A 72,089-nucleotide genomic window follows, 5' to 3' on the forward strand; every position below is an offset into this window, starting at 1 on the left:
AATTAAAAGCATTTGGTTAACAAACCTCAGGGCAGATTTCAATCTCACGTCAATATGACATCTGGAAAGATGGAAAGAAGGGAGAGAAAACCCTGTAAGAACAACACAGAGCTCTTCCTTTGCTCATCATTGTTTTTATTCTCATTTTTTTCCTTGTTTTCTCCTTCTCTCCATCCCCTACATTTCTTCTACTTAACTGGACAGCTAGGGCAAGTCACATGGCTGAATTTAATTTTTGTCATTTCAGTTTGTCTAAACAACTTATTCATTTAACATGAAGCTCATTGGTTTATCAGACTACACATTTGGAGGAATTTTTTACAGAAAGATTTGTCCTCAATTGAATTAAGAAATTCTCTTCACTCAAATTCTTTTCACTCTTTCTCTGCAGGGATTGTTTAACAATTTGTTCTTTTCCTCTCTTTGGAGCAGCTCAGGTATTTTTCATATTATATAAATATGTGCAATATATACTAAGATTTTTTTTATTTTTTTTTTTACTAACTGTTTATAGCAAGGAAATGGAGAACAAAATGAGATACCTGACATCTTGTTTGGTAACATGATAGCTTCTCCTCTAACTAGCTTCTCCACTCTGTGGCAGAAATTGCAAGGCCACCTGAGTATCCATCCCAGTTATCTGTAATTTAGACTATTAGCCCTAACACTACATGACATAATTCTCTGCTTACAACATATGTTGGCAGTTTCACTCTGTGAGGTCCATTTACTGAATCTGAAGTGCCAGCACACAGCAAAACCAGGCACTGTACACACAGAAATCCCCAGGGTAACCTGATATTTGTAACCCATAATGCTGCTTGATTTGTTTTCAATTGGATATATTTAAATCCATGATTCTGAGATTCTATGTAACCTTTTTAATAACTACCATGCTCACTGTGCTCGTTCTGCAATACAAGGTAATGTACAACAGAAATCAGGAACTGAAACTTGCTGTGTCACAGGTTAGAAAATGGCACAAAGGTAAACCCCAAATAAACAAAACACCCAGTGGAAGTAGGAAGAGGAAACTCAGTATTTCTGGAACTCAACAGGAATTATATCCAAAGTACTTAACAGACCAATGAAACAATTTAGTTTGCATCTACCAGGAGATGTCTGAGCTTTATTTTGTGACTAACTCAAACTCATCTTATTGGTTTTTAAAAGTTAATCTCAAAGATAGTTTGGAGAAAAAAATGGGTTTTGAAATCTGATTTAAAAACATTTTTATGTTTTTTTAATTTAGACTGTAGATGTCACTGTATCAACTGTTGCTAAAGCCAGTACTAATGATCATAAATGGCACCAATACAGCCAGAATAATTTTAAACAACAGAATTTTAACCAGAAGAAATAACAAATTTCATTTGCATTGGCTTTAAATAATTAAGCAAATCTAGGAATATTTGGGTCCAAAGTATGCATCTAATTTAAATGAAGGCTATGACAGGTGGCTGTAGACATTTTGAAGATTGTTACTTACATTTTTCAGACTATAATACAGAAATGTTAAAGGCTTTGGACATACTTTCTAAGTCTTTTGCTATCAAATACTGACTTGGCTCTGGTACTTCAAATTCCAAAGGTAAGAATTCAGCAGACCTATAAATACCCCTTTGGTATTTATAGAACACAGAATTGATTGATTAGTACTTGCAGAAGTATTAAGGCCTCTGGATAAAATTTGTTCTAGGATAGAAGCTTATGCTTTTGAACTTGAACCACCCTATATGGATGAATTTGATATTTGGCCTAGTATTAACTTGTGAAGTTCTGCAGCAGCATTTTACAATTGTAGCACATTTTTCATTTTCATTGGCAAACCACAACTCATTACAAGTCTAATTTATACATTGCCAAGTGGTATGTCTTGTCAAACATGAACACATGAACTTGAAAATAGACAATATTTTCCAGTAATTTCAGAATTTTTCAGCCTTCTTGAAAGGGAGAGTTAGTGGCATTAAGATAGTCTAGAGTTCATCTGAATAGTTTCAGGAGCCAAATCTTTTATTCTGTGTTTCAGTGCCAGCACAACGTTCCTTCAAAACCATCCTCCCAGTTTATATTCTTAAAATACCACTGCTTGCAAAAGTTCTGGTTCTGGCAGCAGAGCATCTTTATTTCTTTTATTCTACGAATCTTAAGAATTTCTCCAACTCCTCATAAAAAAAGATCACGAGAACATGCTATTCTCTCAAGCACACAGACAAGAACTGTCGACAGGAAAACCATAGGGCAGAATTTGAAAATAAAAGGGTAACAAGGATTAATGAACAATGAAGAGAGTTGTGATGCTCTAAATCAAAATGAAAATCAAAAAGAAAAAAATCAGCAGTAAAAGAAGAATAATTTTTGGTCAGACTTTGGTCAGGAACTTTTCTCAAGCAGTGAAGCTGATAAACTACACCAAATGGTCTTCGACAAAACAAATAAACAAACAAAACACACCACAAAAGCAAACGAACAAACACTCATAAAACCAAACCAACCAACCAACCAAAAAAAAAAAAAAAACCCAAAACAAAAAAAACCCCAAAAACACCAAAACCAAACAAACAAAACCAAAACAAAACATAAACAAACAAACAAACAAAACCCCGTGAGGTTTGAGACTAAAGAAACCTAAAATATAGTGATTAGTTACAGTGTGCTCACCACTCCTGCCTGAACAACCATTTTCAATCTACAGAAGTTGAAAACATTAAAGCAACAATATTCTTTTCTCTTTACAATTGAAATACCTGAATTATCTGCTCAAAACCTTCTTATTTTAGTGCCCTTAGTTTGCCTGAAATCCACAGCAAAAATTTAGTATTTAGTACTCTTTTTACAGGAATTCTTTAAAATAAAATTCTTCTAGACATTATATAACAAAATTTATTTCTGAAACAGTTTGCATGGCTATAACAATATATAATTGAACTAAAAATAAAATTGAAATAATTTGCAAGAACCTATGTATTGATTGTAGCTTTTTTTTACTAAGATGTCTTTATAAGCAATATTATTCACTCAAACCATATCTTAACTGCTTTATCACGGATGTTGGCAGATAAAGCAGAATGTACAGGTATGTGTACTCACTTGACAGGAGCAAGACTACATTTAATTTGTTACAGCCTTCAAAATATCTCTGCTGTGTGTTGCACAAAATGTCAGTCCAAAAGTTTCAGTGGAAGTCTAATAAAGTTTTTCATCACTCAGACTGGGACCTCAGTGTACATTTTGCTCTGAGGAATGTTCACATAATTTGCTTGTTCGTTTGATTTTTTTAAAAGTGAATCCAATACATTGAACTGATTTTTATTCTTGATTTTCCAATGTTAACTTTACTATGGAATAGAATAATTACCAGTTAGGAGAGATAAAACTGCAAAGCTTGCTTATCATTATTCTCATCAGAATTATGTTCTAATTCTCAGGATGTATTGAGCACAGTATGCTGGTGCAGCTAGCAGTAATTAATAGTAGTTTAGGCTCAGTTTTAATATTATTAGAATGCCACATATGCTGAATAATGTCACATTGGACTGCTCCTTTTTGCTCCAGCCACAGAGTGCAGTTTGTGCCATGCCCCTCCTGGAGAACAGGATTACTGCACCCAGCCTCCCATTAGCTGTGGGGTCTGCTTCCAGCTCAGTAAACACAAAACCAAAACCAGATGTCAGAGATCTACAGCTCGATTTGAAGATATATTGTGGTTCTCAGGCACAAAATAAATCTCTAATGAATTTTTTTTTTTAATGAGGCAGGAAATAAATATCGCAAAATGCTCACACAGAAAATTCTAAGTTGTTTCTATCTCATGCAGTGCCAAAACAAATCAAAGCATCTTAAAAATGGATACTGTACCAATTTTTTTTGTCACTCTCCCTCATTATCTCTAAATACATGAAAATTGAAAGTTCTACAGTACTAAAATTTGACTTCCAAGATAATTATCCAAAACAAGGTACTTCAAGCTTATATATGGAACGAGGTTCAAGATATTTTTCTGTCAAATGAAATTCTCTTTGGCTTCAACTAAACTTGTCTTGCTTAAAAAGTGTTACACAAACATTTTGAAAGAAGAGGCTCTACCACAAAGATGGTGCTAAGCTGAGAAGCTCCACACATGTGAACTAATTATGTAGCTGACAGTCTCAAAAATATCCTTAAGGAATACTTTACCCTTAAAGATAATTTAGCCTTATGGACATCAATGGAAGTTTTCCATTGTCTCATACAGAATTTAGTCAAAATGTTTGACAAAAAAAGTGTCAGTGTCTCAAAAAAACCTTTAAATACGATGACTGGGGAAGTGCTGCTTTGCTCAGAAATGATAAAGTCTAGAAAATATATAAGCAATTAAAATCCCAACTCATGCTGAAGCATTAATAAAAAATCCTAAAATATAGTTTGCCTTTCCTCAAGGAAAACAACCATAAATCTGCTTTGGCATCTTTAGTTATGTACAAAAATGGAAATTTTTTTTAAGTTTTAGATTGTTTCAGCTTTCTTTTAGTTTAGACTAGGAGTGGTTAATATCATTTCTACCCATTTTAGAAAGATTGAAAAAAAGTGTCCCAAGCAGTTAAAGCTTGTGTGATGGAATTTATAACTTAATGTTTCATAATAAAATACTTGCTAGAGTTAATTCACTTTCTGTATTCTATAAGAATCCTAGACAGCTGCAAAATTCTAAAAAGGATTATTGAAAGTGCTGAAGTAGTTTTCTCTTACTTTAAGTCAGACAGTCCTATAATGCTTTTTTCTCATATGTGTGCATGCTAAGGAAAGAAGGTGCAGTCTTCAGAATATAATTTTAAGGCATATTTCACTGGCTCATCCTTCTGAAACCTTCTAAATTGTTCCACCTACAATTACAGACAATTTGAACTGAATCAACAATATTGAAGTAATTTAGAATAATGCATCTGATGTCTTTGCTTACCAAGAAAATTTTCAAAGCAATATTATTTACTTAAATTTCAATCTGATTTGCTATTGTTTTCTAAATTAATTTTTTTCAACAGAAACCTCACCCACGGTTCTTGTTACTATGTCTTCCTCCTTCAACTAATTTAATACAGGAAAATGTGCTACAGTCTTCCTTGTTCTTAAAGCAAATCCTAATTCTTATTTAGTGAGGTTTGAAATGAACAATATACTAACAAAACACATTCTTATTTTAATTATATTAAATAGGAATGTATTTTGTTAGTATGTTGTTCATTTCAAACCTCACTAAATTTTAATTATATTAAATAGTGACTTTGATGTTTATGTTCTTTTTCATGAAGAATCTTACAATTTAATCCTTATCCATGAAGGTATTTAGATTCAAGACTTAAGTGGACTAATTCTTACAGCAAAACTTGTAGATACACAAATAGAAAGGTCTTTTAACAATTTTTTAATGTATGTTCTGTAGTTAATAATTGAAAATATCTCTCCAGAAGCAAGATGAAGGACAAATCACATACATATGCCACAGAGAGTCCTCAGTGGATTAAAAGTGGAAACTTCAGGTGAATTGATGCTGTCAGTCCTGAAAAAAAAATATCCCAGAACTCAAAAAATGCCCTCTGTACAACAATTTAACATCGAGAAAATGAAATAAAAGTCTTGAAAATAACCTGTAGATATAATTATCCTACAGTAGAAGATTTCTTTTTCAACATAACTTACAGAATACAGAAGATAAATGGGTAAAGATAACATTAAACTGATAAAAGCACAATTGATAAAAGAAAGATGGTCTCTCTTAAATTACAACTTACAATAAATTCAGGCAAGACAAATGAGGTTTTGAATTGATCCATCACAGAAGTCAGGGATGTCAAAACTGTATTTTCTAAGAGTTCATTATGAAGTGTAATGAGCACTGAACTTAATCTTTGTGGTCTTCAGAAATTACATTACAACACATAGCTCAGGGATGTTGTGAACTGGTTTGTATCTGTCCACAGGAAGCAGAAGTGACTTTTTGGAGTCATTATTCAGCCTTAGACAAAAAAGGGCCCAAGAACTGTATTTATGAGTGAAGATATGTTACCACAGGGAAGCTTATCTGTTTATTTCCCATCAGCTTCATCCATCTCTTCTGGCTGATGCCTAGACTAAAAATGCATCAGCTCACAGATGTCCCAGCCTAGAGTCAGAGTTTCAGTGTGACAGGGTCCTGCACTCAGGTCACAATAGCAGCTTGACATGCAGCTTCATGAGGACAGTAAGGTGAGAATAGCAACTGCTTTGCCATGTGATTGTCATGTCTTTGGTTTCTAAGCCAACACAGGGGAAACTCCATAGCTCACTTCTGCCCCTCAGCTTCAGTCAGGCCCTTCCATCAGCCAAGTTCTGAGCTCTGCTCATCCTACCACCCCTGTGATCACACACACACTGGAGGATCAGGAATGACACTCCCTTAACACCTTTGAAGGTGTTCTCCTTCCCCCAGGTACATCGAGCCTGGCAGGAGATCAGCACCACGTACCCCACGCTTAAACATACTTAAGCCACTTGCACAGGCTCTTGGCTGCCAGAGCAAACGAGTACAGACCGAAAGTTTATGAACCAAAATCTTCTGAGCCTCTGCACTTAGCCATGCTGCACAAAAAAAGTCTTTGAGCTTGCAAATATTTGAGGGACACCTTCCCTCTCACTGGAGAATCCCAATGATTAAGATCCCAAGATCTTACCAGAGTTACTGTCACAGGTGCGTGCCACACCAGACAAATTCTGAAAGGTCTTGATGTGATAAATAGGAATAAACTGAAAATGGTTCTAATGAGCATGTCCACATGTTTTTAGAGCTGTGAATATATAATGCCACAGCAAATAGAGACCCAAACTCAACATTATATTGACCCAGAGAGAGAGAAAAAAAATGCAGTTTTAAGCCAGCAAAACTATAACACATGAAGCAGATATCTGCTGCCTGTCAGTATAATCTGCTAGGAATACCGTTCTTAAGCTCCATCCTTCAGGGCATGTAGGAAAAAGAAGTCATTACAGCAGTGAGAAGGGATGATATTCTTCCTTCAGGTCAGAGGGGCGACTCCTATTTGTTGGCAAATGGACTTCTTAAAGCATGATGTGATCAAAGGGACGGTCCAGAACAAAGCCAAGGCACAATTGCCTGGTTTTCTAACATCACACACACTGAAGTGAATGTGAGATTAAAAGAATGCAGTATTAGGCAGCACATGAACCTCCAAATTTTGCACATGTACAGTATCTTGCTAAGAATATTAAAATATTGCTGTTGCTCTTGTGATGTGTGCTACTAAAAGGGTAAAACCTGATTACAAAGACAACTCTGCCCATGCAGAGTCTTGTGCACATTGCACACGATGTATTAAAAATGGAATTCTGCAACAGCTGACAGGACAGGGAAATGAGGACTGGGGAGGGAAAAAAAAAAAGAGAAGTAGTCAGGGAAATGTAGACCCCCAGGCACAAAGCAACAATTTATTCAACCTGTCTGCTAGCTGTCGGGTACTTCAAGCTCACTAGAATATGTTCCTGTACTGATAAAAGAAATGTGTCACATGGAGGTGGAGGAAAAATAGAAAAGGGTGTTGAAATTTGTGGTCAGAATTCATAATCCTTATTCAGAAATGCCTAGTAAATGAAAAAAAAAAAGAAGCAGCAGAAAATAGTTTTTACCTGACCTTCAGCTAGGATTTTGTTATTATTGTTGGGATGATTTGAGAGACTGCTGGAGATGCACCTTCATTTAACATTTGCATCTCATCTCCTCTGTTTGCTTTATGAACTCCTCGCATTAAAAAATATTTTTAGGCATTTAATGTCCAAATTTCAGCTGTATCTTCAAGTATTTACTGACTTTACTTGTTATTGTTTCTGTGCCCTGGTTAAGCATGTAAAAGATTACGAAAAAAAAATGGAAATGCCAAAAATATCTACAGTTTTTGCACAAATATTCTGTGCAATGTATGTTTTCACAAACTCATTACATTCCCACTTTTTGAAACAATATTCTGGTAGGAAAAATATCTGGAGGAACTCTAGGAAGAATTCAAATATGAACTAAACTTCTATCTATCTATGGCTCCATGCTCGTCATTTATTAAGACACTCTTACAAATCTACAGTGTCTCTTTTTTCTAGGTAGTTTTCTTTCATTCCCTAGTTTATCATCCAAATAGCTGCCCATAGCTAGTGTTTCCTAAAGGTGTTTCCCTGTGTTGTAAGCCAACAAAATTGCAGCATAAGGAATTGTTGGCAGTTTGGTGTTTTTCCCTCCCTAGTGACAAGTAATACCTCACAACAGATGCTATTCATTTCTTCTGGCCGTGGTTGGTTCTTACTTATTGCAAGGTAATACAGGGGATGGATTGATGAATAGTGTAAAAGTAAATGAGTTTAGAAAAGTAATACTTTAGAACAACAGAAATGGAGCTGGGGTGTGAAAACTGTGGTGGAGACAAAAGTGTTTGTGGTTAATGAAGAAAATAATTGGAAAGGGTAAGTTTTACAGCCTGCCTTGGCTGCTCCTATTAGAAGATCCAATCTCCCATATCCACAGGATGACAACTTAAAAGAGTTGGAGGCTGACAAAACCCTCAGTGTTACACCATAATGGTACCTTCACAAAGAATTTATGAGGACATGGCAGTGAAAATCTGGAGTCCTTCCCTTCCTCCAACAGAGAGCAGGAAGATTAGAAAGACAAAAGGATACAGCACTGCACACATAAATAACGCACACAAAACTAAGTTACAGTGTCCAACACAACACTCCTGCAAACACCAGGTGCTGATAACTGTGTGTTTGAACAGAACTGCTAAATTGTGGCTAAAGCATCTGAAATAGGATTTTCAGAGGCACTCAGTGTAGATTTAGTTAGTTTGCCAAAAGCAGCAGGGATTTTTGATGCTTCTTCAACAGAAAAGAGGGTTGAATCATGTTTTCCTTTTGAATACAGCTCTACTAATGGTTTGTCTTTGACAAACTGCCCAACTTTTCAGCAACATAAAATTAGCCACACAAACACCCATGGCTTTGATACCTAAGTATAACATTGCCATAAATCCCATGTTAGGCAAGGTGTCACACTGAAATCAAGGTAAACGTAAACCACTGCAGCTTTCTGGGACCTTCTGGTGATAGTGGATTTCCACCTGGGGGTGTTACATCAGTGCTTTGAGCAGCACCAAGGAATAGACTGTTAGGATTCAATGTGTTTGGTTTACTCAAAAAAGCCTCAAATGTTTTAAGAATATGCTTAAATGTGAAAGTGCCTCTGTGTGGTAAATACCTGCAGCTCTTTTAGCATGAACAGAAGGACTCTGCTGGTTTGCATTCATTTGGGAGAAGTGCAGATGAAAGATGGAGGAGATGGCCCCCTGACCATGCCCTTACCTCTGTACCTTCCAAGGATGTTGGAGAAGAGGCAGCTGACACTCAGAAAGAGCAGAGCCATTGTTTAGCTTTAGGATGGTTATGGCTTCTATGCTGTTTGGTTTGTACTTCTAATTGTGGATTCCTAATAATGTTGGTAATCCAGAATTTGGGATAGGCATTCTCCCCTTGACTTCCACCACAACATTGAACTGACTCTACAAACACAGAATGACTGAAGTTAAAGCACACCAGAGAAGATCTCTCCAACAATGAAGAACATTTCCCTGTAGAAAATTCACTTTTCTTTTTTTCTTTTTTTTGGACCATGTTTCGTTGTATTATTAGACGATAAATGTCTCTCACATGTACTAAATTTTGACAGGTTAAAGGCATGTCAATAGATTTGGGTTCTCCCCTTACTGTACCTGCTAACATATGATCAGAAAATACCTTCAGCAAAATAAATGTCTTGAAGTATTAATTCTAGATTTAACAATAATTTTCTTCAAGCAGTTATTGAGTAATATTTTACATAAATCTTTTTTATTCTTCCAGAAAATTAACAGAGCTAATTGTGGATTTGATGACATGGGTGCTTTGCTTTTTCTTTTGCAACCTTTATGAGACTAATCTGTCAAAAAAATTAAGGTAAAAATTCAAAGATGAAGAGGAAAGCACCTGCCAAAATGCCTCACTAATGAGAAATAATTTTGAAAGGCAGTTATTAAATACAATTTGTTCTGCGTTTCACATCAATGGAATAGAATTGAACATTTCAAATCCTTTCTCACCATTTTTCCTAATCACAACTTCCTGCGTTATCACAACTTGGGAATCCCAGTGCATTATTTTTGGAAGTGCAGACATCTTCATAAAAAGTGACTATTCAATTTATATCATCACTGCTATGCCCTATCATTGTTCCCACTAGTGAAGAAAGAGTTCTATCAGTGTGGTGATAGATGGCCTAGAGTCAGAACAGTGCAATTAACCTTTCTTAAGCTTATTCTCATTTAGGTGAGATAATGGAATCTGATTTTTCTTTTCAGAGACTTCTGTGTTTTAAAAAGTATTTTACAATATGCAGAAACCAAGCTCTTTCTATGTTTCTTATGAAACAATTCTGCAAATTTTTGTCATTTGCTTGTCATTCAAAGGAAATATAACTGATTATAATTATTCCACAAAAATATAGCTCTAAATAACAAAACCTCCTGAATAAAAAAAAAAAAAAATGCAGTTCAGATTTTTTGTTCCAGTTTGTTTTCTGCTTTCCTGATGATGACTTTAAAATGCATTCTCCAAAATTTTTTAAGCATGCCTCTGAAAGCTTACTTGCTAAAAGAGAGTGGAATATGCTTCTCTAAAATAAGAATTAAATAAGGGTTTAAAATTCCAACATTGTTAGAATGGGCTAGGAGCTGGGGAGTATTTAAGCTTGAAACAGAAGTGGAAGAGGTGGAAGTATTGATTAACATGCACACATCTCTTCCTGGACAAGAGGAAGGGGAATGTGTCCACTTGTGACAACTCCAGCTTAAAAAAGGCTAAGTGACTTTTCAAAGTCACACAGGGATGACTTTGCCTTCTGATTTCCATTCCCTTGCTCCATTAGATCTCCACAGTGCTCCACACTCATCCTGACAGAAGGATGTGCATGAGCTCATTGTGACTGACAGTTTGCTGTACTGTCACCACAACAGAAGGAATATTATGAGAAAAAAGAACTGCAGCCTTTAAAGAAGGTGGCAGAAAACCTTAAAATACTACTTCCCAACATTATAAATACATCACAATTCTCAGTAAAAGGCAGAATTCTATCCCTTGGAAACAGGTGGTTGCACATTTAGCCTTTTATTTTTTTTCCTAGTGGGAAGAGAAAATAAATAATGTCTCCTGGCATAACAGATCTCCTTGAAAATATTTGTCCAAGTAAAAAGGTGCATAGTTTTTGGTTTTAAAAATTGAGTAATCCCACTGCAATGAATTTCATAGAAGAAAATGTTACTCAGTAATTTGTCTAAATGAATACTTAAACTGGCCTATGTTGGTCAGAGCATTTCCTTTATACTGGCCAGCCTGACTCAGATTAAAAAAAAACACAACCTCCCTGTGTTATAGGAGAGATTTTATCTGTGGAGCATTATCTCATTCCTGGCATAAAAGTGCCAGGATATCACAGAATGGCTGTAGAGGTTGCACGGTGAATATGGGAGGTCCTCGTGATACAGGCAGCCAGAAATGAGGCTGATTCTCTACAGCCTCTGAAGTTTGTACAGTCAAGGAAAATATCCAGGGAAATAGAACAGGCAGCTCAGAGGCAGAAGCAGCTGAATCTTGCTCCAAGAGCAGAGGATATTGGAGCTTCTGGCTAAAGATCCAGCAATGCTCACTTGAGCATCACTCCAGACTCCTCCTGGCTGATGACCAAGCTATAAATGAGCATTTCCCAAAGGCCAGGCTGGGCACTGAGCTCTCTTTGCTCCTTCATAAAGTGAGATCACTTGATAAGGCAAAGAGTACCTGGAGGAGCTACAGAGCACCTAAGGGGTCTCAGAGTGGGAATAAAATGGGAAAGCATTAAATGGATCCTTAAGAAATTAACACAATGAATTTACTGCTGAAAGGTACTGCTGCGATCCACCATGTGTGGATTTTATTTTTCCAGGACTAATGTGAATGGACATTTATTAATTCTTTCTTACCAAAGAATTGATAGTATTAAGTGCAGAAAAGAGCACTAGCACTTGCAATTCCAGAGGAGAAATATGAACTAATTTCGTATATCTTTATGTATAGTAAAAATTAGCATACTTAGTTGAAATGATAGACTTTGTTTTTCAGGATCTGAAATTTATCTTATTACTTGTCTCCTAATTGCATCCTTCCTTTCCTTTGCATTCCTGAACTGAACAATTAAAACTTGCTGATGGTCCACCTGAATAATGCATGTATAGAAAAACAGAAAATGCATTATTTGATTTTTCTTTGCTCAGATAAGTAGAAGCAAAAGCACGCTTTATGTGCTTATTGCATGGTTTGAGAGATGAGGCAGAGTTGAGGAAACATCATATTTTGCATCTTCCTACACAATTTAATTAATCCTTCACACCACTATGAGTAAAATAATGCATAATCCAATAGGATTTTGATGATAATTTATCATCAATTATTGTACCTCTTTGTAGTGTTAAATAATACCAACCTCATTCAATGTGTGAAATGAGTTCCATTGATTCCTTTGTAATTGAAAGGGACAGTCCCATCAGTTTCATTAGAGGTTATTTGTCCTCTAACACATCAAACAAGATTTAGAGCTTAAATATTGGGGGGAAAAAATCCACTCCAAAACACAAATAAACCCAAAGGTAAAATTTATAAGGTTAATGAAATACTAATATTAGGTTCAGCTGCCCAAGCATCCCAGAGACAGATAACATATTAGCAGCTGGTACATTATTTCCCTGTGAAAATTGCAATAAAAGAAATGTCTGTAACTTAAAATCAATGCTAATATAGAGAAGTATGACAATATACATTGCAGGCCAGTGTACATTTCTGAAAAATGGACTTTCATAACTCCAGTACCAGTAGCTTTACCAGTCACAATTATGTCACGCTATGGACATAATTTAGGACCCAGAGGATGCTGGGACAGCAGAAGCATCAACTATTCAATCATATTATTTTTGGCTTAGGGAGAGAATGTGCTTTTTAAGGAAGCAATCCAAGCCCTAGATAAAAATCAGTCCTCCTTAAATAAGTACTGGAATTGCCAAAGGAGCTTAGAAATATGAGGCAACACATTTACTGGTCAGGGCAGTTAACTGTTTTTGTGCTGGAAAGGCATGAAAGTAATGTAATAACATCAGGCCCTATGCAGATGCTCAAGAGCTGTAGTAGATTATAAATATATAAGCAATTATTTATTTCATATTCAGAGGCCTGAACCATTGTTATCCATTGTTTCTAGAACATTTTAATTGTGTTCTTTAACAACGTGATTCACTATTCTGACCAGAAATGCAAAAAAGAAAAGAAAAATTGCACTTAGGCTGTCTTGGAGAAACCAATCACCAGGGTGTTCATTGAGTTCAATATGATTAGTCATGCATGGAAAGAGCTACTTGTGAAAAGCTGGTATGGATTAGAATTGATTCCTCACATTAGGTTTCCAGAATGAACCTTTGCCTCTAAGGTGTTGTGCATCTCCCTGCTGTGAGAGCCCAGTTTTCTTCCTCCACTTTTTGGAGAGAAAAGAAAGAGAGGCACAGCTGCATCTGTAATATCGTTTTACCTTGGGATTCCAACCCCTCCTGCAGCCCAAACCCCCAGATTATCTTCACCCTCCATATGTTGGTTCACTTCTGCCTCTCCTGTCAAGGAAATACATTTACAGGGTAAGGATCAGCTTCACCTGAGCTTTGCTTTTAGGGGGAGGATGAGAAGAAATGCTTCAAGCCCAGTTATCTCAAGCAATGCAGATATATTGCCCTCAGTTTGAGAAAGATGAGAAAAGAATGCTAAAAACTATTAATTAGTATGTCACAACCAAAAAATGAACTTCTGCAAATTAATCTGGTTAGTGAAACATACAAGTGAAAGAGAACAACATTAATATTTTGTCTTGTTTGCCATCTGAAAGTATGTTTTAGTTACTGCACCAAGAATGCATCACTTTAGCAAGGTCTTCGTAATTAACTAGAACTCTTCTCCTCATGTAGTGTGCTTTGTGTTAAATTTCTTTCTTGCAAGACCAATGTGCAGTTAACATTTGTATGACCTAAGGCTTAGCTTGAAAATTTGGTATCTGAATACCATTTTCATCTTACCTGTGTTTTATGTTCTCCATAAACCTGTCAAACATATATTTATGAAAGTATTGATTGTCCATTCCTTAAATATCCTTAAAGGATGGATTTTAATTTTTCATACATGAAGTAGAAGGGAGGAAGTTTGCTGGACTATTTAATGCATCCAATGAATATCTGAGAGTTCATTTCTACTTTCTGAAGCAGCAACTCAACTTCATTCAATGACTCAAGCCAAATTAGCAATAGCTAATAAGCCTCAGCATAAAAGATAATGACACAAATACATGTTTACTTCAATAGCTTTATCTGAAATAATGAAGCTATTCTCTATTTCATATTCTAGGTTCTCTCACCAACATTTTAATAGAATATAAATAGCACCTCTTTAAAAATAAAGGACCAACAGGAAGGAAATAGCACAGACAAATTTTTTCCAGCCCTTGAATTCTGGAGGAAAAAAGGGAATCATCTTTTTCTCCTACATTTTCTCCTACATCTACACAGAAGTCTTTCAGATTTTCCCACCTTCCAGAAAAGGAAGCTTTATGAATCCAGAGCTTCATGGGATGGTCAGTAATGTTCTCAGGCTACTTTAGGAAGATTTTCAAATAGAGACTTTGGTATGAAACCTGAGTGATCCCTGGCACCACGACAGATTTTCCCCCTCCTCTGTAATGTCTCAAGGATGACCCTGGTGCAGAGTCATCAGCTCTGGCCAGGGAGCAGAAAGGAAATCTCAGGTAAAGGTCTTCAGGCTTTTACACAAAGCAACTGCTGTAATTTCCATCTGGGAGTTTGAAACAGAAAGTTGACTCCAAAATTCAGCACGTAATCTATAAATCAAACCAGAGACCCAGCAGTAACATGAAAAGAAAAAGAAAGGCAAGAAAAAATGGTGATTTAGAGCATTTAAAAAAAGGGACCTAATAAATAACAGCAGAACAGAGGATAAGAACAAAGAAAACAAGGTGAGGAGCGGGGTGACTAAAGGGAGTTCTGAATGGAAACTACAGAAAATTAAAGAATTTTACCTCTGTCTGGTTTTTGATAGCACAGAAATGTTTACAATGTTTCTATCACACTTTGAACTTTGTGACTTCTTACCCTTTAAACATTTTTCTCAATACTAATTTCAAATTTTCATTTTGGTGATTACACTATGCTCAAGACATTGTCTTCAGATTTGTGCTACAATACTCTGGCACTAGTTGAATCATTATTTCAATAATTATTTAATTATTTTATGCATTCAGGAATGAGTCTTAAAAGAGCTCCACAGAAAATGTAAGGAGTAAAACTGTCTCTAAGTTTGGGATGTCTACTAATCTTAAAATAAGCACTTTCTGTTGTCTTAAGTGTCACAGAATGGTCGGTATATTTGTTTGAATAAAAATATGTGGTTTTGTTTTTCTGCTCAGTTTCCTACCTTCAAAAAATATTGAGTCTATGCAAGAACTTCCCACACGTTGAATGAAATTATGTTTTCACAATATACTACATCTTTTTCATTAATTCCTTCTTCTTTTTGACAACCAAGCTGGACAAGGCAGAATGATGCAAACTGTTGTGTATAAATGCATTTTTCGTGGGCACTAGAACTAGATAGCTTGCTAATAATACATATTGTACATTATTGTGTAATATTTTCCCTGTGTTCCTTGAGAACAGAAGCAAATGAAAAGTGATGGGTGTGTTGTACTTGGAATCTGAAGGAGACTTTATGTTTATGTTTGCTATTGTTCCTTTTAATGTCCCAGTAGGGTTTCTCTAGGATATGTAGTCAGCATTCTGAATTTCATTAAGTCTGCTGGACTAGCTTATGAAATATGAAACCATATAAGCAGAAATAAAATATCCTTAACTCCTTTCTGTCCATTTCATTCTATTCAAAGAGTACACTGATGCCATTTCAGCATCTAGATATAATATCTAAAAAAATTATATATTTTGTATGCATTCAGTATGTTTTATTCCATTGCAAGGACAACTTGTAAAACACGAAAGAGGATTTACAAAAAAAAAAAAATTCATCCATATCCATCCTGACTCTGTAAGAAAATCCAGAGTATGGAATTTGAAGCACTCCCTCAACTAAAGGACGATCCTCCCTCTTTGTAAAGATAATAAGTAATTCCTCATTTTCATCTCTTTTTTCTTTGAAAAGGGAGTATGCATTTCAAATTCAGTAGGAATGCAAAGGTCAGTATCACTGTGGTCAAGCATTTGATATAAGAAAGAAACATAATAATCCTACCAAACTAAAAATAGAAAAGTTCTTGATTGATAAAAATAAAATTTCAGTTTTGGTTACAGAATTCAGTCCTTTTTGTGGCCCTTTAAAAGTTCCTAACTTCCTTAATATTATTTTAACTTTCAGCAGCTTCTTACAGTCCACTGAATATTGTCCTTCTATATAGAAAAATAGGAATACTGTTTTATGCCATTCTCCTGGTAATGATCAGGAAAAGATCAGATGGCATAATCTTTTTTATGCAAATCAAAATGAGTATATTTTTTGTCTAAACTACATAATTTTGATTTTCTTTTTAGTTATTTCTATATGATTCTACTTAAATCTAAGTGAATCAAACTGTGAAATAAGATTTTCACTTCTCATCAAAGGACACAGTGGTTTCAAGTGAGTCACAGACTTCATGATGATATACTGACGTATTTATTAACCATAAACCCCATGGACCTCCACTAATACATAAAAGCTAATGACCTGCTTGACATTTCTACAAATATGCTTTCTCCAGCTTTGCAGAAAAGGACCTGAGGGTCCTGGTAGACAAGTTGAACATGAGCCAGCAAGGTGCCTTTGCTGAAAAGAAGGCCAATGGCATCCTGGGCTGCATGAGGAGTGGTGCTGGCAGCAGACAGGGCAAAGTGATCCTGGGCCTTTCCCAGAGGTAAAAAACCCCTGGCAAGGCCACACTTGGAGTGCTGGCTCCTGTTCTGGGCTCCCCAGCATGAGACAGAGATGGATATACTGGAGAGAGACCAGCCTGACTAATAACCCGTCTAAGGGAACAGCCATTCTTCATTTTTACAAGCAGAATATGTAAAAAAGTGTTACTGAACTCCAGCATTTCCATGGCCTTCAGAACTTCAAATTCCTCAGGCTCTTTAAACTGCTAAGCAGTATCTCAAATATAGTGCATGTTCTTTGTAGTAAATACCTTATACAATCCCAAGGTTTATCTTCTTTAAATTAAGCTAGCCCTCAGAAGCTTAACGTTTAAATCAGGATTACCTCTCCACCAAACCAACACAGGCTGCACTTGAATATTCCAAATCAATGCATGACTAACAGGATTTTTCCTGCCACAGACTGACTAAATTCAAATATAATCTTAGCTTCTGCTTCCTTTCTACTGATTGCAGTCAAGGATGCAGCAACCTTTGCTGCTTGGGTGAACTCTTTCTGATATCTTAATACAATTTACAGTACACCCTGGGATAATCCTTGTTCAATATTGCTGAAGTGGCTTTTTCACTGACCGGTGGTTTGAGAAAAGCTCAAGACATTATTAGTGAGCAATCATTAATTAAAACAGCTTACTTTTAAAATCATTTTAATACATATAGCTGAGCAAATGGGTTTAAATATGTTATTCTGTGAATATAGTTTTAAAAAAAATGTATTAAAATAATTAATTTTATCCAGACTATCAATTTAGTTAGATCCCAGTACTTTATTGAAAGGAAGCTTAGTCAAATATGTTTGCACATTTTTGTACATGGAGGAATTGTATTTAGAGACATTAATAATAATGTATTTACTAATTTTAATAATATAATAAATATTTTAATAATTTCAAACGAATTTTTTATTTCTGATATATTTTGGTATCAGTGGAACTGATAGACAGCCCTGGGGTCCCCAAGGACGTGGACCTGTGAAAGTGAGTACAGAGGAGACCACCAGGGTGAACCAGGGGCACAGGGCTAGAGCAGCTTTCCTATGAGGAAAGGCTGAGAGATCTGGAATTGTTCAGCCTGGAAAAAAAAAGGTTTTGAGGTGATCTAACTGTGGCCTAACTGTATGTGAGAGGAGCTACAAGGAAGATGGAGAGAGACTATTTGCAATGGTCTGGAGTGAGGAGACAAGGGGGAATGGCTTCAAACTGAAAGTGAGTAGGGTTAGATTAGGTATTAGGAAGAAATTCTTCCCTGTAAGGTGAGGCCCTGGCACAGGTTGCCCAGAGAAGCCCCATCTCTGTTCAAGGCTAGGTTGGATGGGGCTTTGAGCAACCTGAGCTGGTGGAAGAGTCCCTGCCCAGAGCAGGGGGCTTGAGTGAGATGATCTGTGAGGTCCCTTCCAACCTAAACCACTCTGAGATTCTGTGAAACATTCTCCAGCTTTGCCATCAGATGAAAAACTTCTTTATGTGAATGACCAGCCCTGCAGCACACTCCCACCTTACAAATAATTTCCCCTTTCTGGGGTGGTTCTTCCTCTGCCCTGCCCAGTAGGTGAGCAAAGGCAGCTTCTCTGAAAGTACAAAGGCCAACTTACATATTTTGGCTGCAATTCAGGTGCCTTTCATCCATGTTGTAGTTTATTTGCAGGATATCTCAGGTTTTACATTTTGACAGTTCAGGGAACCACAGTTACTTGAGAGTGGGTCAAATCAGACACATTCAGCTGTTCCACTCTTCCCAGAATAGGCAGCAAACACAGGTAACAACTGTGCTTTTAACAGCTGAGAGGAATGTTGTGATTGTTCCCTTTTCTGTGATAAGAGTTAAAAAAAGTCACCGGTAGATCTTATTATATTTATCTATGATATTATATACATCATTCTGTCCCATGTACACTGAGCTGAATTCATTTGGGAGGCTGAAAAATGGTAATTCTCTCTTAGTCTTTGCACTAGGTGGCTAAACAATTGTTGACGAAATAGCCAGCTTAGTCCTTTTTGTCTCTTTTCTCTACTCCACATGCTTTGGCCAAGTAAAACAATCTTTTTCATCCTCTCAGAGATTATTTTGCATGCGTACTCACAGCTTTGCTTTCTGTGTTTGGCGACAATGCCTATTTATGAGAATTCTCTGGCAGCCTCTCTTCACCCTGGGCTCTGCTCTGCCCCCAGGCATGGGAAGCTACATCTCCATCTCTGCTGTGTAAGAGCAGAGGGAAGGCATTCCTTTCACTTTCCTTTAAAATGCTTACACTCTGACTTACCCACTTTCCTGACTTTCAAGACTCCCCTCACTAAAGTATCTAAGCACTGTATCACTTTTGCAACCTACTTATGACACACCTGTGAGAAGGGAAGTATTTTTATTCTCCTTGAACTTACCTGGACTTCAAGTATGGAAATTTTAAGGGAAAAAAATCCCACATCTTTGCAGGGAATTTCCCTGTCCTCAGCCAATCCTACTGGCATTTCAATGCAATAAGATGGGAAAGAAAATAAAATTATTTGTTGTATTTATTCTTCCCTTCCAGAAAAAAAATCATGAGAACACCAGAGAGATAACACCAATGTGTTTTTGAGTGAGGGACATCAGCTGCTAACAAACTGTGTGCTTCCACAGCATTAAGATCAACATGTAGAATTTTCAAGTAGAAAACTCAAAGCTGAACTAAAGTTATTGTATTTTGAAATGCTTCAACTAGCTAATTCTATAAATACAGAAAAATTATTTGTTTTCTGGGCAAAAATTCCTTCCACATTTTAGTTATGTAAGCAAATGTTTGTATGACATTTTGGAGCAGAAACTGCACAGTAAAACACTCAGGAGATTATTTTCTGCATTTTCCAAAGTAGCTTAGCACAAAGTCACGCTCCAACTTCTGATTTTCTGTTTTACAAGTGGGAGTTTCCTTCCTCTTCTCTTGCAATGCAGCTGGGAAGGTCAGAAGCTCCCAGGTGGCCATCTTCTGAAGGCAACTTTCATTCTTGTTCCTCGGAGCTTTTTTTATATCAGCACACACCAATGTCAAACGCAATTACTGAAAATAAAAAAATTTCCTAATCGATGAGAAAGTCAAAACCGAAATAAATGGGTGGAACTAAGCCATTAACCAAGCATTGCTCAGCATAGGAAATGTTCTACAATATATGTTGCAAGAGGGATTAACTTGAGATATTAGCAAGAGCAAACCCAAGATCATGTCTGCCAAATTATAAATTAATTTGTTCCAAAGCAGAAAAATTAGATGGAACAGATATTTCCATTACAGTGAAATCTCAAGGTAGTTGTAAGAGGCTCCTTTTGCTATTATGGACATTTCTTTGCACCAATTTCTAATTTTAAAGCAGATCAACCTAAGGTTATCTCCAAAGAGAGCAGAGTTCCTCTCACAGTACATTTTACATCCATGGAATTAAAAAACCCATGAAGCTTCTATATGATTCAGTTCTTACCCATTACTAAAATGGAGAGAGTGGAATGAATTTTGACAAATAATGGCACAGTCAGTCTAGGGGTGGGAACAAGTACAGAGGGCTCCCTCAGTAGCTGTGATCAAGGAACAAACATATCTGACTTCAGCAACCTGATTATATAGAAATACAGAATAAATCCATAACCTCCTACTGTAATTAGGGACTTCACCCAGATGGTAGGCTTTGTACCACCTGAAAAAAACACCATAGTTCTGATAATCAGGACAGAAAGTGAGAATACCTTAAACAAAGAATATCTGTAAAACTCAGTTTAGCCTGCAGTGAAGTATAAAACAAGAACTACTGGGCTATGGATGTCCACCCAATTGTTTTCACAGAAAGTATCTTGAAAAGCCTTGTAGTCAGGAAAAACTGGTATTAAATTAAGCTCAAAGTACTCCAGTCCTTTTTTCAATCACCAAAATTCAAGGTGAGTTACATAATTTAGGGAGAAATCGTTGCACTTTTTCACTTCATGTTCTTAATTTCCTTGTAGCAGACATTTTCTGTGATGTTCATAACTACCATACCTGTATCTGCAACAATCATAAACTTACAACTGATCAAGTACTATTCCTTTCCATAAAAACTCAACTTGCCACTGAAATTAAGGGGAAAATTTATTGCGATGCACTTCCCACTTATGTAAGAGCAAACTTTAGGAAATGTACTGTAATACACTCTCACACTTAATTTTCATCTGCTGGTTAGATTGCTATGGCAAATATGTTGAAAAGTATCCCATATGTTATATTAAGGACTGATGGCATTTTCACTACCAGCAGAAGTGATGATAAACATCTACTAGCAATAGAGGAGGATTGAACTGACCAGAGGCCATGAGGCTTTGCCTAAACTGTTCATATAAAACTAGAGCATGTGGTCAACTGCAGAGACAAGAAGGGAGAATTCCTCCTACAGTGGCTGGGGTCAAGGAGACCACTGCCACTGAAAAATACAGATATCATCATGCAGTATTAGGTTTTACTGAATTCTTTGTTTCTTGCAGAGAACTGAAGAAAGAAAGAAAGCCCCTTGGGTAAGAGCCGAGGGATCTTCTCAGGCACTGTCCTCAGAGCCTGCAACACCTTCTGAGTTACAGGACAAAGCCACATCTTAATATCTCAAATATCTCAAATACCTCAAAGCCAGGGCCAAGGACAGTTTTGCAACAGTATTGCTAATAATCAATTAGTTATGTTTCCAGGTTTCTGGCTGAAGTAGTATAAGAATTTTCCCAACTATAGAAAGAGAAAGCCTATAAAACATCATCAGTATCTGCACACAGTCTGGTCTGGCAGAAAACAAACCACTTGTGGAGCCTTTTGGTGCAGTGTGAGGGGGTGTTAGCCATGGCATCTGTTCAGCTGGGGCCCTGGGCTTGACTATGGCTGTGCAAATCTGGGATAATCAATTAGGTAGGGTGTCAGCGTGCCAGCACAGATGTCCTCAGTCAATTGCAGATAATCATCGCGTTCTTTGAAATTTCCAGAGGAGATTGCATTACTCTTGGGACACCCTTGACCTCCCATCAGGAAAGGTTTCCCAGATAAGAAAAATAAAAGGATCATATCTTTTTTCCTAGTGCAGCAATATATATTGCAGGCTATTCATAACCTTGAAAGGGTTAGAGTGATGCACTGAGAGCTGCATACATACTTGCAGGACACAGGAGCAGAGCTTTACTCTCCCTCCCCTCCCCAGAATGAAATAAATACTACAGCACATTCTGAAATACATCCAGGCACTTACTACCAGATATTTCTCCATGAACTACCTGTCGTGACAGCCTGTCAATGAGGAATAGACAGTGCCATCAGTGATCTCAGCAGACATTCTTTACCCAGGAAGGCCAGCAGCTTTCTGGGTGTGCAGCTTTTGCAAGGTCATGCAAAGGGAGACGGTTTTTAATTTCAGTCCGTGCTTATTCAAGATGGCACCTGGAATATAAGGAACTGTTTGTGGAAAAAGGAGATGAAACTTCATCTCACGGGGACTAAAAGAAGCAATTTATCAGTGCTTCAGATTTGTCTAGTACTGACTTCAAAAACTTCCTAAGTAGGAATAAAACAAACCTAATAAAATTCTTCCACGTCATCCGGTTTCAAATACGCAGTTAGAAATTTTTTAGAGCTGATCAAGGTACCAGTGGTACGAGCTTGGAAACAAAGATTGGTCTCATTAGAAGCAGAGGACAACTTTTATATCTGGGAGAACATCTTAGTGAGAAAACACAAATGAAGCTCATTTTGCTTAATCCATCACTGCACAAAGGACAATAATTGCAGAAACAAAGGCTAAAAATGGCTGTGATACCCAGGAAAGGGAGCTGGACTCAGAGAACTGTTTTGAACTCTGGTGATCATATTCTGATTCTTAGTAAAATTACATTACATATTAATTTTTAAAATAAAAGTTATAGGATGAGCAATATCAACAAGAACTTGTCCACAGGGTAAAGAACACGCAAGCAGAAGATTCTTTTATTCAGCTGAGGTGCATCTGGAACACCTAAGGGTAGAAGAACACTCTATTTTGCTCTGTTTCAAAATGCAGACAGCTGCAAAAGAGTGGACCAGGAGGCTGCAAAAGCAGGTATTGGCTGCTTGTGACAACCCTAATTTCTCTTATCCACACTACTTCAACTGAAAGCAAAGGAAAAGTAACACTTCAATAGAAAAAGAAAAAAAAAAAAAAAAAAAAAAAAAAAAAAAAAAAAAAAAAAAAAGAAAAAAAAAAAAGAAAACCACCAACAAAACATCAAGGCTCCTAGACAACAATGACAAATAGAGGGAACTAGGTATGCTGGAGTTAGTCATGTCTACACTGTAGTCAGGGCTGTGTAGCTGAGAGATAAACCTGCCAGGCATTATCTGGCTTGGGCTTCAGTAGTCAAACTGTTGTGACAGCACAGAGCTCATCAATTCATACACAAATAACGGCTGTGACTGTATTTTAAATATCTATGGGCTTACTTGGGCATCCACTGCATCTCCTTTACTGTGAATTTCTTCACTCTCCACGCACTCTTTTATCACATGGTTGACCTAAAGCAGTGAGTTCCTATATTGGGTAGTTTATATTTTAATATTTCTGTTCTATTAAACATTGCTCAAAGTGAAATAAAACATAAAAACTAGAATTCTTTGTCTGCTGTTCCTAGAGCCTTTGGATAGGTAGTATTAACTTTTCCAGCAGATTTTTGCCTGTTTCAGTCAGACCACTCTGAAAAAGAAAGAAGCCAGTTTGAGTGCCCTGTGAACACAATAATGGCTATCCCTGTGTCTAAGTAGTGACATAAAGAGTCAGACATTCCAACTTACAATAAAATGTTCATCACAGAGTCAGGCTGAAGAGACAACTCTGTAAAAAATGAAGTATTTCACGTACATTAAAGAAATTATATTCCAGAGTTTGAGCATCCTACCGCATTGTTCATATTTTAATGACCATACTGTCTGAGAGAAATGGCAATTTTGACACTGAAATATCAATGCATCAATTTCTCTAAAAGCAAGACTATGTAAAAATGTTCACGCTAAAAATTGAAGCGTTTGACTTGCTCATTCATTGCAAGGGAAAAATAAAAATGTTCACCCCTTAGATGTGAGCCCTGAGAGTGTAAAGAGACCTATGAAACACTGAGTTCTGTGCCAATGCCATTGATCAGATGTCAGTGTCTTGCAGGACTGATTTAATTATTTTGGATCAGGTTGGACCACCCTGATTTTATTAAGGATATAATTGATTTCACTGTGATGACTTGCAGAGAAAAGTCCTATCTTGTGTGTATAACAAATTAAGTCTCCTGACACAGTGAGAAAATGGGCTAATCAAACAAAAAATTGCACTTCCACCTATACAATTTGGGGATTTTTAAAATAGTCTGCAGATATCCCATCCTTTAGATGTGTGAAATGGTGTTGTTGAGTGTTTTTTTCCTTCAAGAACCCTCCCAACATTGTCATAATCTACTCCAACATGAGTATTAGCATATGCTCTGCTAATACGTGATCTTTTAGCACTGCATGCTTCCCTTAGCCATGAAGGCATCCCCAGTTCGAGAATGCTCGTGTTAAGACAGCCCAAGTGATAAAGGAAATGCAGATTATGCCTTAATTGCAATTAATTACAAGCACACATAGCAATGCCTGTGTTCAGCACCATATAAAATTGGATTTTTTTTCTATGAGCACCTATCAATGTGTAAGGTTTAGATAACAGCACAAATTCATACTGGAGAATGGTAAATACAATACCAATGAACTTCATCCAAGTCTGTGGACTAATGAAAGGATTTTAATAATACCTTTGTAGTTAAATGCCTGGTACATGTTGCCCTCTTGTGGAAGCTGGGATAAAGTACAATTTCCTTGGAATTTGTTAGGATTTTGCAGTGATATTTTAATGCCTTGAATGCAATGATTTATTGAATTCACGATGTGAGTAGTTCATCATGTTAAACACTGAGTATATTCTGTAAATGGCTGCACTTGACAAGCAAACCTAGGTAATTAAGTCTACTAAATCAGGCTTATCCACTGCAAATTGCACGGCCGTAGCAGATGTTTCATTTGCTCATTTGGAAAATCAGAAAATAAATATCATGTATAACTTTATGTCCTGGTCTGAGTTAAAGTTTTTTTCTAGCCATTCAAAAGGATTTTTATTTTTTTTTTAGCTGCTTCTTATTGAAAAACCCAGGCTCACCTCACCTATGAATACTTGTACCTGTATTACATATAACATAAATAGAATGCCTTGGATGCTTTGCATCTCATTATCAAATCAATTCTTTAAATGCAGATTACTTAAAATAATTTCAAAGAACAACACATTTATTAATATCTTCCAATACATATTTAAGATACAAATATATTCCGTATCAACTAAGATAAAAACCATTAGGCTTGATATAAAAATTTAAGCAAACTCTAGAGAACTAGAAAACAGATTTTAGTGAAGCTAAAGAGCAGAATCAAGAACTTCAAAGGCAGTTTAACACACTACCAGGATACTTTAACTGTTAAACATTGAATGGTACCTGGATTTTCCATGGGATGCTCTGCTAAATACAAATATTTTGATTCCTTTTGAATGTTTGCTAACAGAAGATAAGTTATATTTGACATGCTTACATAGCATTGTATTTAGGGCAACTTCAGGTACTTCTAAGTGGTTGTCTTTGTTGTTTGTTTGGGAGCTTTTTTTGCCATTTCAGTTTGATTTCAGAGAGGAGACAGTTTAGTACAAACTTGATCAAAGATTTCCATCAGCTGTGGACAAAGGTCAGGTGTCCATGTTAATGTTATCAGCGGTCTGTGATACTGCTGACAGCTAAGTGTCACTGATATGTCTGCAGGATCTGATGGATTTGGTGTGATTGCTTTATTCTTCACCCACTGACGTTTTATTTAGTTTGGAAAAAGGGGCTGAAGGGAGGTTGTGATTAGCCAACACATCTCAGCTCACCCTGCCCCATGACCCTTTTGGCTAGTGCTGGCACAAACTAAATATTTTACTTGATTTGCTTGGATGAAATCAATCTAAGAGGCAGAAGGCTTTAACTGGTTGGTATCCCTGGATTGTCTCACAAAAAAAAAAAAAAAAAAAAAAAAAAAAAAGAAGTAAATTTTCCAGGCTGTTCGAATTTTTTAATATATGGGATCATTTATGGAAACTGTAAATGTAAATGGCTTGGGACCACAGTGTCATTGATAAATATTTGGATGAATGGAAGCCTTCAAGCTTTAACTTTTGCTAGCAACCCCCTCTTTTCTCCCTTGTGAAGTTTTTGGCTGTAGCTTCTGCCTGATCTAAGAAAACAGTGATTAATGAGCATCCTATAAACTGAAGCTAAGTCAACTGATAAGACCCTAAGCCACTGGCTAACATCCTCAAATGCTTATTCCATATTTCTTCAAGACTAATTTTCTAAGAAGAGCCTTGGATTTCTTGGACTTTTACCTCAGAAATTTATCTAAAATGTCCCTTTTAAGTCTGGTTCTGTGCTTTTACAATATAAGGATGTGTAGGCTTCTGTTTAGAAATAGATATTATATGCCTTCTAATATATATTCATACATGCTTATTGGATGTAAATAACTGGAGTTACCCTTGCTTCACAGAAGTGTGTTAAGGAAAATAGCTTCTGCAATTTTTAACATGCTATGGCTTAACTATTGTTAAGCTCATAACAAAATATAATCTCAATATTACTAATACAGACACAAAAGTATCTCATAAGGCTTACGGCGATATGAAACACACTGATCAGAAAAGCAATTTACTGTTTTTTAGTGTTCATTTATCAGTGCTGGTCTGATCCATCCTTGGAGCTGACTGTCCATTCAGCCCCACACACATTAATGCTGGCTCAAGGCAGGCGGAAGGGATGCCTGGCAGAGAGAGCACTGGGGACAACACAACCATTGCTCCTGCTAACAGCATCAATTTGCTTCGACTTGATTGAGATGTGAAGCAACACCACAGCTAGATGACCTAGGCAAATTGAGGTTTTAGCAGTTGGAGGTCAATAAGGCCCAGACTTGAAACCCCAAACCACCTACACGTATCACAAAGCATTAGGCTCACATGTTCACTGAGAACAGCAGCACTGACACAGCCCCTGCCCTTCCCACGAGCTCCTGGGACTTTATTCATGAAGGAGCATCCTGTAGCAGAGCTCATCTCCACACCAGAAAGTTATGGATCATGAAACCTTAGCAGCACTTAGCATAACATCCAAACTGAGGACAAATGAAAACAATATATTAGGGTGACTGCTTTTATATTCTTGCTCAAAAGCAGGCATAAATACAGCAGCAGTGGCTCTAGTAATAGCCAGGGTGGCAACTGCTCTCATTTCAAATAACAAAACAGTTTCTTCTGGCTCCTCACCTAGCCAGTTACACCTTCATTTTGTCTATCTGGTAAATCATTTTGGGAAAGTACTGTTTACCAGAGTCATGCTATTCCTTGGTACTTGATATTCCTGTTGTTTCTGACAAATCATTCATAAAGAGAAGAAAACAATCAGTGTAAAAAAGGCTTTATTAATGAAAAAAGACCTCCAGAGAAATGTGAAAAAAAAGTCAAAATTGGAGTCCTTCGTATGCAGCATATACACAGCTGCACATACACAGGAAACTAAGTGAAATTTGTATGATAGTTTTTGGGATCTATGCAATCCAGATTCAGGCAAATCCATGTCAGCAGTTTGAGTCTTGACCAGCCTGATCGATTGTTCAGTCCAAGCTTTCATAATTTTACTGCAATTAGAACTTCACAGTGGAGTTGCCCTGTTTTCAGTTTACTTCTGCAGAGCAAATTAGAGAATTGGAGCTTCAGAAAATCGAGGGTGAACGTGTGTGGTGTGAAATGCTCTAAGGAAAAAATGTAGGCAATATCCAATATTGCTGACATTGTGGGTAGAGGATCCTAAGCCTGAGCATCCCTGGCTTCTCCTTTGTTTCCTCACAGCAGAAGCACAAGTTGTTGCTTGCAAGCCTCTCTTCCTTACACATCACTTAGCCCAAGGGCTATCAGAAAACTCTGCTGAGAGTCCCTTTGAGGAACAAATAAAAGTCATTCTGTGTATACACAGTACTTTCACTTGAATAAAACATTTCATGGGTCATGATCAATGTTTCATATCCTGATTAATTTAGATTAGCAGCCATACTCCTTTACAAAGGTGGGTGAAAAAAAGCTGCATGTTCAATAGACCTTCCAAAGTCTAGAGATCTCAAAAAGCTTCTAAAATAGCTTTTCTTTTTATTTTTTCTCTACTCCAGAAATCAATAAAACATTTTACCTTCAGAAGTTATAGCACTTTAAAAAGAATGAATTAAAGGCAGGACTATTCCCCCAAGATTTTTTTTTTAATCTAGCTTCTCAAAATACAATATTATTTTATCCCCAAATTTGAACTCAACAATTAAGGTTCAAAACATATATTCTTCTGCCATGGATAAATTTTTATTTTTAATACCCAGAAATCAGATAAAATATCTTTATTTCACACACTTCAGGGGAGGTAGGAAGGGGCGAGAGGCCACAAAATTATCCCTACTGCAATCTTTTTTTGCTTTCAAGCTAGTATAAGATTTATGTGGCACTTCAGTCTTCTGCTGAATTCACTCCATAGTGAGTGTGCATGTATCGCAACTTTACAGCCAAAATCAATGTAAAACTTGTGGATCCTGTTTTATTTGTTAGTCTGTTAACATGAAGCTCATCTTTGCAGTAACATCTTGTTATATTGAATGTGATTTTAATTATCTTAATACAAGGCCTGTATGAGGAAGGAGTAACTGCAACATGCTCAAACATTTCATTCTGTTTCTCGTCTAAAACTCAACCATGAGAACAATGATTTTCAAGCAAACTTGATCAGGAATGCAACAAGGACAAGGAATACCAGCAGCATTTGGCCCCAAGTCTCCACAAAGTCATTAAAATCAGTAAATTCTGAAGTAATACCTCCAGCAACAACCAAGGATTAGAATGAACCTAAAGCTGAGTTTCAAAAAGTTACATCTCTTTAATCATGGGATTTATAGATTCTCTGTCATTTCTCACAGATATCTGCAGTTTCTGTATTTTCTGCTCTTCACTGTTGTTCCATTAACTCTTTCATATCCACTAAACACAATTGGTGACAGAAGCCATGATGACAGCTTGAGAGATTCATGTCAGATCAACTAAGAGGGAAATGAACAATATTATGCAGAAGACATCCTGGGCAAAATACAACAGGATTCACCACTACTTGACAGCAATTTACTCACACCTTGGAATGCAAATTTTAAACTGACCCGATTTATTTACATAAAGTGTGGTTACTGTATTCACTCATATCAAGAGCGCATTAAAAGGGATGGGAAAAGCTTGCCCAGGCCAGTTCTCCCTGTCCCTGGAAAGAACAGATGTGGGGTGATGAGTTGTTTGCCCATGCCACAGGCCTTGAAACCAGTCCAGATGCTATTCAAAGGGAAAAGTCAGGGCCAGGGGTGGTAGCTGGCTCTGCTGGCAGACTGCATTTCTCATCTTCAGTTTTCACCCACAGGATGAGGGGACACCCTTATATCTTTGCTGCCTATCAGCATGGCCAGCATAAAGCTAAGTATTTTCTCTTTGCTCTTCAGCCAGTACTCTGTCAAAGCTCTACTCCACAGCAGCTGGGAGAGGAAAATTTATTTTTGCCTACATTGCTGAGAAGCCCTGAGTCAGCTCTGCTAGAATCATCCCTCATGATGAAAAATTTATGGCTTTTGCTTTGCCTCACTCCCTGCCTTTTAATATCCTCTACTTTTCCCCACAGTGCTTTTCCCAATTGGATTTGGCAACCTCCCCAATTCCTGTTTTACATTCTCCATCATCATTTTCAAAATAAATGTATCTAGCCTCATGCCTCTATTTCAAGACCTCTATCCTTTGTTTTAAGATTGATGGACTTTAAAGGGTGAGCCAAATCCCTAAATGCTCTAAATCAATATCTCTCTTTAAGAGTCTCTTTAATCACTTAGATGAGGCACCTATTTCTGGCAAACTTGTGGAAGGAGTGAGTTTACACAAGACAATGCCATCAGATGTGAAAAGTTGTCACCATCTAGAGATGTTGGAATGTGCACAATCATCTAAAACCCATCAGCTAAGCACAAAAATTGACTATGAAATAAGGAAGCAAATCAAGTACTACCCCTCTTTCCAGCTGCCTGCAAATTACCATTCTCTCCACCCACCACCGGCCTGCAGCCCATTAGGGTTGATGACAATCAGCAGCCTGGATGAGAGAATGGAGCTTCCCATCAAGGCCATCTGTACAGGAGTGAAATGGGAAGGGTCAGCCAACCAATCTACTTGTTGGTGCAGTAAATGAGCACTAAGAAAGTCAGGGTAAAACTACCACTGTGTTTACTCCAGAATTTTGTGGGCTTTATTTACAAGGAAATTTTCCGTCTCAGAAGAAAGACACAGCTCAAAGAAACATTTTAAATAAATCTGTTTGTTCCAGCATAGTATTTTAGAAACAACTTCATAAAAAACAGATATAAACATTTTCCTTTGCCTTGCCTGGGGATTTTTCTGGACCTCATTTTGATTGCTGTATTTTTCCTCGTGCTGGTTTATAAAAATCTCTTTGTCAATGATCTCCAGGAGTGCTTCTGCCACTTCAACAAGCAAATGAGAAGATGCTAACACACTTTTATATATTGTTATTAGATGCTAACACACTTTTATATATTATTATTATTATTATTAATTTTTGCATATATTACTTGTTTATGAGTAACACAAAAGTAATTCCTGTTCATATTCCACCTCCCCTTGCCTTTGGAACAAAGGAATGCTGCATCTGTGCTCAGAGGAGGCCAGATTGCTGCCTGTGCCTGCCTAGATTTGGCTGGCAGGCAGCCCACTGGGGTGGCACAGCAGCTGGTAGGAGCTGGGACAACCCTTCAAGTTTCTGCTTTTTTCCTAAAACTGCACCAGCCATTGTCAGAATATAGCCAAAATATCTCAATTATCCCAAGTTACACATTCACAGAAGCATGGAATATCCTGAGTTGGAAGGGACACATGAGAACCCACAAATCCTGATCCAAGAATCCCAGCGCATGCCAGAGTGTGGTCCAGCTCTTTCCTGATACAAGCCCTTCTTGAAATCTGTGAGGCTTTGTGCTGTGACCACTGCCCTGGGAAGCCTGGCCCAGTGCCCAGCCATCCTCTAGGAGAAGAATCTTTTCCTAATATCCAACATAAACTTTCCCTGGCATGGCTGTTTGCTGTTTCCTTGGGTCCCATCACTGGTTAACAGAGAAGAGATCAGTAGAGGTCTCTCCTCATTAGTTACTGAGTAACATGCAGTTACTAAAAGCCCATGGAATGCTGATTCCAAAGGAATGTGTAGTATTCCGACACTGTCTTTGGTGAAATTTCTGCTTTCTGTGTCTGCCATTGACAGATTATCTGTGTTAGCAGAAACATGACAAGGATTGATCAGTTCTTTTCTTTCTTCCTAAAAATAGGACCACTACCTTTAACAAAGAACTAGTCCCAGTTCAGAGGCAGAAATTCCAAATAAGTCCTAAAGAGGTGGTTACACCGGGTAGCAGAGCTGCCTGTGCACCTTTTGGCACTGGGAATCAACTTTTGGGGGACTGTGTGGAGCTGGTTCCCAACTGGAGCCTCCAAGGGAACTGGAACTCAGGCCACACGCAAGGACCCACCCATAAAGACACTGAGCAGAGGCAGCTTTACAGAACCTTCTTATTTGTATGTGATTTGACCACAGCTTGAGCACTTCAAGAAAACCATCTTGAAATACATGACATCTTCATTCACTAGTAAGAAAACCTGTTCTCCAGGCAGCAGCAGCAGCCAGATGAGAGCAGCAGGGAGATGCCCCAAGGAGGAGAAAAAGAGACACCCTGTGTTCTACATGTCTGAGTTGACACTCTTTGTCAACATTCACCTGACCTTCACACAGAATAGGTAATGTCCAGCACCAGTGTTAGGGCTGAACATCAAAACAATCTTGTTTCTGATCTGTGGACAGCGGGAGAGTTTCAGAGAACAAATAATATCGAAAGAAATATCAGCACATTAAGATCTTAAATGTCATGTAAAATATTTTTTTTATTTTTATCCACTGATCCATGTATCTGCTGAGCTAGTATTTCAGAAAATGCTGTTAACAACAGGAGAACATCCTTGTTTCTATCAAGAGGAGCATATTTTGACTTCATGCACGTACTGATGAAGGCAATAAATAACACTTCTAGGAAAACAAGCTGCAAGGTTTTTTATTATTTATGTAATTTCATGCTTTTAAAAGAAAGAACACCTCTTTAAATGAAAATCTTGTCTGTAAGCTGTGCATTTTGTCAAAATGCTTTTTTAAAATTAACATTGCAAATGTTTCAGACAATTGAAAAAGGTGCCAGCAACATTGATGTTGTGATAGTGATAAAACTTGGCTGTAAGATAATGGAGATTAAAGCTGAATAGATGCATTGCTGACAAACTGGAGGGCCAAATGGTAAAGTGTATTTGCTTCATTCTGGAAATAAAATAGATTAATTGAATTTTCTTGCCCACATATGAGAATGCAATATAGAATCCAATGATGGAAAAGCTATTTTAAAAATACATTTTTACCAATAGCCAAACAATGTAGTCAGAGCTATGTTTATCTACCATTTATAGCTTTGTAACTGTAATATAGAATTAATAATATGCTTGAGTGTTTTGAATCAGCTAAAAAGCTTGTGAAGCTAAAATTGCAGAATACATTTGAAATATGATGATGAACTCATTACAAGGATTGAAATACAATAAAATTATTTGCACTTTGAATTTACATTTTTTAAAGTAACAAGCTGGGGGAAAATAAGGCTCTTTAATTACTAGTGACTGGAGCATGCTAGGAACTGATATGAATTTCTAGCAGTTTTTTTATGGTGCCTTGTCTTTTACTTTCTTAAAGAGCAATATGTACACAAGAAAGGAAAAAAAAATTACTTGCCTTTTTTTCCCCTTCTCATCTTCCTTCCCACCACACCCTCTGCTGGTGTGTTTATCTGCTCTCCCCCTCATCCCTTTCATGTTCACTCCCATGCCCAATAAGAATGGATACTTCTGGCTTATGATTTTGCTCTTCTCTCCCAACTGGATTATCAGCATAATTTGATGCACTAAAGTGACAATGAGGACAGAGAAAATATGCAAAATAAAGTCAACATGCTTCCTCATCTGCAGTCACTTGAAGACAGGTGTTGATGAGGAGGTAGCAAGAAATCTGAGCCAGACAAGCTTTGCTTGTTGGCATAGCTCCTTTTTTGTTTGCTGCTTCATGATAAATGACTCTGTTGTCCTGAATTGAAGGCAGAATATTTCCCTCCCTTCTTTTATCTTGTACCCATTTAGAGTTACATCATGTTTGCTTCAGTTTTTCTGCAGAATACAGGCTGCATATTTGCTCAAACACCTGTGTTTTCTTTGTGCCAAAGAATGGTAAGGAGTGAGCTCACTGAAGGGCCCTTGCGCTCTCCCACAGAGAAAATGTTTCCCTGCTCTGGACAGGAACATGGAAGTTTGTTATTTTAGCACTATTAAAATAGACATAAAAACATCTTTAAGCCTATTGTAAGATGGAAATTGAAATTTTTTATTTTTGGTCTTTTTCCTCTTCTTCAGTAGTCGGAATTATGCAATCATTTTTCTTATTTACTTTTTTTTGTGAATGCGGGCAATTGTCAAGATACATACATGGAAATTTTTGATTCAAAATGGCAAAGCAATAGGGTGTGCATAAGGGTAGCCAAAAAGGATTTGAGATTACTGCATGGCAAACAAAGCAGCTGGTTTTGAGATGCAAATTTCCACATGAAATGTAAAAAATTGTCTGTGGCCAACTAGAAAAATATCAGAGCTATGTTGTGCCATTTCAATACACAGTTGAACAAACTTATCCATCAGAGGTTTTACTACTGCATAAGTAATACATTCATACTTGACAGTTCCAAATAGGAGTGTGATTTTGACTTAAAAAACCAAATAATACTGTTTATCTGTGTAGAACAGGAATACGACTGGATGCTGAGAAGTTATTGTGAAAGGAATAAAGACAAGACTGGATGCTGAGTGTTACAAAATTCAGGTTGCATGGGATATATTTTGACATCTGAACCTTGATAAAATCCATTGACTGGTTGCAAAAACACATTCACAAAGACCTGGCTTATAGGATAAGGGCTTTCTGCAGCAACAAAATGCAATTTTCTTAGATAACCTGCAAACACACCAAACATGAGCATCCTGTCCCTGACTTTTATGTAGTAGATTTTTTCTTTTGGTCATAAGTTGCTTCATACCAGAAAATAAAAAAGGAAAAGGTTGAACATGGAAGGTTTCATTACAAAAAATAAATGGCACATTTGAAGGTGCAAATAAGAGCAAAGATTCTGTTTTACAAACATAAAACGAGCTATAAATTTCGTGAGCCGTATCTGACTTTTTTTTTTTTTACTTCATAGACATTCAACATATAAATGCTGAATACAGGATTATATTTTGTGGAAAGCAGAAAAAAAAAACCCCAAACCCCTTAAAGCCTGTGGACTACAATTCAGAGGTGAACTTTCAAAGCTTTTGTGTGCTCTGATGCTCTTTGGAATGTAGCTGAAGTTTTTTGAGGATAAGCACTCCATACACCAAAGGAAAAGGAAGATGGAATGCTTGAGGTATGCTTGGACAAAGAAGGTGTGTGAAACATGAACTTACCATTCAAAATGTTAAAAAATACAAAGAGAAGTAGGCAAATATGATTTTTTTCTCATGTCTTCAAAATAGGACAGAAAAATCAAGCACAGTTACTGAATTTTAAAGGTTTTGAGAATTTTTTTACATTTTGAAAGGGAAGGACATTAAATTTTTTTTATGTCCCTAATTCTTCAAGCTACCAAAAAGACCAAAAAGTATCCAACTCTGAAGGAAATACAAAAGCTTGGTATCACAGAAGAGATATGATGTACAATTTCCTGATCCATCCTTCTCATGGAGATTTATGCTATACTGTGCTGCTCAGCAAGCCAACAGGATATTCTAATCCATATGTTTGTCAGAGCTATCAACAGATCTCTAGTAATAATAATGTTTTCTTTATCACCTTTCAGCTTTCTTAGGCTTTTAGAGGACAGTGCCTAGGGACTGATCAGAGATAATATTAAAATTGGACAAGGAAGACTGGGGGCACCTTTTGGAGCATCTATCATGCATATCAAACTACAGAGTCTTTGGGCACTTTATGGAATTATTTTAAGCATTCCCATTTTATCTGCAAATTTTGATCATATTGCAACATACAAAGAGAGAATTTCAGATTTTGAAATAGGAGATGAGTCTACTTAGGGCTGAAGAGATCTTCTGTCAATTGCAAATTGCAAGTTTGTAAGTCCATGTAAATCCACTGAAATTAAAGCATTGAATAGAGTATGGAATCTGATCTTTATTAAGCTTAAAAATGTTGAAATTGTGTATTTATAGCTTTTTATTCCTTTTACTTTTCCTCTGGAATTTCCCACTCTATTTCTTTAAAACCTCATTTTTCTCCTATCATTTTCTTTGCCTCTCATCACCACTGAGATAATACTACTCCCAAGTATTCCCACCACTTCCATTCTTGCTGTCTAAAGTTCAACCATGATTCCTTGAATGTGATTTACTTGCAGCCTGGAAAATATCTTCATTCCAGACCTAGAAAGGCACAGCACAACTCAGTTTCCCAAAAAAATCACACCCTGGCTCCCAACAAGGCCAGTACCTTTCCTTCTTATTGCCCTGGCCAAATGTATTATTACTGCAAAAGTGAGGACACCTTTCTTCTTCCCATCCTCAGATATTGATCTTCTTCCCTTCCCTCAGATATTTATCAAAATTATACAGGCTTACTCTTCAAGAGCTATACTTCACATTTGTGAAATGTTTATTTTGCTTTCTTTTTTCCTCTGTCGTAACATTATTTATTAAAATCTGACACAAGTTTGTAAATTAGCAAAGAGCTCTTCCCAATGCCCTCCCCCACAAAAAACAAAACAAAAAAAAACTCCTCACCCAACCTGAGAAAAAACAATACAGAAAAGCAACCAGCCAAATAAGTGGAAGTTAGTAGTGGAAAATAGTGGCTGTGTAATATTTGAAGATGTCTTCAAGAATCCTTGTATTAACCAGAAGATGAAATTAGCTGTAAACAAAGTACAATTTAAAAATGCATTTAATTGATACGTGTTTTGTTCCAGAGTTTAACAGGGATCCCATCAACACAGTTTTGTACTACAACTCCCAGTTAAATAAGTTTACACACCATCCCTAGGCAGAAGTAATTCGTCTGGTAAAGAGCATCTTGTATGGTCTGAAAGAAAACCAATATTTTTCAACTTTAAGAGCCCAGATAATCAGCTAATTATAATCAACTATACCCCCCCCCCCCCCAATCTGAGTGGTAATTATCCAAAGTGTCTGGTGACTATTTATAATAAAAGATACATGGTAAGAAACAGCTGGATTCACTCTTAGAATTACGTTGCTCATTTCTAAACAAAGGAGGATCCAAAATTGTGGGACTAATACAAACCCTTACAGTTCTGCCAGTGAAAACTGTTCGCCTAGACGATGACCAGTTAATTTAATCTCTACAAGAGCAATTCTATTTAAAATGCCATTTGTATTGAGCTTTTCCCTATCTGTGCTACGTTTTTGTCACATGAAGAAATGCTGGTTTTTCAGCTTCTTTTAAAGGTTTTTTTTCCCCCCTAAAACACACTTCAAAATCGCTTTGTTGAAGTGAAACTGGCTATGTTAAACACTAGATGGCAGAACAAGGCTGGAACTGAGCGTTTGAAAAGGTTTGCCTTCAACTGAGCTGGTCTGCATTGCCAGAGGTACCAGTTGGAACATTTCACCTGGTTCTTCCTATGAAAGTTGTCTGTGGTTACATAAAAAACATCTCCGTATATAATAGTGCTTGTATACACACACGGTTTTTTCATTCCCTGGAAAAGAATGAGCCAGGGGTGTCACTTGGGCACCCTCCTGGCACTTCTTTCCTGTGGCCAGGAGCGTTCACTGTCGCGGGACCTCTGCAGCACCACAGAGCTGCAAGGTCAGCTCCTGAAGCCAAATCATCTTAGAATCTTTATCCGCATACCTAAGTTAAAAATGACCAAGCACTCAATGTAAAATTTAGGCTGAAATACAGATCAGAGAAAGGGGTTCACTTTTCCAGACCTGTCAAGAAATCCAACAGTAGGGCACACAGAAACAACACAGACATAAAACATTCAAACAAAGAAATGTACAGATGGATCAGAAAGATCTATCCTGCACGCTCTCTTCTGAAATTTGAAATTGTTCTTTATAAACAATATAAAATGAATTAAGAGTTTAACAGAAATTAAATTTGAATGACCTTCCAGTACCTGCAGGGGACTGACAAGAAAGATGGAGAGAGATTTTTTTACAAAACCATCTAGTGACAGGACAAGGGGGCTTGGTTTCAAACTAAGAGTAAGTTTAGATGGGATATTAGGAGGAAACTCCTTACTGTGAGGGTGGAAAAGCATTGGCACAGGTTGCCCAGAGAAGATGTGGATGCCTCATCCCTGGAAGCGTTCAAGGCCAGGCTGGATGGGGCTTTGAACAATGTGGTTGAATGGAAGGTGCCCCAGCCCATGGCAGGGGGGTGGAACATGATGATCTTTAAGGTCCCTTCCAACACAAACTATTCTATGATTCGTTGAGATTAAGACATTAACACATAAACTAATTCACCTTTATGCTTAAAATAATATGACAAACAAATACACCTAAACAAATTAATAGAAGCAAGATGCAATTCACTTGCATTGCCACTGAAAACTATGAAGATACCATTTTGTTCACAATCAGGCTCATAGGCTCCTGTATGCCACTGTGTCTATGACAAAGCCCACTGCAGCACCTCACATTTTGGGTAGGTAGGTGAAGTGGAAAAAAGACCTGTGTTGGCTCTCTGAGAAGTTACATCCAGCTGAACTTGAGCAGTGTCACGTGTTTTTTTTGCTAACAGTATTGGCAGTAGGTTGCAATTTGGACAGCAAATTTCACTGAGGCTGCACTGCATTTTGATTCTTGTGTAAAGGAGCCAGCTGTGGCGACCAAAGGTTTTACAGACAATCAACAATGCACCCATTAAACCCAACACATGTTGGGCAGCTTCATGGAACAATGTGTACACACATTATCCTCTGTTGTCAGCCTTCCCCACACCACACCATTTTCTCCCCACTCCCAGAGTTACACTTTATAAACTTCAGTCTCCCATATTTTGGAAGAGCTCTGCTCTGCAGCCCCTCACAAGGTCTCTGAATGTACACAGGAATGTCCCAAACTAAGACAACAAATGGCCATGAAGGGCTGCTGAGCTGCTGCTCCAGGGAAGGCAGAGCAGCTGCTCAGAGCTTGCCTGTCTCAGAGCTGCCTCTGGCACTGCCACGAAGGAATGTGCACCAGGAAAGGCTTGAGGAACAGCCTGGCTAACATTGGTAATCAAATATGTAATTCATGCTGCATTATTTCAGGCTTGTATTATCATATATAATATTTCAGGCTTCACGCTGAATGATAGGCTGAGGATTGCTGCTTTGGGAGGATGAAATTGTATCATTTCCTAAGAATCACTCTACAAGCATGTAAACTACAGATTAAACATAGGTAAGGAGAGGGAGAAGGAGGAGATGGGGAGAGTGTGAGAGGAGGAAAACTCACTCTGTGTATGCCACTCATTGGCTCTTTTGTTCCAGCTTTGCTTCATTCTCAAAATGATACATTTAACTGGAATTAAGCAGGAATTTCAGGCCAAATGGACTGATGAAGTGAGGATATGTCTGGCCTGCCATCTCCCCTGTCGCACGGGCAGTTATACCCCACAATACCATACATCTCCCAGGGCCCTGTTGTTCCTACCATTCCTCCTTCCCGAGCTCCCCCTCTGCAACCCAACCATCCAGAAATGGGAGAAAGCTCCAAAATAATGAGAAAAGGACGCAAGGAAGATCAGATGACTGTGCCCCACATAATTCATAGTTGCTTTCCTTGTCCTCACAGATGCCTTGGCACTGCACAAAGGTATTTCAGCAAAAAGGATGCCTTGGTAAGTTAATAGGAATTTCCTTTTGTTGTTCACACCTGAGCTATGCAAACCTTTATGCCTGGAGTTTGGTATTGCCGAGGTTAATGAGGCACTGCAAGTTTCCCCTTCATATACTTTAAAACCATAACAAGAGATGTTTTCCCATCTCTAATCATAATATCAAAATTTCAGATTACAAATACAAAATATAGATTAATTTCTTTTTTTTTCCTCGGGGATTAATCACCCGTTTATCAAGTGAAATCAGTTGATAATCATTCAAGCTAGCATAAAGTACTACAATGGGGAGAAGTCCCAAAATCTTCATAATCAAGTAGGTTTTGTATGGATCAATTTTTGTACCATTTTTCTGCCCTCCTGTGTCTCATTTCATGTACAAACATCCTTACATATGTACTCAGAAATCCATCTCACTGCTCTCTTTCAACCCTTTCTTTACCATCCAAGATCACTGCACAAACCCTGCGGTGAAGGTAATTTCACAGCAGCTCACATTGCTCCCATCTGTTTCAGACCTTGGGCTCTTTCTCACCCCATGAGAACGAACCTATTCATTTTTCACCTCAGACTCCAGCCTCTTTGAAGCAGTTGCCAGGTTTTTTCCTGTATCATGATTACTTGTTTGGCATTGCAATAAAAAGAATACATATATATTTGTGTCTCTATATATACACAAAGACACACACACATATATATATATACATATATATGCATATATATATATACACATATTCACACACACATATATATTTGAAAAATAACAAGGCTGCTAGGTTTTCTGTTTGAGTGTGAGCATTATACAGATGAACTGAAATATGAACCTGACTATGCATCATCAGTACAAATTTCTGGGAGCACACTGATGACCCCAATTTTTATACATCTATATCTATAGTCTCTTCCAAGTTCAAGAGCCTTCACACTGAGCACAACATCCACTGTCAGAAATATCAGCTTTCTAGCCTGTTGACTGGATTAAAAGTAGTAATGCCTATGAAGAGTTTATTCAAGGATAGGAAAACTCTTCTTCAGATAGAACAGAAAAGCCACAGAGTAGCAAAAAAAAGTGGCAGCAGGTGACAGATTTATACCCTCTGGAGGACTTCCTTTTTCTCAACAGCCAAAGAAGCCAGTGCACATTCTTACACAAAACAGAGATGATGCTAAAAGTTTACATATCAAAAACATTTAGACAAATTAATGGACAGCACTTACTCCCACTAAAGACTATTAAAGACACTACCTGGGGCTGGGAAATCCCTTAGAGGGTTTTTGGGATATATTGCACATGCATTTGCTTTTGGCAATTTTGGATTTCAGGCATCAAAAGAGATGGGATTTGTGACGGCCTCTTCTAACAGTGTATTTAAACTTCAGTGTATTTTGATGAGTGAAATGTTAACCTACATCAATTGTTTCAATGATTACTATAGAATTAGGTAAAGAAACACATTTTTACACTTGTTGATTTTAGAGACAATACTTTATCAGTAAAGCTTGTGCATTATGCTGTCCTTGGTTATTCAGACAGCAAAGCAGAATCACTAGCTTTTCTTGGCTTTTCCTGCATCTTTGTGTATTTTCATTCGGATTAGGTAAAGTTCCTGAGTAAACAGAATTATGGCTGAAAGCATCACTCTAATAATGGAGAAAAACATGATATCCTCACTGATAGTGAACATAAACAGAAACAGTTTTTAGTTTTTTTAAACTAAGTAAGACCTCTTGGACAGTAAAATAATATTTAAGCTGATTAAGCACAGAAGAATCAGTTAGTGTATGAGTTAGTTCAGATTATTTTCATATTGCCTTTATAACCATGGAAATAATAACTTCAGCTGCATTTTACCATTGAAAGCTGATAGCTGTTTCTGACTTAAAAGAAAGAAATTATCCTGCTGGTCATTTACAGGAGCTTGCTGCTTTATTTTGAAAAGAAACACCTTGCCATCTGTAGTTAAAAAAATTGCCTACAGCCTTCAGTTTTGTAAAAAAATTCAGGTCCACTTAAACTTCTAGAACAATCCCTACAAATTAGCCCAATAAAAATCAACCCCTCCTGAAAAGCCTCGGACATTGGAGTCTGACAGGGGAATCCAAATATTCATTTTTCTCTTGTGCTGCTCTTGATAAACAATGGCTTAAAGTCATGAGCAGGGCTGGGGTCGAGGCAGGCACAAAGCCACAGCAGAATGGGAGAAAATCCAAATCTTTACAGGCAGGGATATATTGTTCACATGACAGGAACATGACAGGAGCAGCTCACACAGAATTCTGGAGCACCAGAATTAGTTCCTTCTACCACCTCTTGGAGGGACAAATTCCCACAAGTGCCCATGCACTCAGTTGTTTTGAACCCTAGCAACCAAATGGATGAAATTAGATGCACCCTGGGTTGAAAAAAAATTCAGTAATGAAATTCTAAATGTTAGATAACACTACTTCTGTGTATATTGCTCTCTAAACACAAAGGGATGTGTTTTAATTTTAATTCACAGAGGAGTCATATACACAACCCGTATTAACTGCAGTACATACTGGGAAATACATACTGCAATTCATACTTCATGTATTGAGAACAGATCCTATCTCTGTTTATTAGGCATACTGTGTTTTATCAGCTGTCTCACTACAATGAAACAATAAATAAGGATGTCTGACAAAAAATGTGATGGTGAATGACATATAATCACAAATTCAGCCCTTATTACAAATATAAAAAGGGATCATAGCTATTCTGAGATAGTAGCAATTCTACCTTTTACCATCTAAATTGAGACATTACAATGGTAGGTAAGTTCATGATCCATGGAGTCTTGGAAGCAGACCAGCCAGCTGAAAGTGGAAACTAGCTTTAGAGATCTGGAACTAAAACAAAAAAACCAAACAAACAGCCCCCAAAACCAAAAAAAACCCCCTCCCATAAACAAACAAACAAACCAACCCAAACCAAACAAAACCCCCCACCAAAACCCCACAAACAAACAAAAAAACCCAAAAAAGCCAAACACGAAAATGTGGACTCTGATAACATTTTTCTCCATTTTCTCACTTTGATTCCGAGTTGGGATTCTAGCTGAAAAAAATCATGTGAAGAGAGAAACAAAATATACTGCTTGCAATGAAACAACGAAGAATTTTTACTGCTGAACTATTGAGTCCTGAGCCCAAACCTGGACATTGTCATCTCCAGCTCTATATGTTTTTTAAACAGACTACATGAACTTGTTCTGCTCTGAAGTGCAGCCCCACCACTCACACACTCAGTAGCACCTCATTGCTTCCACAATTGCATCAAAAATTAGTGGGACTATTCAAGCAGTTGTTGAACATAAATAATGGCAGTCAAAAGCAGAGAAAGCAGAGAAAGATGGAAAAATAGCACTGTCCTTTTGAACTGTGGTGCTGGGTGGCACATTGCCAACAGTTTGCAAGAAATTGCTGGCAGGATCCAGAGCTGTCTGCAGATCTCCTGAGCCTCTGTAGCACCATGCAAACACCACTAATACTCTGGAGGTACTCACAGCCTTGTTCTCCTTTTGCTGACAGATATTTCTCTCTGTCAAACTGTTTTTTAATGGCTCTCTGAATATTCTGGGTTCCTTACATTTTCTCTACTGCCCTAGAAAACATACTTTTAGAAGTGTGTGGTGCTATCCCACAGAGATAAGTCACAGCAGAGGTAAGGGAAAAGAATATTTTGCTTGCCCATGTCCAGGGGCGATTACAGCCACTAGCCTAGGTGATTTATTGTCTTGGATTGTAGAGAGCACGCTGTAGCCTGCAGTAAAGACTCCTTGTAAAACAGCAAGGCATTCTGCTTTTATATTCTCTTACACATATTGCTGTCAGCTAGGACAAATTCACTGAAGTCAATCTTCACTGATATAAAACCATACAATAGAAAAGAGTAGAGCTGTACATATTCTGGTATGGTACCAAAGAATTAAAAAATAAAACAAAACAACTACACAGGCATAACGATAAAAAAGTTTCAGCAAATGAGAACAAGATATTCTTTCATTCCCCACTAGGAAGCAGTATAGCTATGTTTCTAACAATCTGGAAATAATAACTATTCAAGTCAGATTTCTGGAATATTTAAAGAGAAGACCACAAGGAAAAAAAAAAAAAGAAATGCATTTCAGCCTGATGACTACATCAACTGCTCGTGACACTGAATGCCCCTGCAGGAAAGTAAAACTGGAGCGAAATCTGAACATGACGGAAAAGCTTCATACAGGATATTTTTCTCACTAATAAAGGAGATAAACCTTCACAATCTTTCTTGCATCCTTCCTGCACATGTTTAGCAAGCAAAAAAAAAAAAAAAAAAAAAAAAAGACAAAAGGCACAGAGGGCATTTTACTTTATTGTATTGCCAGGTAAGCTGCTCAGTTACAGCCGTTGAAACTTTCTGATGTCTTTGTAGAATGTTTTTATAAAGGTCTGAGAGGCATGGTGCATTTATAAAAACATGGAAAAAAAGAGACAATATCATTCTAAAAATCAATGGAACAAAATTTACCAGATTGGATTTTGGGCTAGATTAGTGTTTAGGAGATGGAAAGGGTAATAACTCTTGCTACATACATCATATTTTGTGATAATGAGTTTTGCATCTGTCTTTAGCAAGAAAAGGAGGGGAAAATACTTCACCTCTGTCTATAGGGTCAGTGAGTCCATAATCCTCCTGACCCTTAAGTCCTAAAGATGTTCTAATTATTTCAGTAGTAAGATGTCATATTCTTAACTGAGATTTCATTAACAAGAAAAGTCTGAAGGTTTAGAATCTCTTGCAATTCAAATATCACAAGAAGAATACTTGTTGCAGTAATGGCACTTAACATTTACATCCCCTCATTCATCAGCTACTTCACAAACATCAGCTAATAGGGCAGACTTGGAGGTGTTTATTTTCTTCACCTTTTAGACTAGAAACTCAATCCAGGGAAGTGATTCATTAGTCAAGAGCAATGTGTGCTAAAGCCTACAATGTTACTTTCCCCAGCCTTTTTTTGCTACCTGAAACCACTCTGTTCCACTTCTTGGTATATATCATGTTTCAGGACATTGCTAAAGTGAATGCACTACTTTAATTCCTAAGGTATTTAGTACTTTCCAGAGTATTAAATGCAGTTATCTTAATCTCAATATACAGGGTTAGTTATTTTTGAAATATTACCAAATGAAAATGTTAGTTTGATAAATACTTCATAATATTCACCATTTGCAAATATATTACTGGTTTTATGCTGATACGAACAATGTTTATCTCCCTTACATCTTTTCTAGGCAGAAAGTTTAAAAAATAGATGTCTTGTACAAAAAGGTGGATTTTTTTTCAATCCTGATTTGTATTCTCTAGAAGCTGTGCTCTAAGTGATACTACAAACACTTCTCAGCTCTTCTGAATCTTTCATATTTCTCTTTCTTGAACATCAAGACATTTCCCCTGCTCTTTCTAATTTAATCCCATCAGTTTTGAAGACTGCTGACCAAGCCCTTGGCAAAACACCCTGTTGGTATTTATTCTAGCCTTAATGTAAAATGTCATTGAAATTCACACACACACAAAGGATCAGCACAGACATCGCCTAAGAGGGTTTACATGACCCTCTAGACAGAAAGGTCATCACTAGAAGGCAGATTAGGTTGAGCTGGGTAAACAGTGAAGGCTGTAGCAAAAATTGCTAAAAACTGCAGAGTGAGGAGTTCATTCTGAGTCAAGACTTCACAGTTCTTCCCACACCTTTTGGAGAGCTTGTTCCAAGTCTTTTGGGGGCAGGAGGGAAGAGCCCTTTGTACATTAAACCATTTTCAATTTTACACTCCATACTAATAATAATACTCACTCTCTGAAGCAGAAATATTGTGATTTCTCCCAGGCTCCTCCCTCCATGAACTCGTTTAAGTTCATAGGAGACAGGATGGGAATACAGTACCATGCATCACAGCCAGCAGTATAAATGATACAGAAATGAAATATAGCCTGGCTGGCAGCATTCCAGCCTTCTTGGCTACTTATCAACTCTCTGATGTGATGATATGCTGCATGAGATTTGCCTCCCTGTCTTCTACACAGAACCCTTATCTGACTGGGGCCTAAACAATGGCCTTCAGAGGAAACAGGTTATGAATGCAGCAGTTTGCATTTCAAGCTAAATTCCACAATTAAGTATAATTACATGCCATATGTTTTCATCCTTTCAATTTTATGTCATCTTAAAACTAAATAAATATGTATGCCATCAAATAATGAGCTGTGTCACTGCTCTGATGCAGCATCTGTAGTACACTGCTGCAATTCTAAAATAAAAATACACTCGATGCAATTATTAAAAATACAACTCGATTCTAAACTAATCAGAATTACAGGGCGGTTGCCATACATACATGAAACATTTTTAAATGTTTGTCCATTTTTACTTTTTACTATATTCAGGTCCTATTTCAATTCTCTGAAATGTTGCAGATCACAAAGAAACCAACAACAGTGCTCCCTAAAGCCAGTACAATTTCCCCAGAAAACAAATGAAGGTACAACCTCTGCTCATATATTCACAATGAGCATTATTGACAACTATAATTTTCTTTTTTCTCATTCACCCATTCAACAACCTGAATATGAGGAAGAGCTTCTTTGCTGTGCAGGGACCATCATCAGGAGCAAATTGTCCAGAGAGGGTGTAGAGTCACCCTCACTGAAGATTTTCAGGAACTATCTGGATGCAATCCTGTGCCATTTGCTCTGGGATGGTCCTGCTTGAGCAAGAGAATGGGACCAGCTGTGGTCTCTTCCAGCCTGGCCCATTCTGGGGTTATGCCTCTGCAAGGTCAGATCCAAAATAATCTAATTTCATTTAAAAAAATTAAAATCAAAAGATATTATAGAAATACTTTTAATACAAGCCTCTAAATTCAAATGCTTTTATTTAATTTCTTAATTTGGACTTCATTTTGGGGTGATTTTCAAGGCATTTGCTCAGTTAGAAAGAAACATGAGTTCAATTAACGAGTTGTCAGATGCTTCAGGAAATTATGATGTTTTCTCCTTTAGAGTAATGAATTTTTTAATACCATATAAACATTACAATGCTAGCCCACTGAAACCCTAAGATCTGGAAAACTGTTTCATTTACAGAAATCAAGTCTCCAAGACTGAAAACAAAGTATTTTAAAAGAGGATAATTCTAGTAGAGCAAACATGTAAGCAATTAACTTACTTGACAGTGCAGCAAAGAAATTGTCCTATTCTTATCAACTTAATCTAATTTTTATATATAAAATATGTAACTATGTCGTTTTAAGGGAACATGAGAAAATAAGCATCATACATGCCCAATGTTGTCCTATTTCCAGTAAGATAATTATTAAAGCATGTCCTTTTTTGACTTTAAAGAATTATACAAAAAATGGACTCACGATGGAAGTGCTACAGCAGCCAGAATGACACTACAGCATCAGTTGTGGCCCAACCTGAGCCTGTATTTCCTCACAAAACAAAGCAAAGCAGTAAAAAAACCCAGAAAACACCATTATAATGATTTTATCTGATACTTTAAATGGCACATTTAAATGTAGCATTAAAATAAAAAATGTGCAGAGAAATGCTTCATCATAAGGAAGACAGTTGAAGACCCTTCTAGTTAAACATTAAGAGATCTCTGTGATTAGTACGTTTTTTTCCTCCAAATAATTTTCCACAGAATTGACAATTACATAGTTATTATTAGCTGTTGCATTCTAGTAACAATTACTGTGGTAGTTTGTGCACACAGTAACATATTAAAAGATATTTCTACCAATGGAATAAGACTACAGAACAAATCAACAATGCTCCATTTTCTAAATCAGCAGTGAAGGACAAAAAAATCCAGCCTTAAAAACACTTGGAAATCTTTCTTCCACAGCGTATATAGATCCTAGAATGCTGCTTTTTTTCATCATTAAACATTCACACTAGAAATAATATTCTAGGAAAGAAACCAACAAACCAGGATGACAAATTCACTGCGGTGACCTTGGAGTCCTAACACAGTCAACATTCTTGCTACAGATCAGCACCAGTAAAATATAATTTAAAATTAAGACTGCGAAGAAATGTACCACAAGCATGAATCAAAAGTCATTTTTCACTCCTACTTAAGGTGCATTGTAGCAGCCAGAAGTCAGATACAGATAAGAAAAGCTCTTCCTTTCAGAGTTTGAACTAATACTCTTGGTCCATTGGAATATCCAACTACTAACCCAAATCCCACTAATTCTTGGCCTCTACTTCAATAACAATCTTCACAATCTGCTTTGAGCATTTTATTGTGGAATAGACCAATTCAAGATTATTATTATTATTATTACTGAGTTTATTGAAGCACTGCACTTCCATTAAGCTAATATGCTTCTGCTAAATTTTTACAGTAAGCCACTTATTTCATAAAGATAATTCATCTCACTTTTCATCTTGCAAGAGATTCTAAAATGAAACAAAACTCAAGAGTGAACCTTTCAAATATATTCTAAAGGCTTTTTTTTCTGATCTTGCATGAGCTGTTCCTTCAAAAAAGTAGTCAAGAGAGCATGTGTGTGGAGAAAAGGAGCAAGAGTAAATCAAAGAGGTAAAAGAAATAAAAAAAAAAATTAGCAGTCACAAGAGAATGAATCAAGCAGAATGAGCCAAGACAAAATTGGGGCCCAGCCAGGAATCAACAGATTCCCGTAATGTGCATGCAGCTGTATATCTAATATGACAAAAAGAAAAAGTAGGACCTTAAGAAATCATATAATTTCATATAATGCAAGTGATTAGCAGAGTGCAACAGATGTATTGACTTTCTCAGCATTTTCAGACACTACATGGCCTGCACGCTCCACAGCTCTCTCTAGAGACCTGTTTATCTCCCTCCTACTCTTACTTGAGTAGAGAGTCCATGCTATCCTGAAATAAGAACATGCCTGATGGCCAGCAGCAGAGTTCAAGAAGAATTTCATGGCTCAGGGCCCAAACTGAGAACTCCCAGTCAGCCTGGGCTCACACTGGTAATTCTAAACTTCCACTCAGTTGCATAAATCTTTAAATAGCTTAAACTCTCTCCTTCCATTGATCACTGACGAGGTATTTAACAAGTTCTGTCCAGGGAAACATTCACTACCTGTGATTTCGTTAGACAATAAAGAAGAAAATAAATTATAATGTGCTAAACACATAAATTTATGATTACCTGGAGCAAGTTTCTCTAATTACTTGCAGACATTATGTTGGCTTTTGTACCATCTTGGTTTTTTGCTTGTTTACACATAAAGGCCATAAAGCCTCCACTTTTTGCTCTGCTTATTTCTTTTTAGGGTACCAAAAGTGATTTGAGCTGCAAGGCTAAAGAATGTTAATGGAAATTAAGTTCTGTGGTCTTGGCTGGGCAATGGAGTGATGCACAGAAGAATCAGAAAGCAGAACAACGTATCATAAGATGTGCACAGTGACACTTTGCTGCTTTTACAGCACTGTGTGGATCAGCCAGGGAGGGATTCTGCACAGAACATTGTGCTGGAGATCCCTCTTGTGTTTTTTCTCTCTCTGAGAGACAAAATCCTGATTTCTCATTGGCAATGGAACAAAATACAGCAGGTGGCTTGGGCTCCATCTGGATCCAGTGCTCAGCATTATTATGCCACAGCAGAAAATCACAGTGAGTCCATGTCTTGGATACTACATACAAATCAATGGTAGTGTATAGCATAAATAGAAATAATACAGGGAAGTGCACCAAAATTGATGGAAGACAGGCAGCAGAGTTTGCATGAAGAGGGATAATGCAGCCTAGGATTTTTCATGTTGTTTTGATTCTGTTGACCATTTATTTGATGCTGTTGATTTATTCTGAAATAATTTCCTGCATATCTTCCTTTTTATGCCTTTCAACCTTTATTTCCTAATAACCAACAAAATTGAATTCTTTTTCAGAAACTCATTTCATTGCTTAATTTACAGCCCTCCTTGCCACAAAATGTTTGGGACATCAAAACCAACAACTGTGACTGCAATTCCCTGCAGTGGAAGATGCTATGCAGAACTGTACTAAACCAAAATCCCAAGCCACACCAGGTAATGTCAAATAAGTAAATACGATATTGACTATCAAACCCTTCACATGGAAATATAAAAAAAACCAAAAGCCTGGTCAGAGAGAAGTGGACTCTTGACACTAATGCAGTCCAGTGTGGTCTGATCACTCAGTGTAAGTAAAAGCTTTTAAGGACTGTTAAACACCTTTATTCAGTTCAATCACCTGAGATTCTTTTATCTACACATGGGGTGAAATACCATCTTACAACAGTTCCTCTTCTCTAAGGTCTGGTCAAAAAAATTCCAAGTTGGCCCTTTAGCCTGATCTGGTATGTTGTTTTTTGCTTGGGATATTTCAGAAGCTGTAAAATATGTCTCTCTGTTTAATTAGTGTGTTTGTTTATTGGGGGTACAGGGGGTTGACAGCAAAATCTGGTCATTTGTTGTCAATTTTCATCTTCTGTATGTAAGTCAGTTTTTGTTGTGATCCAACACAACATTTACAGCTTACATCCCATGACTATTCAATATTTTTGTTAAGTGTTGCAGGATATCTCTTCAAAGTCTCAGCAGAGTCTAAAGAAAATGTCAGTTACGATCTTCTTAATATGCTCATTTATTAATGTGTTTATAAAGATTCAACAGATCAAGAAGGGAGGGTTGTACTTTTTCACACAGCTTTTTTTGCTGAGGATTGTCCAGTAATTAATTCCCAGGTTTTCCCTTTCACTAAGAGCCGAGGCTGACATACCTGGTTTGGAGGCCTGCAGCCCTTTGGTTCAAACACAGACCTCTGTAAAATGTGGGTGAAATATCTGTCACTCACCACGCCTCTGAATAAGTAAAAACGCATATGTTTTTAATAGCCTCTTGTTAATTTTATACTCTGCTTTTTTTAGCAGAATTTGTCTTATTTGATTTTTTCAAAGGGTAAATAGTCCCAGAAGCTCTCCAAATTCTCACTTTTTATTGCCAGAAAAGAGAGGTATTTCTTCACACTCACGTGTCAGCAAGTCATGCATACAGTTCATTTAGCTGCTTATCACTTTCCATTGCTCCCATGACTTCCATTTCTACATAATTAACACATTTCTTACTTAAACATCACAGAAAGGTTTCCATATGAATTCTCTGTGTAAAACAATAGCTCTTTTAATGTGTTTAAATGAATCTCAATTAGTCCTAAATGACAACATTAGGAATCTATTTTCTACTATCTTATAGCAGTTATCTAGATTGGCTTCACCACTGGTGCATACACTGATACAACAATTCCAGCTAAAAGGATTTTATCTGTTACTGTGGCAGAGAAGTTTTGTATTATCACTGCTGAAGATATAGGTAAATGTCAAACACCCTCTGACATTAGAATAAGTATACTTCTGATTAAAAATTGAATTTAAAATTATTTTAAAAAGAAATGACTCAAAAATTAAACTAGACACAAAACAAATGAAATTCTACCTTATTTTCTGACAGTTAATAAATCAAAGTTAAACAAATTAGTGCATGTGCTCAGAACAAGCCTGTTTGAAAAATAATCTTCTGAGCTCATGGGAAGTGATGGTTTAGTGAACAAACTTAATTTCCATGTTTTCACAAAGAAGAAGAATGAAACAAAATACTTCCTGCATACATCTATGGACTCACACCTTCAAGTTAAATCCTGCCATAATCAACAAGCAGAACATCTGACAAAATCCATTTTCAAGTTCTTCTTCTTTTCTTTCTTTTTTTTTTTTTTTTTTTAATCTCTTGCCACTCTGCAGTTCATCATGCTAAAATCTTAGATTCCTACCATTGAACAGACATGAATTTCCTAAATGACTAAAACTTATGGGTGAGTGTTTCCTTTTAGAGCTGTATGTAAATGCAATGTTAAATTTTATTTTTGTAATCTCTTTAATCAGAAACAAGGGAATTAGCCAGCTGTTTGGAACTCATGTTAAGATCTAATTAAGCATCTGATTGGATTTCTGCGCATATCAAACAGCAAAGGCTGGTATTTGCACACAAGACCGATTGCTTTCATTAAAATAAAAGCCCACCAAATGACAACAGAAAGGGTTTACTCCAATGGTTTGTCTCAGACATGTCCCTCCATGAGAAAGCACACATTGGGATGGCAAAAAAATTTGCTTTTTGTGTCAATCATGCCAACAGGATCCCTTACTGAGTGACACCCAGCTTTCCCCTACATCTGTACTGCATGCTCCTGCAATACGCCAAGGAATTGCCTGTCTTGAAGGCTTCACACAGGAAAAAAAAATTCCCACAAATTGTCAATTACTCCGGTGTGGAAAGAAGCTTTACTGCCACCTGTGCATGTTTAATTTTTATTTATTTGGTAGGGAATGCTTTTTTGGTTTTTAATTGCTAGTGAAAGACTTATTTAAAAGTATTACTGGTGAGGTGTATGTATTTATACCACAGATTTCCAGGACTATTATATCTGGTAAAGTGAAAATCAAGTATTCCCCTTTTCATGTGGTAATGTCCAGAGATTATTACTAAGAAAGATGAAAATGTATCCTGTTTTTTAAAGCTAACACATAAATACAATAATGAGATAAATTTCAAACACAGTTTTATGGTGTAGGATGAAGCCTGGTAAACAAATTATTGAAGAAAACTACTTAAAGAAGCGGTTTCATCTTAAGAAAAGCAAGAGGATCTCCTTCATTACTGCAATAAAATCTGATTTGGGGCATTGATACATGGATATTCCCTATGTGATAGCTAGGAACAAATCCGAGGCTGGAAGGAGTACCATTAAAGTAGGGTAGTTAATCTCCTTTTGTCTCGTCAGTTTCCTAGAGTGGGTTAGTGTTAAGACACTGAGATCAGTTTAAAAATTTAAAGGATTGTACAAAGTTTTCCAAAGAATAGCCAGAGTGGTTCTCACTAGAAAATAACTGTTCAGTTTATAATGGGAAATTCTATCTGGTCTAGTTATTATAATCAGGTATTTATTCCTAGAAAGAATTACACTCATATTATCACATATTATCAAAATGTTGATGACTTTGAACTTTATATTTTTGAGTGACTATTATTGTTTATACCAAATATCTACAGGGCCACTAGAAGATACTATAGATGAAAGAAAGAGTTTCTTCCACAAAACAAGCTGCCCAAAAGTAAGGTCCAACAAAGATTTTGCCCACTCCAAACACATTGAGTATTCTCCATCATAAGGCGTTAAGAACAAAAATATTTCCTAAGATAAAAAACACTTGAGGTAGAATATTTGGGCTTTTTACAAAGTACCCCAAGCAAATACAACCTCCTTTAAAACAGATGGAATTGGATGTATGTACAGAAACAAGATACCCCTGTGTCTACCAATAGACATATAAAAGTACATTAGACACATGCACACATTTGTTTATACCTAAAAATGTTTTTCAACACTGGTTTTGTTCAAAATCTAAAGCAAAATGTCTACATGGTCATCTAAAAAGATGTCTGTCACTCTTCCTCTCAGCACATCCAGCCATGCCAAACTGAATTCTAGTCATAAAATGTCTCTGATTGTAGAGAAGCTGTGACTTAATATGTGGTTAGTAGTCTATGAGTTCTTTGTGTAAATAACAGAATAATCATTCTATTTGCTGCTTTCTCATTAAAGTTCCCTTCTTCTTGGGACATAGCGATCATGAAATTAAGAAGTTCTCAATATTTGGTGAAATGAGGAGGAACATCAATAAGACTTTTACACTGGACTTCCAGAGGGCAGACTTTGGCCTGTTTAGGAGACTTATTTGGAGAATTCCTCAGGAAGTAGCCCTTAAAAACAAAGGAGTCCAGGAAAGATGAGTGTGCTTCAAAACAGAGATCTTGGGGGCAAAGGAACAGGCTGTCCCTGGTGCTGAAAGATGACTCGACATGGCAAACATCCAGCCTGGATGAGGCAAGGAGGTTTTTGGAGGAACTTAAGAATAAAGAGGATGTATCATCTCTGGAAGGAGAGTCAGGTCTCTCAGGAAGCATTTAAGAGGGTTGCTAGGGCATGTAGGAAAAAAAAATTAGAGAGCCCAAAGCTCAATTAGAACTCAATTTGGCAACTTTTGTGAAGGATAATAAAAAGTGTTTTTATAAGTATTTTAACAGCAAAAGGACGGGTAAGACCAATCTTTATTCTCTACTGGATGTGGCAGGGAACTTAGTAACTGCAGATGAGGAGAAGGCAGAAGTGTTTAACGCCTTCTTTTCCTGGGTCTTTAGTGGGAAGATGGCTTGTCCTCAGGACACCTGCCCTCCTGGGCTGGTAAATGGTGTCAGGGAGCAGAATGGTGCCCCTGTGATCCAGGAGGAGGCAGTCAGAGAACTGCTGTGCTGCTTGGATACTCATAAATCCATGGGCCCAGATAGGATCCATCCCAGGGTGATGAGGGAGCTGGCAGCTGAGCTTGCAAAGCCCCTCTCCATCATTTACCAACAGTCCTGGCTCACTGGTGAGGTTCCAGATGCCTGGAAGATGGCCAGTGTGACACCCATTCACAAAATGGGTGGGAAGGAGTAATTACAGGCCAGTCAGCTTGACCTCAGTACCCAGCAAGGTAGTGGAACAGTTTATATTGAGTGTCATCATGCAGAACAGATGCCCAGGGTCTCAGGCCCAGCCAGTGTGGGTTTTGGAGAGGTCGGTCATGTTTAACCAACCTGATCTCCTTTCATAACCAACTGACCCACCTGGTGGATGCAGAAAAGGCTGTGGATGTTGTGTACCTGGATTTTTTTCTCAGCCTATATCATGACTTTTGAAAGCTCTGGGCAGGCGATGTTGGATGTGAATGATATATTCAGATTTAACTGTTTATTTATATAATAAATGCTATTACAGTTTCCATGTGAAAAGGGAAAAAAAGAAAACAAACACCAAATATCAGCTGTGATGCAACCATGCTTCAGAATAGACAGAGAACCCTCACATAGCCCACACTGGCTGTAAAAATAGTTCTATAAATCAGTTATGAAGCAGCATTGACTGCAGAAAACAACCTTGTAGAGAGAAATCAGAAAAGATAACATTCACCTGGGAACTCTGATATTTTCATAACCTATGGTTTGACTCAACGACCTTAAGGCACTTTTACAACCTAAATGATTCTGTTTCTAATTGTTACTGAACAGAAGGTCTACACACATCTCCTGAATTCTCACCTCAGAGAAAATTTCCCTTTCCTAGTTGTTGTCAATATTTGTCCGTAAAGTTTTCCCAAGCCAAAACAAAACAGAAGAGGAGCTTTCTCAGAATACCTTAAAACTTAGATCAAACATTTGTCCACAGATGACTATAATATTTGCCAGTATATCTGAAATCAATTTCTCTTTCCATGGTCCGCTGGCTGGAAACTAAATTGTCCTAATACTCACAGGTATTAAGAGTAGAGCTTTTAATTCAATTTAATTTTAAATGGAGTTGATTTTAGTTCCAAGTGTGGGAGCCCATATGTCCCTATGCAATGGCATCATAGGCATTTCAGTCACACTTCACCTTGGAGGCTCGAGTACTTGTTGCCTTGGCAACACCATGCTTAATGTGCTTCATTTTGCCTCTCTTCTTCTTTTGTGAGTATGAGCTTAAAAATGGAGGAGAAAGTAATGCATCACACCTTTTTCTAACCAAAATCCTTGTAAAGTAAATGCTAATAATAATAATACCACCATAGGAATGATCACTTCATCAGCAAACCATGAAAACAATATATGTCATGGAAAAAAGTCAACCTGTTCTCTCAGTACTGAACTCAGGTGTTCAGGTTTTTATCTTATTGGCAGCATCAGATGCTGTTTCCTTCAGAGATTAAGAATGAAAATTATTTTTTTCCCTTTGCTGTGCACATTTACTTATTATTTTTATTTTAATTAAATAATTAAATATTTTATTTATTAATTCTATAATATTTTATAATTCTCTACACACATCTATATTGTTTTTTTATAAATACTAATATAATTTCTTAATATTTCAGATTTTACAGATTATGTCAGTACCTTCAGTGAGATCATTGGCAACCTTCAAAACCCTACAGCATCTTTGCTGCTCTGACATCTTTTAGCAATAGGTAGGCCAAAGGAGCTGTATATCTGCACAAAAAGAGGCACATACTCTTCTCCACTGCTCACACTGTTTTACACACCGATGTAGCACCTGCACTCACAGCTGCAAATGAACACAAGGAGATCAGAGCTCTTAATTCTTCAGCAGGTACAAAAATTAGCACTCCCAAAAGTGGGAGACACAAAGTAGGCACTTCTGACCTAATCCCCTCAGCATCTCAGTTCCTCATTTAAAAATCAGGATAATGCCTCTCTTTTACCTTATTAGAGTAATCTGAATATAATTTCAGTGGTATTTCTAAGTCACTCAGGTACTTTTGGAATGAGCTAACTGGGAGAGTGCACTATAAAATTAATTGCTGTCTTCAAAGGAAGCAGTGAATTCAGCCTGTATCCATAAAACCATGAATATTGCCTTCTACCAGCAGCTTTAATCACCCTTCAAATTTGCCACATTTCTGTCCTTTGGAAGAGTTACTGGTTTATATGAGCATTTCATAAAGAGTAGTTGAAGACATGGTCTGGCACACAGATTTTATGAGTGTGCAGTTGGGATTGTCACTCATGGGTAGCTATGTCAAAAATTAATTGTATAGATGAGCCTGAACAAATGCAAACAAAGTGTTTCTGTTGCATCGTTGTGTTTTCTATGTAATGAACAGAACACTGTTTGAATGAGTGATTTGACAAGGACCTATGAGGTTGCAGCAGTTTTTAATTTTAACTGATACTCTCATCTCACTAGATGGTGTATAATTTAGTTCTGCAATAGACACACTATGTTTACTTGAGTCTACTTGACTTGACCTGGCTGGAAGAAAAGGATCTAAGTGAAAATGGTTTTCCCTCTATTTAAAATACAGAAGAGATAAGGCTATGACCTTATTTTCAAATATAATGAATGTTTTATTTGGTGACTCTTCCAGGCTGCAGTTTCCCAGCTACCATTACTGTGGATGCTGTGGATGCTCTGCTGGAAACTGAGATTCTGTTTTAACATTCAAGATACATTCAATTCTCATAATCTTTATTTAAAATAATTATCCGTTATTCCTTTCCTTCTAAAGCCCCATATTTTTCTGTCTTTCCATTTCCTTGGTTTTCTCTTACAGTTACAGAAGCCATATTAATTTTAGTACTAACTTAACAAAGCCATGATGGTATCTAATGCTCCTGCCTGTTTTCTTTTGTGGACAACACCTCTATTGCTCTTTGAAAAAGTTCTTAGGTTATTTTCCCAAAATTAACTTTCTGCTTGCCACCATATTCTCTGTCCTTATCACACAGCCAGGTGCACATGTCTGTATACACAAAGAAAAAACACTTCTAGCATCAAGTAAGCAAAAGATGAAGCTTTTTTGAAAAGAAATGTTATATTTTAGCTCTGCAAGGTTATATGTATATTTAAGCAACTGAACCAAATCTAAGTTCATATAGTAATAACTGTACGCCCAACAATTAATAAAACAGTGCTGATATTTAACTGTGAATCAGATCAATCATTTACGTCCGAAACCAGTAGGAACTGACACAAAAAGAAGTTCTAGGGTTTTATAGACTATTTACAATTTACTGGTAGCTTCTGCCTATGTAGCCAACAACAGCAGCTTTCTTCCATAAGCAAACTGGACATGGAGTGTCTTTAATGTTGACTTATGGGGACAGACAGTTAAACATCCTATTATTTGGGTTTGACCATATAGCCTTAAATGCATAAAATACAACGAAGATAGAAGATACAGAACAGCACATTTTCCAGAAAGCATCCCACTGAAACATTTCATCTCTGCTGTTAAAGGCATGATACGAGTGTCATAAAAAAGTTGCTCATCCATTTATGCTGTCACTAAATTGATTAATGATGAAGAGGGGGTGAAAAGTTCAGCAGAGTTAAGCCTGAATCTAATATATACCAAGGCACAAGCATTTGCTGAACAAAAATGATCTTGTTTTTATTAGTTAGGTTCAGATTTGATGGGATGAACCATTCACCCAGACACAGTCGTAACTCAAGAGAACTATAAGCAACAATAAAGTGTCTCTTCTACTTTGGCATTTTATATCTAAATGTACAGACATAACATGGGTCAAACACTACCCTTTATAACTAAAATGCTTGATAATATAATATCAAAATATTATTAAATGAATATACTCTTATCTGAATAGAAGTACTTGCCTACCATAATGCTGTATAGTTTTCCCTTTCAATTGTCTTAGGAAAATAAGTAATTCAAATAAGGAGGTTCTTTGAAGATAAGTTATGAAACAGAGAGTATTCATGGCTACAAGAAGCCTATGAACAATCTGTATTATTAAATTTCACAATCCTCTTAGTTTTCTTTGCCCTTAGAGCACTTGGCCCAACAATTTTGCCTCCTCATGTGTTTTTGGGTGTGAAGAAACATGTAAGAAGGAAATTTGCCCACTTTTTTCTTCATTTCTCTCTCTCTCTCACTGAAGCACATGAAATATGCAGAATCTAACAAATGAATGTTTAAAGGGCATTGAAAGGACAATTTAGAAGCATATTTGCAGTTCCTAAAAAGATGTTTTTAATCACTCATCATTAAGTACAGTTATCACATTAATCTGTAGTAGTGTGAACCAGCAAGGATATGGACCACAGCCAAGTCACTGAAGGAATTAAAGAGCCAATGAAAATTTAGAATGAATGCATTACACAGGCAACAACTGAACTGCATTATAGGATCAAAACCCACAGAAGTAAAACCTGACAATTAAATTGTTTAAATATTCTAAAACTCTGGAAGCATTCAATTCAAAAAGAATTAAATAAAGAAAATACATTTCAAGGTATATTATCACAAACTTGTTAAAAATTTTTGAGTTGTTAGTGATTTTACTAGTGAGTGTTAGTGTACCATAAATTTAATCTTATTAATATTTTGTAATAATTAAAACCATTAATATTTTATTAGCTTATTGGGAAAGGATCAGTGCCTATTATGATCTATTTGAAGCAGCAGTAATTGTCAGGATGCTCTTGTCTCTTAAGACTGGTAAATTATTTTAATTTCCTTATGTGAATATAATTATTTGTTTAAGGGCAGGTATTGTAGCTTTCAACTAGAAACATTATGATAGATACTATATAAGCACACACATTTCTGATGTGAGCCTTGCCTGAAAACTTTGACATTCCAAATGAAAGGAACAACAGAATGATTACAAAACAAATAAGTAAAAATGAAGACAGAGTTCAATAACAAATCTTTTTGTTTGCAAAAACAACCATATGTGTAAATAATATATTCTCTACCCTTTATTGTATTCTATTTTCAAATGCAAGCTTCTGTTTGATCTGCCTTTCATTAATATGACTGCTGAAATAGATTCTGATGCAAATTAACGTTCTCAGTAAAAAGGGAACAGTCTCTATGTGTTACTTGGAAACTTTCTGAACTTCAGATTTCAGTAGAATTGTCTTATGACGAAAGTATGTACACTACACTTACAATGAAAACACTGCCAAAAGTGACTCTCTGGTCATTATAGTTAAGCCTCTTACCAATAAAAATGGCTTAACATTTGAGAACCAGATCAGTCTATTAACCAGGACACACATACAGATGTGTATCCAGTGGTACTTAAGGACATTAAATAAACTCCAATAACCAAGTTAAATTAACATGCAGAAATTATGCATGAATATCTGAAAGTACTTTAAACATGATTAATGAAGTCTGGATGATAATTACAATAGGAAACCAGTAGCATTAAACAAAGATAATTCTGCGTAAAAGAACAAAATTCATCAAAAATGTTAACAAATGGCTGAAAGATGATAGAAAAAATCCAACTCAATTACAGTTTATGGCCCCAGTCCAGCAAACCACTTAGAGCTTAAGTTTAGTTTTATCAAAGTTAACAGACCTCATCTGTCTAAAGATAAGCATCTGCCTCGGGCACTTTCTAACCTGGGGCCTATAGACTCTGTGCAACTGTACCAAAACACAACATATTTGCCTGGCAATAGATACATATCTGACTATTAATTTAAATGCTATCCTTGCTCAAACAAAGTGTACTCTAAAAGGTTTTAGTGTAACACAAATGATTATGTTTCTAACCCTGTTACATGCAGCATGATCTGGAAAATTTTCTAGGAAGCTGAGAGGTCCCTGATCTCTAATTGCAGAAAAAGACAAATTTTACAACTTTTTTTTTCTTGTAGTTTATGCCTCTTATAAGCACATTTAACTATTGAAAAAAAAAATCCCATGATGGCTGAATAAAATTTAAGCATAGCCACTCTGCCATTTGCTTCAGCTTTTTAGGATAAAAGCAATCTCCTAAACAAAAGGCAAAGCCATTTGGGATGGTGATAAGACCACTGTCATTGGCTCTGAATATCAGTAGAGAGCTCTGCTGAAAATTAGGAAGTAAATCTTGTTAGTAATTATATTCTACATTGAAGATACAGCTTAGGGAACAAATATTGCCCTTGGGAGTAGGCCTATCTGCACGTGAAATTTGATGATCTCTTCACCACTGAATCCAGCTCCTGACACAGTTTTAGACATGGCTTCAATAAGAAGAATAAGCAAACAGGACAAGGTAGTTTAAAAATAAACTTCATTATTTGTTGATTAACTGTAAGAACACATACATAATATAAAGTGAACCTGTAAACAAATGTTTACTCACAGTCAACTCAATACAGAACAAAGTGCAACTGAAGAACCCAAAGATCAGATTGCAATATTCCCAAGGAATGTTGAAGACAAACAAAACCAGAGACTGTTCCTAGGTAAGAGAATGAGCAAAGGAAGGACTGGCTGAACAAAAGCAGACGTATCTTCTTAGAACTGCTTTCTGAAGTTCATAAAACTTGAAAAAATCTGAGAAATTGTGACTACATTAAAATCTATTTTTGTGGGTTTTGACTGTCCTTGACAATGTAATATAATTTTACTTTGAAATTTCATTTGAATTATTTTTTCCCCTTTGGCAGTAAAAGCTAACAAATAAAGGTTGACTTCACCCAGTGGCTTGGTGTCTCAGGATTTGATTCTCTAAGGAGAAAGACAATGTTGCTGATGAAGTGCTGATGAGTCGAAGTATGGTGTTGCTTGCTTTTCTTATAAAAATCCAACATCAAGTACAGAAAAGTCCCAAGAAATGTTTCAGTTGCTTCTCTGTTTTAACAGTTTCAACACACAAGATCTTATCTCAAGGAGTTATAAATGGTTGAAGTGCAAATGATGAAAAACTAATGATGGACTGGACATGTTCTCAATTCAATCCCTTTAAAAAGGAGCAGGGCTAAGGCATAATGCTTGCAAAGATGTCCTAACCAGCAGATTAGACAAAAAAGTGTCTTCTAAAACACAAACATTGTCATAAGAACACCAGAGCACAGACATTTGTGATGGGTTGCCCCTGGCTGGACATCAGGTGCCCACCAAAGTGGCTCTATCACTCACCTCCTCACTGGACAGTGGGGAGACAGGAGAGAGAAAATAAACCCAAAAATTTGTGGGTCAAGGTAAGGACATAACTCTGCAGTTCCCATCATGGACAAAACAGACATGACTTGAGGAACTTAAATGAATTGATTCCAAATCAAATTAGATTATGATAATAAGAAATAAAACCATTCTTAAAACACCTTCCTTCTACTCCTCTCCTCTTCCTGGTCTTAACTTTATTTTTTCCTGATCTCTACCTCCTCCTCCCCAGTGTTGCAAGGGAATGGGGCTCATCACACATTACCTCTGCCACTGCTTCCTCTGCTGGGTAGGACACCTCACAGTTTTCCACTGGACAGGGTGAAGTCATTCCAAAAGGAGACAGTCCTTCTGCTCCAGCATGGGCCCCTCCGTGGGGTGCAGCCCTGCAGGAACAGGCTGTTCCAGCTCGGGTTCCCTGCAAGATCACAAGTCCTGGCAGCAAATTTGCTCCGGCATGGAATCCTCTCTCTATGGGTCCATAGATCCTACCCAGGAGCCAGCTCCAGTGCAGGTGTCCCTTGGGGTTAGAACACTTTTAGAGCATACTCTTGCCTCTCTGTGGACCTCCATGGGTTTCAGGAGCACAGGTGCCTCACAAAAGTCTTCATGGGCTGCAGGGAATCTCAGCCTCTGCACCACTTTTCCCTCTCCCCTTCTTCACTGACCTTGAGGCTGCTCCTCTCCCATATCCCAAGTCCCTTCTCCAGCTACAGTGTAACTGCACAGTTTTGTCCTCCCCTTCTTAAATACATTATTCCAGAGGGTGTCACTGATGGGTTTGGCCCTGGCCACTGACAGGTCCCTCTTGGTGCCTCCTGTCATTGGTTCCATCAGAACAGGGGAAGCTTCTGGCAGCTTCTTACAGAAGCCACCCCTGGAGCCCACCCATCACCAAAACCTCAACACACAAACTCAATACATCATTGTCACTCAGTTGCACACAAAGATTCATTTCAGGATGCAATGGAGATTCTTTTGCTTTGCATAGTATCATGTATAGGTTTTACACAGCCATAGTTTGAAAATATACAGAAGCATTTCAGCTAATTAAAAGTTTTGGAACAACAAAATGTGTGCAAAGAAAATACACAAAATGTTACTCACCATTCATATGAAAGAGAACTCAGCACATTACTTAGGTTAATTCATTAGACATAGCTGAAGTAGTCAACCATTAAATCTTTTTCAAAAAGAACATTCATCCTATTAAAAACTATTCCACTTTTCAGTTAATTTTTGATAATTCACAATTTATGTACATATTAATTTCAGTAACTTAAATGGATAGGACCCAGGCAATGTGTTCAGTGGAACTTGGATGTAACAGTTCTCTCTTTTTGATTGATGGCAAGACAAAACAAAACTGCCACGATACAATTCCAGGGGATATATATAATCTGGAACTGCCAATCCTGCCCCACAAAAAATGCACTTCATAGCACGCAATTCTATTTGAGATCCCTGGCTGTGAAAGCATTGTTTGTCTACACTGACAATGTTCAATTGATTACTATAAAAAGCATCTGGGTTAGGGTGTCACTCCTCAAATCATGCATATTTCTTTGAACTCTCAAAGAATATTCTCTCTAAAGAATCGCCAAGAAACAAATAGGGGAACTCGCCATGAGATCAAGTATATTTCTATTAGTCTTTAAGTATTCCAACAATTTTATAATGTAATGCATCACATGTACTATGCTGAAGTATTTTCCTTTTTAAGAATCAGAACATTTTTGGTCTTTCAACAAGTTCTTACTCATAGAGCATTTATAAGGATTGTAATATATTTTTCAACAATAACATTATTTTTAATAGAGCAAGCATAATTTTCAAGCAAAATCCACAAGTCACTTTGTCCTAAGTTCCCCCAGAAGGATTTTAAATTTTTTTAGTCTCTTTAGCTATAATTGAGAAAAAAATATGATGTCAAGTAAACACATGGAAGCATGGCTTTTTAAGGGTATCATTCTTTCCTGTTGCAAGTCAGAGACAGTTAGTTCAGCAGGTGTGAAATTCCAGTTTAAGTACAAGCTACTCTAATTTCACAGCTGAATCACAGAGTTGCCACAGAGTCCCCATTGAGCAAATTCCACATTTGCATGCATTCAAGGTCATTACTGAAGGTGACTGAAATGAGACTCGACATCTCCATTTATTTATTGTCAGAGAATGGGTCTGAAATTTGCACTGGCTCTAATCATTCTGATTCCATGTCTAAGTCAAGGTTATTGCAGTCTCATCTTGCCTTGTCAGAGAAGAATTTCCACTTCTAAAACACCAGCTTTCAATAAGTCCCATCTTTGATCAGATTTCAAGCTCAATAATTCAGACACAGGTACTGCACAATCAGCTAGTACATTGCTTCACCCATTCATAACATTACCTCTCATTGGATTAAACCAGCATCTTTTTCTTTCCTTTACTATATTCCTGAACATTTCATTCAATGAGGCACCTCAGCACCTTAAATAACACAGAATACACTTTAAAATAGATGTGTACTTGTGCCTGTGTTTAACAAGGCAACCCCTTCTTTGCATAAATGTATTTACACATATAGACATATGGTACATTTAATACATATTCCTAAAAATGCAAATGTGCATCTAGAGAGACTCATATAACAAGAGAATTTACACTTTACACTCAGATAGAAAAGAAACAATGTGTGATGACTAACAGTAATTTGAATCATGGTTACAGTAGAAACTCTATAATGAGAATGAAAATCATCCAAATATTGAAGAGTACTGAAAATCTTACCAATTATTTAAAATGAAAAATAGTTGTGCCCAATAACTCTTTTTGAAAGTGGAGTCCTGAACTTCTGAAAAATATGCTATTGAAAAAAAGCCAGCGTAGTTAGTCTCAGTTTGATTAGTCTTAAAAATAAGAAAATTTCAAAGGTCTGTGAGCAGTTCACATGAAGGGGGATGTTTTACCTCTATTACATAGATGGAAAAAAATATGCACAGAAAATGACAATCCTTGTGCAAAATGACACATTAATCTAGAAGTGTTGGGAAGCCACCACAGATGATACAATTACCTTACTCTAAAAATTATATGATTATAACCATGAAGTGTTCCTTTCAGAGCTTGGTCAAGCCCCAGGAATCATTAATTTCTTTTCTTCCCTAGCATCCTGATGCAGCTCCTGAAGTCTACAGGTTTGCTGGTTTGCTTTAATAGCATATTTTTCAGGCTTTGAACTTGGAACATGCTTAATTTAGTCTATGATTGATCATATGTAGTCATTATGAAATGAATTTATTATGTCAGACTAATTCATGAAGTCAAACCACCCTAATTTGAAAGGTCTAGCTATATTTCCTTGGATCAACTTCCATGGCGAGATAATCTCTAAACAGACTGGAGAGGCAACTGCTATCAATCGATTTCCTTTCACTTGTTAAAAAGCTTTCTGTTGAGCTGAAAAATAAGCAGTGAATTGATAAGTGTGAAATCAATTCCTTCTTACTCTTTGCAGGCCAAAGATAAATACTTATAATAGACTTGGAAGCAACAGCATATGGCTAACTTTTGATCCCTGCACTGCACTATATGTCAGAGTTATTAACCGGAGTTTGTCTGATTCACAAATCCTTTTCTCTTCCCTAAAAAATTAAGTTAAAATGTCACAATAAGGAACCATAAGGAAGAATATCAATAAAAAGTTAATTGGGCCACTACATTCACACAAACTGGTCTTCCAGTGGGAATTGTGCTAAGCCTAATACAGAGTATTCTTCATGTTACATTAAGATTTAAGATCTTTTCTAGGTATGTAGAAACAGATAATGACCGTAGTATCAGACTTTTTCGGTTACTTCTGTCTTTATTCTCACATATACCTATCATTCAGGAGTATCACTATCTAACTTCACAGAACAACAGAAAATAACATAGGAGTATGAAATGAACTTAATTTAGCTGCACAAGCAGGCTACATAAAGGCCAAGGAAAGAAGACTAAGGGCTTTGCCCATGAATATTTACTGACACTTCCTCTGGGAAACATTATCTATCCGTCAAGGGAGTGTTTAGTATGACTTCACAGTAGCAGAGAAAACATTCCTTCTATACAACACAGTTTCAAAACTTGTTTCTAGATAAATATTTTTATTGCTGTTTAATTAATAGTTGCACTCTTCAAAAATTGTAAATAATGAATTAATAAAATGAATTTAGATATAGATCTATTCTGGTTTCAGTCCGTTCAAAAGGAAAGATCATATTTCTTCTAGATTATATTAGTATCTGATAGAAGTGCAACAAAATAATATGAAATTTTGTCTTTTTCTATAATGTAAAACCTAAGGAAAAAAAGTGAAGAAAAGAATTAGAATACAAGCCAAGCAAAGTGCTAAAATGTGCTCATGTTTTAAAATTGCCTTTCATGAAAAAACAGTGGAGAGCCTGCTTCTGAATGACTGATCCCTTTTTAAAAAGACATAAAATTGTGGGTCACAAACACTACTCTTCTTTCTAAAATACATTGCAGATAATGATAAACTAATTCTTGAAGTCCTGACAACTTATTTTCTGAGTCTAAAATAGATTTGTGTTCTTTGCCCATTGATTTTATGACAGAGGTGAGAAATGTATCTGGGATGCATTGATATTTAATGATTTGAAGGAAAATATATCTTTTGAATACAAACCTCAAGTTTTATCTTGTCTACTTGCTGCTCCAAGGGTTTTTTGTTACTTAGCTTTAGAAAAGGAATATTTTCAACTTGACTTCTAGGTTGCATTTTTGAAAAGCACAAGTGCAACATACAGAAATCTATCAGGAAACACTTAATAAATTCAAATTGTCTCAGCAAGCCAGAGAGCAAACGGTACCTTTACAACTCGATTTACAGAAATCTGCCTTTTTTATAGACTCATTTTTCTCATTTTGAGGTGTAAAGACAATGCAAACTTGTTTATCTTTCCTCTTCTGCCTGGAGAAGATGCTACCAAGGCTTTCCCCAAGAGCCCACTTCAGAGTAATGTAGAGCAACCACAGCCCAGGATAGGCACTGTGCCTGAAGTACCTTCCTCCTGCTTTATACATTTATCTTCTCAGCACACCTACCAGGAAATACTGTACAGTTCTACCCTTCTGATATGAAAGTCAGTCAAAGGTGCAATACAAAATAAACTCAGGGACATATACTAAGTAGAACTGAGGTGACTGAAGAAAGAGAAATGGGAAGAAATAAAGCTGTTGATGCAACCAGTTCTGAAGTCCTCTGGAGTCTGGAACCACGCTTCTAAAAACTCCTGGAGCAGCCTCTAATCAAGAGGCCCATGAAGATCAGTTCAACACACACTCTGCTCAGCTAGGATCTAGTCAATATTGATTTGTTTCATGACAGAATATTTCCTATTCAGAGTCCAATACTAATCCAACCTGCTCGAGGACCTTTCCTGCAAGCCCTTAAGCCTGGCTTTAGAGTCTCACCAGGGCAGGAGCTGCCTGCAGAACCACCACTGACTGTGATTTCAGCCCACACAGAGAGGATTCAATGCACAAATATCTTTCAGAAAAGAGTAATATTACAAGATGCACATTATTATCTTCATTGTAAGAATGAAATAGCTACAAGGGACCATATGCCTATATGCATAACATTCTGTAAAGGGCTCTTCAGGTGCATCTTGACCAGCTGGAGTGAGTGGGCTCATGTTGCTTCTGGGTCATGCTGTGGACCTCAGTAGAAGTGGTTTAGTCCTGTATGACCACAATGAACACCTTGGACAGGGAAAAGGGCCATTACTGTGTGTGTTTCAGGTGTCAGAAACTCTCTACAGGAATTATAAAGATACTGATGCCTTGAGAAGGCTGACCTGAAACAGAGACTGGGCAGAACTAGAGAATAAAGTAGATATTTATTGACAGGCCTTTAAGAGTACACCTTGGGCAGGACAAGAGCCTGACCAAGACTACACCCAAGATGGATTAAGAATGGTGACAAAATGGCTTACACTTTAGTCATGAGGTCTCACACTTTTATAAGTTTTGGTCAATTTGGTTATTGGGGTTTAATTGTCCAATTACAGCATCAGGTTGTGAGGTCCCATCCTTCTTGTTCCTCCCTTCAGCCCACCCTTGTTTGTGCTTTTGGGCCTGAAAGTTATTTTTGGTCCTCAGCAGGACAAGGGTTTGTTTTGGGCACTTAATATGAGGCTCAGAACTGCATCCCCTAGGCAGCCCAGAATCTGAAAAATATGGAATCGCAAACTTAAGGCATCAATACCAGTTCATGTTATTGCTCACATTTTGCTGCTCACCTTAGCCTGCACAGTATGAAAAAAGCAAGATATATTTTTGTCACCCTGCAATCTCTTGGAGAATTTTAGGTTACTCTCCTTCCAACCTCACTATTGTTTTCTCATAAAGACATTACACTCTAACACATACATTTACTTGTCAAATGGTTACACACATTGTAAAACCACTAAGGCACAGACACACTTAAAGCATGTTGTTTCCCAGTTAAAGAGTGAATTACTGAAAAAAAGATATAGTATTCCTGCCCTAATATTCAGCAATTACTAGGTCATGGACTTTTAGTGCTAAAAGTAACATTTAATATGAAAGTTTTTTTTTTAATCCATTAATTTTCCAGTTAATTTCTGACATATATTGTGAAAAGAAGTCCCTCAAGCTGACTAAATATTACATGAAAAAAGAACAATGTGATTTGCTTGTTCATTTTCATTATTGGCTTTTTTTTATCAATAAGTCTTGCTTAAAACATATTAAGTACAATTTAAAACAGAAGAGAATGCATTTAACTAACAAATTATCCTTCTATATTTTGTTTTAAAATTTTGGCCAGGGAGAAATACATATTAAAAAAAAAACCCCAACTGGCATTAAAATTCTGTGCTTAGCAGTCTGTCCTAGCTCAGAAAACTCCTTCAACTATTAAGTTGTAAACTACAGAGCTTCAGGTCCCACATTAGCAATCACAGTCTATACAGCAGGTGAAGGAAATAGTTGATTCCCAAGCTGAAAAGCAGATATTGTGTTTGTTGCTTCTGGCTCGTTTCTGCTTCAACTGAAATCAAAACTGAAATATCCACTGACTTCACTTGAACTGGATCAAATGGAAGTGCATGTGTTAATATAAATGCAAAATAGGGCTAGTAAGAAAGAGATTGCATGCACACAGGAAAGGGAAAACTCAAAGAAATCCATCGAATGAGCTCTGAAAAAGTAAAACTTTGGTAACTTCATGAGCAAGTCTGAACAATCTGAAATAGTCAAGAATGGTGTGCTTCAAAAGAGCAACAATGTTATTTTGGTGCCTTTGTTACAATATATTCTGATACTGGTTTTATTATTTTTTTTTTTAACATTAAAATTTTCAGAGAAAAAAAGGGGGAGAATTGAGGTAACCAGCAAAGGCAGGTAACCAGTTCAGCAATCTGCATAACTACTGGTTTAGATACCACTTTAATACACAGTCTCTGACAAATTTTATACATATTAGTTCTTGGCATCAGGAAAGTAAAAATAGTTGTTATCATAAAACTGACACTTCTTAAAGTCTAAGTGCAGAACTTTACATTTAGCTGTGCAGCCAGTGGAAGAAATAGCTGTACTATAAATACATAGGAAGGTGGTTTATACAGGTCTTGCCTAAAGTCCCATTTTATGTATGAACAGCTCCCCAAGGTTAGTTCCTGCCTCCAACAGCAGGCAGTGATCAATACCCATCATAGCACATCTCTGGGAAAAAACCCTCCTTAATATGCTTTGCATATGTTCAAAAATTACCAGGTCGTGGATTTCCACGGCTAAAAGTACTGTTTGGTATGGAAGAGCACTATTTTTTCCCCATTAATTATTCCAGTCAATTTTTGTCGTGGTGTCTTGTGGTAATGAGTCCTCCAAGCTGACTAAATGTTACATAAAAGAACAAGGGGATTTGTTCATGAAGCTTTTATGTTTATTTTTTCCTACAAATTTTTCTCTTGCAAATATTATTGAATGTTTCCAGTTCTTGAAGAAAATCTAGTGGGCAATATCTCCAAAATCAGTTTCTCTGTTACAACCATACTTTCTAAATCTCCATCCTTTAACCATTTCTCTCAAAGGTAGACTAGTCCTAAACTGCTAAACAGTCCTAAACAGTCTTTGTATTCAGTCACACTCAATATCTTTCTCCATTTTCCAGCTCCACTACAGACTTCACAGATGACAGGACTAGAACCAACTTCAGGCAGCCTTCTCGATTTTAGCACACTAGAGATTTTTATATCTGCATATCAATGTTATTTGCCTTATGCTAAATTCCTTCCTTAATAACACCTAACATTTGATTTGCCTTTTTCTTGACTGTTACTGAGCTCAGAATTGACATTTTCATAGAACTATCAATCATAACTCCAAAATCTCATTTGCTCATTTCCATGTGATAATAGTCAGCTAGGAATCCATCATTACATATGTAAAGTTGGAATTGTTTATTTCCCATGTGCATCACTTCATATTTATCTAGATTGCATTTCATCTGCTGTTTTACTGCAGTTACTTTGCATGGTAATATATTTTTTCCCTTCATCATACTCAGCCTTTGTTCCTATTACCTTGAAAAACTTGGTGTCATCAGTAAATTCTGTCTGTTCACAGACCCCTACTTTTTCAGTACTAATGAAAATGTTGAATAACCCAGACAGGTGTGACTCTACTGGTGACCTCCCTCCTCTCTCAAGAGAAACCTTTTATTTTTGTCTTCTCATTCCTGACTGACTTGGCTTTGCCTGGAGACTACAGTTCTACTGAAATTACCCCTGTTTTCATTTTTTTGCTAAAATTTCTTCAACATCATCCTATAATATTCTACACTGGTGTCCAGATGCCTTCTGCAACAAAAGCCAGCAACAGCTAAAATAGGTAATTTCTGGATAGGAGGGCTGATACTGCTCACACAGGGATATGCATCAAACCTAACCCTTATTGTGTGTATTTTTTGATACCTATTATAGAGTTAACAAAAAAACTCCCACATAAATCCCCAAAATATTTTATAACCATCAGATACATACAAATGAAATCTCCATGTCAGAAGTAATGAGCCTAAAACGACTGCTGCAAACTGCAATGCATCACCATGTTAAAGGATGGGGGTAATTCCTCAGTGAAGAGCCACTTATTTTTCCTCTTTTAATGCCTTGCCAATTTCTTTAAAAGAGTTACACTCACTGTGATTCTTATTTCATCTGTATCACTTTGGAATGTGAGCAACTCCAGCTCCAGTATCTGACTATTAAAAACAGTTTGAATCATTCTGCAGCAGTTTTCAAGAGTATGTAAATACTTATATACAAATGAACCTTTCATTATAATACATTGACAATATTAATCTACCACAAAATAAATTTCCCTCTCTTCAGCTTTTATGTGGACAGCCATGAGACTTTCAAATTATATCTATTTACACTAAGTACTGGGATAAAAATGGAGATCCTTTTTTCCTATTTCCCTGCTGAGGCCAATTCTAACATCAAAATGAAGGTACCTGGGTCTTCACAGCCAGTATTTTCCACCTTCAAGCAACTACAGGGGCAATTAGGAAGGTTTGCTTCACTGCAAAGTGGTCCATTTAATTAGCTCATATTTACTGCAGGTATTAAAAGGCTTCATGTGAAAATGTAAAGGTCTATACTGCTAGCCCCATCTTCATGCTTTGCTTGTTTTGCCTGCCCATCCTTCTCAACTCTCTTGCAAGAAGAATCAGAAGAAAGAGTACATTTTATCTACAGTGTTGTTGCCTTTTTTACCTCTCAGATCAGTAAAGTTCTAGACTTGTCTAATCTCCCCAACTCTCCACATATGCTAACTCTCACACTAGCACATGACATACTCTACACTGATATAAATAAGTCATAGCCAGGACGGCACATACCTTCCCTGTTCAGTGACTTAAAAAAAAAAAAATCACCACCTCCACACACAAAAAAACCCCAAACAAAAACCAACCCAAAAAAACCCCAAAACAAACCCTGAAAACCCCACTTCCATCTGAAAGTGAAAATATTATTTTTAAGAAATGTAATAGATATTTCCAAAATGCATTGAAACCCTTCTTTTTTTTCTCTCTACATTGAGCACTTGAGGTTCTTAGTCACCATAGGAATTATTGTATGCATATGAGGAGGCTTTGAATGTGATTTGTGAAAGATTTTCTATAATGTTTTCCTTACTCCACTATTAGAGTCTCCTTTGCTTGGTACTCAAAATTCATTAAAACCATAAAGCACTGAACTAACTTGCATTTGACAGTTCATTTAAAATAATCTAGTATGACATCTTATATCACATTTGTAGGGAAAAACACAAATTATGCATCCCAGCAATTTTATGAATTTTCCTGGGTGATTTATCCACACCAGTAATTTTGCACACCTGAATGCATCCCTGAAAGAATACATGAAACCATTTTAGCTTTTCAGATCTTTTCTTGCTAATCTTTGAAATAGATTTTTCTGGCACTTGTTCATTGCTCCCTAAATATACAGGCATAAAGCTGGAGTCTGAATAACTACGTACACAGAGTACAGATAATGCAGATATTAAACACAGATATTCACAGGGAGTTCCAATCTCTTCTCTGCTCATAAACTCTCACAGGAAGTAGAACCAGTAGCAACATAATACATATTAAACAGCTACATAGATTCTCAAATAATTATTTAAAGGTTAACTTTTTAAAAAGTTATTACAATTAAATTTGCAACGTGACATACAAACACCTGACAGGGCAGAAAAGAAATTTTCTTTTCTAATCACAGACACAACCTCAATCCTGCAAGTACAATTCATCTTCCACTTGAAATCTCCTTTTAAGTTCTTAGAATTAAAAGGAATGTTGAAAGAGTCTATCCCATCAACCTTTTCCCACCCTGAACATTACATAGGCCACAGTAGGTAAACGGAAGGAGGTAATATTTCACCCAATTAATTTCACAGCATGAATATTAGAAAGTGGGTCATAGTAGCTGAGTAGTAATTCTGCATTCTCTTAATTTTAATGAAAAAATAACAAGAATTGACACAGTTCAGTACTTCTCAATATGACTGGCATCTAGGCATATTGTACATGTCTTTTATTAAATATATAGCTTAATTGCTAACAAAGTATCATTATCTTTCTGCTGTATGACAGTCCCACATTGGAAAGACTGTGTGACCACTAAGTATACGTTGATAAGCCAT

The sequence above is a fragment of the Sylvia atricapilla genome, chromosome 2 (assembly GCF_009819655.1).
Source record: "Sylvia atricapilla isolate bSylAtr1 chromosome 2, bSylAtr1.pri, whole genome shotgun sequence".
NCBI classification, from domain to species: domain Eukaryota; kingdom Metazoa; phylum Chordata; class Aves; order Passeriformes; family Sylviidae; genus Sylvia; species Sylvia atricapilla.